Source organism: Empidonax traillii, unplaced genomic scaffold (assembly GCF_003031625.1).
Source record: "Empidonax traillii isolate 1590-97213 ecotype Southwest subspecies unplaced genomic scaffold, ASM303162v1 scaffold171:size1303362, whole genome shotgun sequence".
NCBI classification, from domain to species: domain Eukaryota; kingdom Metazoa; phylum Chordata; class Aves; order Passeriformes; family Tyrannidae; genus Empidonax; species Empidonax traillii.
In genome coordinates, this window is record NW_020955364.1 from 346,458 (window position 1) to 417,905 (window position 71,448).

A 71,448-nucleotide genomic window follows, 5' to 3' on the forward strand; every position below is an offset into this window, starting at 1 on the left:
CTGCTCAAAAGACCAAAAGCTTCTGGGCAGTTATTTTACCGTATTCCTCGGCTTCAGTTTGCCGTTCTCTCGGGCCAGCCGAAGCCCGAAGCGGGGGCTCCTGGCAGCACAGTCAATCCCCGCGCCCTCGCAGGGCTCTCCCCGCTCCCACCCCGGCGAGCATCATGCCCGGTCCGAGGGGTCCCTCTGCTGATGGGAAGCGGCGGCGGCGGCGGCTGGAGCAGAGCTGGGGCTGCTCCTGCTCTTTCCTTTCTCCAAACCGAGAGCTGCCCGGTCCGGCTCCCGGAGAGCCCTGCCTGGAGCCCGGCACCCTGCCCGGCGTACCCCACACCCTGCCCGGGGTACCCCACACCCTGCCCGGGGTGCCCTCACACCGCCGGCCCAGCACGTCGTGAGAAGCAGCTGAGAGAGCTGCGGGTGTTTAGCTCGGAGGAAAGGAGGCTCAGGGGAGACCTCTCCACTTGAAAAGAAGGCTGTAGCCAGGTAGGGTAACAAGTTATAGGGCGAGAGGAAAAGGCTTCAAATTGCACCGGGGTGTTTTAGACTAATATTAGGAAAAATTTCCTCCCCAAAGGTTGGTGAGGCATTGGAATAGGTTGCCCAGGGAAGCGGTGGAGTCTCCATCCCTGAAGGTATTTAAAAGTGTAGATGTGGTGATTAGGGTCATAGTGGTGGCCTTGGCAGTTGGTCTCAAAGACCTTAGAGGTCTTCTCCAGCCTAGACAATTCCATGATTCTATGTTTTAAGATGGGTTTTTCATTGGTGGCCACACGGAATCTGATCCCATGGTGGTGCACAGCCCACTGGGTCAGGCAGCGGAGCGACAGGACAGTGCTGATAACCCCGCTGTCCAGGGCCATAGGATTACTTGCTACTACAACAGTGCAGGTGGTAGTGTGGCCCCACAGCATCCTTTCCTCTCCTCCACCTTGGAGCAGGGAGGGGATCAGCAGGTTTCACATCCCAAACATAAAACAAGGCACTGCCTGCACGCAGATCTTCAGGCTACCAAGTAATCTGAACTTTCATGAACAGAAAATCCTATTCCACCCCAGCCTTAAGGAAATGAATCTGTAGTACCTCCCCTCAACAGGAACTCAGCCACAAATTACAAATTCCCACACCAACAGCATTTTGGGAAGAAAAGGCAAAACACAGAAAGGATGGATGAACTTAGTGCAGGGGGCAGAGGATGATCCAAAACTGATTTTCATGAGCTCAGCAGCTCATACCCAACAAATTGACTTCAAATATTTTTCTCGCAAATCATTTCTAGTACATTCCCACTGATGTAGTCCAAAACAACGAAATCATCTTTAGAATACTATTTACATTCCAAGTGCCCCAAAGCACTGGATTGAAGGTATGGCCAATTCGCCATCTCTAATGACCTGTCAAACCTGGGGGAAGAAGGTCAGAACCAAAGAAGTTTTTCTAGCCCCCTCTGGACTTAGGGGAGACAGTAGCAATTCTGCTAAGTGGAAAATAATGTGATGCTGGTCCCAGTCCTTCTTTCACACTCATTTAGCCAGGTGCAATGCTGTCAATGGCTGTGGCAGTGCACTACTTTAACACAGGTGTAATTTAGCAGAGGGTCATGTCTGCTTTTTTCCCTAAAGAGTCTTTAGAAAAAGCAATCTGTCAGACCTTCCTATTCAGGTCATTTCCAAGTCATGTTCTGCAATACAGTCGTAGAGGATAATGTAGAGTGTTTTCACTTTAAAGTGTGATGATAAAAGAATAACTGGTAGCCAGCGGGAAATTTTGAGGGGTGAGAGCAGTCCTTCCAACTCCTCTGGGGGTCTGACATTACATACTCCTCAGGCAAGTAAGTTATTAACTTATTAACTTGCTTCATTCACACCTTTGGTGGGGAGCAGAACTAAGTGTAAATCCAAGTCCCAGGTACTGCCTAGATTTCATGCCTAGTTCAGCATATTAGTTTTTTCCAGCTTTCATAAATAGGTGTTTATCATCCGAGGAGCTCAGCTTTAATGGAAGAAGAAATGTCTGTTTCTTAGTCCTCTTGTTTGCAGAATACAGATGTTTGTAAATAGCCCTTCTCTAAGGGCAGTGTGCCAGCTTTCTGCCAGTGCTATAAGGCAGCACAGAGTGTTCTCTAAACACTGGGGATGGTGGCTCAGAAAACACTGAAGCATCTCTTCTGTGGACCATATGAATGGAGCTGCTATGTTTCAGCAGTGACACACTCTTAGAAAAGTTCCATCTTAATATTCTGGATGGTGGCAATGATCCCTTGTTCTCATGGACACCTGGATTCTCTGAGAGCTCAGTCTTGCCACCTCATGTGGGACTGGATACTTTTCTCCACGGCAACTATTTTCAGTGTGTTCACAGCTAATGGGCAGAACTGGCCTCGTGACCAAGTGTCTCAGTGTGCTGCAGAACACAGACATCTCTGCACACAAGCAGGTTTTTTTGCAAAGGCACTTACATGCTCCATAAGCCGGTTTTAGCCCAATAGTGAGGAGTAACAGGAGCCATCCAGCAAATGCTTTTCTCATCTTATTACTTATCAGCAGAAGGTATTACTGCAGTCTTAGAATTCAGTTGCCCATTTAGTGCACTTATGCTTAGTGCTTCCTCTGCCTGGAAAAAAAGAGCACTGAGAGGAAACTTTATACTGGAATTTTTTCCTATTTTACTTTCTTCTCATCCAAACTGCACCCAGTCTGGCTTATAATGACAGTCTTATTCCCCAGGAGGGCAATTCTCATGCCCTCAGAGATGCACTTCCCTCCACGATTCCCACAGTTAGTAATGAAACTCCACTTTCTTGGCACTCTTAACCCCCAAGCACTTTGAAGCAGAGTGACAGTGCCCCACTGAAGCAAAGAGACAAACAAATTGCCTCTGATTCTGATGGGCTCAAATAAGGCTGCAGGTTCAGCCCCAAGTAGCTCCATCTTCCATGTACTCAAGCTCTATGCCTAATTTTCAGAGGGCAAAAGCATTTGAAGAGCTCCTTGTAAGAAGATTTGAAGATCTAAGCACGAAATCAGTATTATGGACTAACGCCACGTTTTACCCAACAATGTTTTAATTGCCTGTTGGCCCTTTTCATAATGGAGGCTGGGAAGGAAAAACAAGCTTGTTTCGCAAACACTGCCATGCCAAAATAGAAGCAGTGAGGACATGACATCTCAGAAGCTTTCTGGCAGCTTTGGTGCTACCAAGAAACTTTCAGGGACTTCAACACATTCTCAAAGTTCAGCACATTGCAGTGTATTGCACAAAGAAGCTATAAGCTCTTTTCTGCACCCAAATGTGGGACACGCAGAACATTTGATCTCTCCCATTAGCTTGGCTGAGGTTTGAGTTGTGCCCAGAGACAACTTCCTAGAGTCATCTAGCTTTTATCCAAGCTCCAGCACATAAGGATATGATGTGTTTGTTTCTGCTTTGAGGATTTAAGATGTTTCTGTTGTATAAATAACCAGAATATCCACCCCTGTCATTTCTAATTGCCAAAAGTGGGAAGACATAGTAGGAAGGGAGGAGAGCAGTGGCTGGATGCATCTTTCCACCCAAACAGCAGATGGATTTCCCCATCCCCTGGCACTGCCAGCCAGCTAGTGAAGCTCCATTTTGGTGCCTATGTAAGGGTCAAACTTTCCAACATCACACCTTACTACGACTCTTGAACAATGATTTTCCCACACACATGAAGGAAGAGAATATACCCAAAGCAAAATTAGGATATAAACATATGAAGTGTGAAGCTGAAGGCTTATGGTACCTTTATGATGTCTCAAACTCCATCAACAAGTTGATTTGTTTTCCAGAAGAGTTCAATCCTGTTTCATACTTAGGCAAAGGGAAGGGGGGAATTGTTCACTTCAGGTTTCTTTGAGAAACCTCTCTCTTTTTTCCCACATGGGAAGTAAAGGAGGCAAGGACTCCCACCTCTCTAGCATAGGGGGATAAATTGGTGCCCAGAGGTGGTATTTACACATGATTTGTGAGCTTTTGGGACTTAGAAGTGTAAAATTTGACCCTGCCTAACTGGGGGGGTGGGAGGGTGGGGTGGGGTGAGAAGGTAGGGGGTGGGTTATACTCATCCTGTCCAGAAAAAAACAAGCTGTGAGCACATCAGGACAACATACAGTAAGCACACCCATGGCAGGTAAAATTAGTGGGTGTGCACAATATTAATTCAGCTCCTTAATTCAGCCAGGATGCTGCCTTTAATTAAATTAGCATAAGCTATCTCTTTGAAGTTCTCATTTAATATTATAGACTCGAGGTTTTATCCCAGCAAATGCATAAAATGTGAACACATCCCAGGGTCTTTTTTTCATGTTTCTCTGTATGTTCACTGTTTTTATTGCCTTAATGATCCAATTTGTCTTTGCTAGCTGGTCTGTGTGTGTGTTACAGAACAAGCCAATGTTTGGTCCTCAGAAGGGGAAGGCAAATCAATACAGTGGCTTCTTTATTGCAGCTTGGTGGGGGCTAGCCAGTGGGATGGAGAAGACTTATGGTTGTCATCTTCCCAAAAGTCGTCTTTAGCCTGGGGAGCAGGCGGTAATTGAGAGCAATTTGTGCTGGGTTTGAATCTGCTTCTGCCCCATTCACAAGGGCAGAGCTCACATAAGTCCCCTGACTGTTCTCCAGCAAATGAGGAGGGCTGCGGAAAGGCTCCTCTCCTTGGGCTGTTTCTTCTCTTTTAAAAGCACTTTCACACTGTCAAGTGCTGTGAAAATGTCACAGATAGCTGAGAGTCATTTTCAATATGCAGTGTACACAGCAGGGGTAGGTCACACTGCCTGCCTCATACAAGGAGCTCCCCTTTGGGCAGGATTTGTTTCAGACATCTTGTGTGAGAAGTCTCTGGACCACAGTGTCCCACCTGGCCAGGCTTGTGTCCAACTCACTGCCCACCACCACTTGTAAATCTCCCTCCTTGCTGGGTTTCTGTCACCCAGGTATCTGAGAGCCAAACTAAATCCCGTCCTGGATTCCCCACTGGAATCAGCCCTTTTGCTTCAGTATTCCTGTTCCCTCTGTGTACATAGAGTTTGCTCTGAGGTGCTGAACCCAGGGGAACCAGGGAACCAAACTATGGTTCTGCAACACACGGTCTGTTGCTTCCATGCAGCCTTCACATTTGCATGTTCCTGAATTAATAACTTTAAATTAATGCCTGCTGGTTTTCTCATCTCAATAAATGCACTGAATGCAAAACAGTGTCATCCTATTTCTAGCTCTACAGCAGATTAGAACTAAATTTGCTGATGTTTCAAAGCTGGCAAAACCATGCATCTGCGGCACAATTTGTAATGCTGGTAGACTGTTATTAATGGTGGGATGGCTTGTATTAAAAATTCTATGTTTATGAAATGCACTTTCAAATGCTTGGGCGTAGTAGGATAAAGCTCACTTGCTTTGTTCTTTAAAGTTAATGGGAACCTGCTCTACTGCAGGGTCATTACCAGATTAGTTGTGACTCTGGTGCTTATCTGGTGCCATTGCATGTCTCCCCTTAACTCAACAGCTGGAACTTATCTGGATTTTTACAGTCCTTCCACTCTATGTTAGGAACACTTTTCTCCTGCTGTGTCCCTGATACTTCAGCCTACAAAGACTATCTGAGCTGTGATTGAGTGATGTCCCTCTCTCTGTACACAGAAAAACTGTAGAGCTAGAATACCTTCTAGACAGGCTGTACTATTATTAGTACTTCTCTTGCAGAAAACCTTCCTACTTCTTCAAGAGCTTTCCCATTTATCTAGGTCTTGCACAACAGCCTGTGTTCACACATGTTGCAAGATTAACTTCATATCTTCAGGTTCAAGAAAAAGCTGGGTGTCCCAACTGTTCTTAAGATGTCTGGCATGGCTCAGGAGGAGGAATACAGGCAGAGGAGGATGGGTGATCCCTGCTCTGGAGCCCGTTTTCCACCCCAGAGAACAAATGGCAGGACATAGCAGGCTACGTTGATATGACTGGGGGTACTCCTGGATGAGGCTGTTCCCTGGGGACCACCCACACTTTGGCAGTGCCAACACCCCTTGCTAGAGTGTTGGATTCACATTATCTCCACCTTTTGTTTAATGAGCTGAATGGACAGCAGCAGAGAGAGCAGCGTGCTCAGCTGATAATTAAAGCAAGATCCATGCACTTTTACAGCTATGCCTGGTAGGATCCAAGGTTTATTTTTACCGAGAGCTGATAGGTAAAAGCAACATTAATTTATGGTTGTAAGCTTTTACTGCCACTTACCATTCCTGCTCTCCACCCCTTTCTCGGGGCCCACGGTGCCCCCTCTTTAATGTTGGCACCTCCCTGGTGCTCAGCTGGGGTTGCTTGCAGAATGTAGAGCTGACAAGAAATTACAGCCTGTGCTGCAGGAGCAAGAGGCAGCATGCAAAAAAGCTGTCTCTATCGATATTTCACAATGAAAAATCGAGTCCCACTGAGCCTCCTTGTAGCTATGCTGAGCCTTTGATATAAAATAGGTTTGCAGCTTTTGGTGGAAGACCCTGTGAGGAAGGGTGAGGGAGTTGGGTATCTCTCCATCAGGCTGCTCCCATTATCACAATGCTTTCAGGGGAGCTTTTTGCAGGAGATGTTACATTGCAGCCTGGCTTCATAAGGGGCTGATTACCCCAAAATAGCCACCGTCTTACCTGTTGCCTCCTGCACAGGAAGAGGTTTGTGTTGCTGCCTACTGTGGGGCAAACATATGATATTCACCTTATGCTGTTATGGAAACACCCAACTTTGCTCCTGTAGTAATAATAACAAGTATCTCTAAATAGTACACTTGTAAAGAGGAGCTACTTTTAAAGCCACAGCCCAGACACCTGCCTCCTGTCACCTCCACCCTGGAACAGAAAACTGCATAAGACATCTCTATCCCATCCCCTGCACTGCAGGTACGGGTACCCACAGTGTTCAGCAGAGGAAATGCAGAAACATCAGTGCCCAGGGTTATTTGCTTTGCCAAGCAGAAACATTTAGCCCTATTCCCCTGTGGGAAACCCAAAGACAATAACAGCACCTGATGTCTCTGCCGTGGGTGCTGAACTCTTTTAAACTGCCTTGCCATAATCTGGAGAAGAGGTTAGACAAAACACCTGTTACCGTAGCTCAGCTGTGGGCAGCTGGGGTGGGATGCAGTTTGCTCACTGGTCTGTGCTGGCACGTGGTGCTCCCTGCCCGCAGGTGCCACAGCAGGTCTGAGCATCAGCAGTGATGCCCAAACAGCTGCTGGCTGCAAGCATGGTCCATCAAGCTGCTCACCTGGATCAGTATTTCTCACCCAGCTGCGTTCAAAACCTGATCGGTTCAGGTGCCACTGGTCTGAAATCGAAACACTGTTTAAATCTGAATAATTTAGAACTTTGTAAATGGTTTTGAGCCTTTCAGAAGTGGTACCTCAGCATTGTGCCCAGAGGGGGTCAGTGAGGGTCCATAGTGGGAAGCATTGCCTGAAGACAAGGGTAGGTTTGCACTTCACTCCAGAATCTTGTCACTTGAAGATGTTTATTTATTCCACTTAGCCATAAACATGTGTCTGGAGTGGCTGAGAAAGAAAACTTGTCTGCTTGTCAAGCCAACAGAGAAGTCCAGAAGCCCAAAAGGACACTTCAACTCAAGAGTTTGCTACATCATTCCTGGCATTACCTATGTCTCCACTGACTGCAGAAAGCAAACTCAAGGGGTTAGCCCTGTTTGATAGTATGAACACACACTTGGATGCATCTCAGCTGCTACTCCTGTTTCTCAGAAATAGTGCAATCACTGCAGCATTTTTTCAGCAAAATGTTTGACTTCAAGGGGTTTTTTATGCTTTTGTGTTTCTTATCTGAAAAGTTCAAGTTCTTCAAAATCCAGCCCGCACAGGAGATTAAGTCCAGGTTTCATCAGGTTTATGTCAAAAATATTTCAAACATTTTCAAAAAATGCCAGAGTGCCTTGTTCCAACAAGTTCTAAATAGAAAACTTCTAGCTCATTTTTTTGTTCCACTTTTAAAATTAATCCAATCTTTTACATTTAATTAGAATAGTCAGTATTCACAAAACATCTTCTGTACAATAAAAATTAAAATGTTTGATGGATGTGACTCTTTTAGCTCAATAACTTTTCCATGTTTTTGGTAAGTGAAACTTTTCACAGTCTTTTGGTCTCATCCCAGAACAGAATAACCACACAAAATATTTTGAAAAGGCAGGGGGAAAAAAAGGAAAATTTTATGTTTATCTCTTGTTTTTACCAAGTCTGCAATTGCAGTGACTGCTGAGGTGTTTACTTCCCAGTGGCATTCAGGTTCCTGAAGGGAGAAAGGGAATGCTAATTTCATGGTTGGCTTTACTTAATTAAAGAAAAAGAATGTTTGGACAAATAAAGCAGAATTCTTCCCAGACCCTGCCCTGCCCACTCAAAACCATATGATCTGATTATCCTCATTTGAGCAAACTGATTGTCAGGCTTTGTGGCCCAGCAAGAAGATGGGCAGTTAACAAGTCAGGTATTTACAGTGCAGGTGTCAGTGATTTGGAGCATTTAATCACAGCGTACTTCAATTTGTCCACTGCTCAGACAAACGAGCTGCCTGTGCCAAGGGTGGTGGATGTGTAAGGAACTGATCTGGGTCTATCTAATATCATCAAACATCTCCTCATTCTTGTATAAAAAAGGCAATAATGGACCCAATCTCTAACCATGCAGTGCTGGATTAGCCCATCTCCAGCCAAGGGCAGATCCTGTACACCTGCTGAGGCTCAGCTCTGTGTGGTCTTAAAGAAGCCCTGGGTGGGGATGGGGAAGATTTGCTCCTTCTGAATAATGGCATATATTTTGCTTGCAAAAGGCCTCTTAGATATGAAATTTCACAAATATTGCAAAAAGGTCTTTTCTGAGTGCCCAGAGACAGTGCACAAGCTAATTCTGTAGCACAGAGATGATAAAAGCACACCCTGAAGGAATGAATAATTGAAGCCCAGCCCTAAATATTAATAGAATACAAGGAGAAGAGGACATTTTCCTCAACTTTGCACTTATCGAGCTGCCTGCTTGGATTTGAAGCAGAGATATTCTCACAACCACTCCAAGCTCCTTAAATCCCTTCCTAGAAGACTGTGGTGCTCCAAACTAAGGCTACCCTTGTCTGAAATCCCCCAGCTTGTTTTGTATTAAAACCTCAAGAGGAATGTGGTGGTGTTTATTGGAAGATGTGCTCCAAATGCAAATGGAAGTAAAGGATACTCTCTGAGTCCCCAGTCACAGCAGAGGGGAGAGCAGCATTTGTGCAGAAGAGAGGACACACAGGGGGACAGGGTGCAGCGAGCGGGAATTTGCTCCAGCTCTGGAGATACCCAGCCAGGGATGCTTGACATGATTCTGGGGTGATGAGGTGATATCAAAGTAGAACATCCTGCGGTTGGTTAACATTCTGTTTCAGTAGATGTTTCCAACATGCTGGCCCCAGACTGGTTTTTAAGCAGGATGAGTCCTATGCAGCTTTGTGCATGGAAATCACAGGCTCTGACTGCTGCGAGAAAGGGCTCATAGCCAAGCACACACACAGGAGGCCACCCACAGAATGCTGCCCCGACACCAGAAGCCAGAGCAAGCAATCAGCAGGTACGTGAATAATGGATGGAATTGGATTTTTTTTTTAATTCAAATGCCATCTGAGCATGGATATTGCTCTGCAGACATGGGAGCAGGGCAACACTGTGCTCCAGTAGCCCATGCTTCCAGGAGCACGGCAGTGGGCAGCCCCGACGAACCAACTTCCCTGCAACCTTCACCAGCCCTCAGGCCAGTAAAAGATAAGCAATTTAAATGAAATAATTGAAAAAAAAAAAAAGTGTTTCTTTTCTTTTACCTTCTTTTTCCTTCCTAAAGCAGAAGGATCTTGGGCATCAGAGCAGCCATGTTCTCCAACCACCTTGCACAAGGCCTGTTTGGAGGGGAACCTCCCATCCCTACAGCTTATGATGAAGCAGGGGGAAACTGCTGAAAGGTGGTGTGACACGGTAATGGGACAGCCAGAGAACAGGCAGGATAACTTGGCACATCCCTTCCAAACAACTGCTGTGAGCTCGTACCAGCTCTCCAGGCTGTATGTGCCAAACCAACACACCACACTGTCAGCGTGGAGCTGCCCCGAGGCCTCCAGCCCCCTCCTCCTCCTGCAGCAACCTGGAGGGACTGTAAGAAACAGGAGGGGTTTTATGGGGTCAGGCAGCATTACAGCCCTGTTTCTTCCCCATGTTAATCTTCATCAGACAGACATCTCTCCACTGCCTCGCAGAAGCAAACACATCTGTGGGCATCTGCCACATCCCAAATTTAGAACAATTTTTAACAAGCTGGAAGCAGCAAAATAAACAGCACTTGATCTGCAAGCTCCCCGTTCTTGACAGCATCCCCAGAGGTGGTGGAAAGCTGAGGAGATAGCCCCGTGCTTTAATTGGTACATTAAAATTCTTCCAGGCCACTACACAACTGTTAATAGGCAACTTAATTAAGCACTAACACAGTTCATATTTCTACCCTCCAGAGGCTCTTGTTTCATTTTTTTTCTTATTACATCCAAAGCCATGGGGAGTTTTGTCCTAATCATGTAAAACAAGCTAAGGGCAGTGACACCATGCAAGTTATTTAACTCCCGATCTCCAGATACCACTGCCAGATGTTCAGGCCTGCAGTTTCCTCTCCAAAAAGAAGCCAGTGGACAAGGTGTGAATTGCTACAAGTTCAACAAAAATAAATGTCAATAATCCTTAGCACCAGCAGCCAAATCACCCCCACTGAGTGCAAGGAGATGGAGCTGGGAAAAGACAGGTCCTCTCCAGGCATCCAGACCACAAGCAGGTGTTTTTTGGCAGTTGCCTGAATGACTAAGGAGCCTCGTTCAGCATACCATGAGCATCTTCCAAAATGCTCACACCACCCAGAGGAGACCCCTCAGGAAGGGAAGTGGCAAAGGAACAAGGACGGTACCTCTCGATCCCCAGGAGAGCTTTAATATTTGACTGCTCCAACCATCTGGCTTTCACTGTCACTATCTGCTGAAGGAAACACAGGAATAAGCACCAGTGCCCCATGGCACACCCCAACCCTTCATCATTGCTGGGCAGCTGATGCACTGTGTGCAGCCTGAACATCGGGCTGGTTTGATGGGTTTGCTGAGGAGGCCCTCAGTGATGGTGTTCTCAGAAGTTTTCTTTTTAAGGCCGGCCTGGGGTAAATCAAAACTTTCTCTGAGAGCTGTCGTGGAAAGGGACAGCTTAATAATCACTGAAACGTGAGTAATGAGCCATTTAAGTTAAAAAACAACTGAATTTTACTGCTACCAGGCACACTTAAGGTAATACCCACAGACTGAGGAAGGAGGGGTGACTCTGGAGAAGCCTAGCAATCACCTGGCTTATGGAGGGAAGGAGCACTTGTTGCTGGTGATAAATGAGTATGAATCCCTCTGCTCAAGGAGAAATTGTCTATTTGCCTCAAAAAGCCTTGTACCCAGCTGCAGAGGCTGGGATGTGAAAATGAACTTTTAAAGCACTTACTGCACTTTTATCACCTCCTTGGATAACACACCTAGGAAACTTCTGTTTCCCAATACTTTTCTGGTTGGGTAGATGACCCTGCTTCCAGTTTACAGAACTCAATGGAAATACTAATTTCATGCCCTTTAACAGAGATTTGTATTTTCCTCAGAAATTCTTGGGGGGTGAGGGGAAGAAAATGATGTACACAAACATTTCCATTTGCACAGAAAATTTCTTTGAAATATCAGGAATTTGAGCTGCTGATACCTGATTGGTTTTTTTACATCCAGTACTGAACTTGAGTTTTAAGGTGTAAATGTTAAGAATGACTTCAGAAAGCGTTCAGCTTGCATCACCTCGCTGAACCACCAGGTGTCCCTGCGCACCACACAGCGCCGGCTGAGCCCAAGTCACAGTTCTTCTTTTGTCCATTGTATGCATATTTATTTATTTTAACTAATAATTTCTTTGTGTCCAGGAAGAGCTGCAGTTCCACGATACTGCCCACACATCCTGCCCTGCCACGGGCTATATGAGTACTCAGCAAGCCGTAACAATAGACAGAAGCACTGGCCAGGGTGCTTTGCGCACACAAACCTCTGCCGAGTGTCTCCACATCCTTCCAGGACCTCACTGCTCCTGCTAGGCCTCTCCGTAACATCTGCCCAGAGCCTGGTACAGGGAAGTCCTATATATATTTCTTCCCTGTCTGAGCTGGAAGCACAGATAAGGGCGGAACAATCAGGTTCTTGCCCTTCTTCAGGCTGTCAAACCTAACACGTGACTGGCTGCAAGATTAAGACAGATGGAGCAAATAGCGGCTTGGAATCTTTTATTCAGTAATCAGTCCTGCTGTGTGTGTAACATCTTAGCAACTGGAACCCAAGTATGCAAAAATACTGAGTTTACACAGTGAAAAATCAGACAGTATAAAATATTCCAGTATTGCCTCTTAGAACCATTATTGAAATAAGACCCCTTTTTCAAAGGCAATGTGCTCATTTATTCTGTTTGCTTTCCATGCTCAAACCCTCCCCCCTCGAAAAGTTTTTCAGACAGTAACCCTCCTTACCCCCACACTACCCACACGTGTTGCGGGGTGAGAAACACTACATGAAATCCCTTCCTGATTTCCAAAGGTTAATTGAAGAACATCCTCCCAGTGGTGCCAAGGTCCAAGAAGACGTAGATTACTGGGACACCGAGCAGTCCTGGTGTTCTAACACTGCAGACAACTGTGGTGCTACTGGACTCTGACGAGAGGCTCCGTCTCCCGGATGAGCCACCGAAGAGCTTCGTGCCGGCCTTGCCTCTCCAGTTCTGCTCCAACTACTTCCCTGCATTTCTGATGGTAGTCGTTCACCCAATTACACTAGAGAAAGGGAGGGGTGTAACACTCAGCATAAACACAGAAGGTTTCATGGCCTTACAAGTTATGTGCAACCAAAGACATTTGTAGGCCCTTGTGCTCTTGGGGTCTGAGGTGTTGGGCTGGGATGGAATCCTGTCCCAAAGACACAGACCTCTATTATATGGAAGGGACTTGCAAATTTGATGAGGGTAGGAACTGAAGCACTTTGTCATCGGTTTTCAGAGGAGCCAAAGTTCAGTTTAGCTGACAAGTAAAGTCTCTGCATATCACTGCCTCCAGCAAGTCCAAACAGCTACCTCGGCACGGTTTAATAAGCTTTGCAAAACTGTAAATGGACAATGCACTCCTGAGGGACAAACTGCCCTATTGATCTGAACAGGTAATCCTAGGGCAGATCTTGGTACCCTTCACAGCCCCCTTAAGCAAACGCAAATGCAAGCAGGGCTATAATTATGAAAAGGAGGATGTGTTGAGGCAAAATAAAGAGTATGGTAGAAAACCAGGATGAAACAAGAAGGTAGTGACTCTAAACAGAAAGTTTAGAGTATGAAGTTATTCAGGAAATAAATGCTGCTGAGCAGGTATCACAGAACTCTGCTCAGAGTTCACAGGTACGGAACTGGGTGTGGCTGAATGGGAGTGTGGTCACAAGCAGATACCAACAGCATGATGGGACAGTCATCACTATCGTCCCTGGGGACACAGCATGATAGTCTGAGAGAAGCAAATTAAGGCAGGAGTAGGAAAAGAGATGACAGTGGCAAATATCATATCAAAGGAATTACCAAAACTACCTAATAATCAGGATCCTTGCTGCCTTCATCACAGAATAATTTAGATTGGAAAGATCTCTGAAAAGCTTGTTTAGTCCACCCTCCCACTCAAAGATAGATGAAGTTTAAAATAAGTCACAGTGCTGAGGACTGCTCTCCAGACCTGTGAAATGGAGCAGAGGCCATTGGCTCTTGTAGAGCAAGGTGGTTCTAGTACAAAGGCAGCAATGCAAACCTGTTTTACTTACCTCTTTTTGTGTCAGCAAATTAACATCAATCATTTTCGTCTGGATTGGAACCAGGGTTAAGGGTTCAAAAGTCAGGCTCCCTCTGTTTTTGAAATTGTACTGCAGCAGAAAGACAAAGGGATTATATCGTTTTAGAAACAGCTCCAGCCAGATCACACTTGCTCCTTGGTTTGTGTCATCACCACAGAACCACCCAAGAAACATTCAGATGAGAGGGTAGCAACTTACAGCAGCATTTTTCTTCCAGTTCAAGCAAAGAATCCTGACGTAAACCTTATTTATTTCTTTCAGTGGTCCCTTCTTAAGGGCCACGTCCCAGGTCACAGCTGTACAGAACTTTAGCTTGATGATTATATGATCATTTTCAGCTTGGCATTTCTAAAAGCATAACCCAGCCAAGCTGGTAACTATAGTATCAAAATCTGTCTGTACTTTTGTTTCTAATACCACTGAAGACTCTCTACCAGAGAGGAAAATCCCACCTTGAGAACATCAACCAACCCTACAGCAATGACTCCAATGGGCTGAATAACGATGCTTCTGGTCTTTCATATCCAGACATAAAACATTTTAAAACAACTCACACACACACAGTTCAACCTATGGAAACTCTGCAGAATTGTAACTGTCTTCTGTGTCCCCATTAACAAGGGAAACTTAAAATCAGCGTTAAGCAGTGTGGAGTTTTGGAGACGAGGAATCTTGAGTAGGATTCAACTGTCTGCAGCATGGTCCCACCTCAAGTTCCAGTTTTACAACCAGCAAGTTGTGGAGGAAGGTGCATCTTGAGTAGGTCATTTACCTTGGTTTCAGCAGGAATCACAAGGACGACGTTTTCTATCCGGATCCCAAAGGAACCATCTTCATAATACCCAGGCTCTGCAGAAAAAGACAGTAACTAACTAAGCCACATGGCTGCGTTGTACAAGTTCTTATTCCCTATGGCCAAACTTCCCCTCTATGGCTTTAGTCCACTGAAGTCACTAAGCAATCCTGACATCAGGAAACCACAGAGGCAAACAAATTTCTGACTCTACTTAGTCTGCACGGAAGCCCCGAGCAAGGTGACAGCAGAAGTTCTCAAAAAGAAAAGAAACAAGACAGACAGCCCTCGAGCTGCAGAGAGTCTCCTTGCAAGTCAAGAGAAAGCACAGAATACATGTGTTTCAAATACCAGAAACTCTGAAAATTCTGGTATCTTTATGAGAGGCAGGTGGGTAACCCCTTCCGTAAAACACTTCTTATAGAGAGTGTTCCCCTGACTCCCTGAGAGGCCTTTGCAGCCCTGAAGGAAGGTAAGTCTCTGAGCAGGCTGTTAATTCACTACTGGAAGAATAAGGCATGTAAAGATTTAACAGCTGCCTCAAACAGCCCATAGCAAAGACAGGATTAGCTCCTGAAAGCTTGGTGTCCATCCTGTACCACAGCCAGTTCTTCCACAGCATGCCAGAGCCAGGCCGGTCAGGAGCACAGCTCTCGTGAGGTTTGCACTGTACAGAGAAGGAAGCAGACCTGCAGCACCTGACTGCAAAGGTGCTTCACAGAAGGTGAAAGAGCTAAAATGAAGGTTTTACCTAGAGACCTTAAATGACAATTAAAATAACAAGAAGGCAGGACCAAAACTTTTGATCTGACCTTTGCTTACACCACTATCAAATTTATTCCCTCTGCATCTTTAGGAGCTTGGTGGCCCCTCCCCAGTAACCAGAGAGAATCACCAGTGCTAAATACCATCAGACACAATCATGCCGGCCTCCAAGGGCTCATCTGCAAAGGTTTTGTAGCTGATCCCACAAGGACCCTCATGTACATTTAGGAAAGAGCCAACTCCATGTCCTGTCCCATGCAGGTAATCCAAACCACAATCCCACAGGGCAGAGCGGGCAAAGGAATCTAGAAGGTGACCTGTGGACAGACAGAGAGAGAGAGAATTTAATCAAGTGAGGCTCCCTCAGAGAAGCTGATAATCACACTGAACGTTCAAACCTAGAAAACATGCAAAAAAACCCCCCCAAAAACTCAACCAAAAAAAACTACAATCACCCCCTGGAAGAGCCCTGCAACCAACCAAAGAAAGTTAAGTTATTGAATGGTTCGAAGTTGCAGGGCAGATTTGGCAAGTCTGACATTCAAACCCTTTCTCAGCTGAAGAGCCTTGCTGCCTCCTGTTACAGAGGTCTTCAGAAAATGGTCTGTAACAGAAACATTGCACTGCTGCTTGCTCCACTGGTGTTTTCAGGAAAGAATCTAGTGGTTAACCTCTCCCACAGGGAATTCAGTGCCTTTCTTAAAGGGAGTTGCACTCATTAAACTCAAAGTAGGAGACCTGCCAGTTGTATTTGGTGAACTAATCAGCCATACTTCTTGCCTGGATGGCCAATCATTTCAGACTGCTTCAGCAAGAGGGCACAGAATTTATGTTACCTGCATGTGAACACCAAGCCCATATACCAAGTTAAGACATCCTTCAGTTTCAGTTTGGGTTTCTCATACCCCTATGCAGCTGCTTTTATAACTTGCCCATCCAAGAATGCAAACTGAAAAAAACTCTGAAACGAGGTGGTTTTGTACAAGGGACTAGGGAGAAAATAGTTCTGCAACAAATTCACCAGAGGTGAATGTATGTCACAGCTTTTCCTGCACAAAATCAAAACAGCTCCTTTGTGTGTCATTTTCCCACTGATACAAGAGATTTCACAATAACTGGAAGAGAATTAGCCAGTCCTTTTGAAGCTGGAAAGTGACCTCTCGCTTTGACAGGGCCATTAGTAAAGAATAAAGACAACCTCCAAGCACAGAAAGGCCACAGATGTGCTAGAGTGCCACTGACTGATCAAAGTCACTATCACCCTACAGTCACAGCACTTCAAACACCCTTCAGACTTTCCCCCTCAGACTTTCCAGCACTGATTGACAATGAGAGAGAAGGCATCAATAATCCAAAATCCAAACTGTTGTGATGGAAATAGAGAGTTACATCAACATTTGCCTAAAACATCTAGACCTGTCAACCATAATGTTGTTCTCACACAACTTAATGGTTCTTCAGAGGTCACTGCTGTGGTCAAAACACTCCAACTCACCAACCCACCTTTGGTTCCATTCGGGAAGATGGCTGCACTCACAGCTATATGTCCCTTCAGGACATAGGTGAAGCATTCCTGTCAAAGAAATGCGTGCCATAAGCAAACAGGGAAAGCCAAAACGTTGTATTCCTCAGGAATGGAAAGAGAGACTGCATCTTGTAGCAAACTGTGGAGGATCTGGAAAAACCTGCTCATGCTCTCCTGTGGCTGGTAATGGCAAAGCAAACCATGAGCAGAAAGTTTAAATTACTCTGAAGATTCTTCTCCAGTAATTATGGAAGTGCGTCACAAACCCAGGCAGCAGGTTTAGCAGCAGAATTCACCTGACCTACATGCTTGATTTTCTCTATGACTATACTTCTACTTCCTGAGCATACCCTACAGCATATTTTTGTCACTAAGTGAACTATAATGATGAAATTAGTTTTAATTAAAGAAGCAATTTAAAATAAACAAAATTACATTGCTGAATTTCCAACACAGACCTTCTCAGTGAAGCCTGAGACTGATTTTTTATATGGTACACACCGACTGGAGCCTTGCATAAGGTACTGAGCTTTGCACTAAATTACATCCCCCTAACTCCTATGTTGGACAAGCCATTAACGTTTATCCTCAGCCTGCTGATTTTATTATTTCTCAGAGGAGCCATGTCATTTTGCAGATGAGTGCTGTGCATTTTAAGATAGAAAAGTATCAATTCTCTAAATCACTTAGTTTGTATTTTGAAAGTCCAAAGTCTGCCAGTCTCCTTTTCAGTCTCTATCCAAATGCTGTCACATATTAGTAAATAAATGGTACTTGATAAAGCACTTTGACTATGTAGCAAGAGGGCACATTACTAATTTGAGTATCTCTAATAATGAGGGTAAGATCAGAAACCATACTGAGATGCCAACTCACCTTTTCATAGGCTGATGGTGTGCCAAAATGCATTGTCCTAGTCACATCTGTTGTACCATCTCTTCAGAGACAAAGATGCAGGAAGCAAAGGGATGGGGGAAAAAGAGAGAACACACAGAAAAGCCAGTCACACTGCAGCAAACCAACCGAGCTCATAAAGTCATCTGCTCTGTGCTACACAAGCCTGATGATGTAACAGTTCTTAATCTCAAAAATTCCTGAGCACAATGCCCCAGATGCTGCAATAATGAATTACAATTCAAACTGTTATCTTTCAACCATAAGCATCCCAAAGCTCCTCGCAAATTAGGATCTAAACTGCTCATAAAAACGATGCTAAATTGAGGTTCAGCAACTGGTACCTGTCCATTGAGAACAGGCCAAATTTAGCCTATTTGTATGGAACATGATTCATCAACTGCTTAAAAATATATACTTACGCACAAATGACGGCTACCATCTCAGGAAAGGGAAGTGTAAGAGGGTATAATATCCCTTTCATCCTCAGAATTTCTTGTGCTAAGATTTCTACAAACTATCCTGCATTGGGATAGGGGTTAGTCTGAGATGTCAGAAACTGGCTCAAAGTTCCTTCTACAAGCAGCATTTCGAGCCTGCTGTCAAAAACACAATGGCTCTTGAAATAACGAGTTCCCTTTGAGACGCTGCTCCTGTCCCTGGGCTCTTCCCCAGCACACACAGGCCCTGGTCACAAAGAGCCCACGGTTTAACTTCTCAGCAGGGACAAGCAAAGCATCCCTGTCACAATGCTGTGGTAAGTGCCATTGATGTCCAGATTATATTGTATTCAAAGGGCTGCTTTTCATAGTGGCACTAAGGAAATCGTTAATTAGGCCATCAGAGGGGAGGAAAAAAGATCTCCTTGTAAAAATCTTATCAAAGGATGTCTGTATGGTTCTTTTTCAAAGCTCTTCCTGACTGACATAACAAAAAGGCATAGCTCTAAAGACAAAGCTCATCTCAAAGGAGCAGCCAGGCTTGTCCTGTATCTTCCCGAACAAGCCACTTCTCTTCTATTTACATTGGTTAAAAACATCACTTCTCTCATTTTCCATGGAGTCGGTTTTCTACGGAGTTCCACAGTAAAGGAACTGAGGCCACTGAATGGCACTGTCAAAACAGCACTGAGTGAATCTTCAACCATGATGCCTTCCCAAAAACAAACGTTAGATCCAAGTGGCCACTGGGATGAGGAAACCAGACTCTCAGTCTCTCTGGAAGGGCATACATAGGGCAATGCTGTCCTGCTCTTTTGCTCTCACCTTGTTCTAACTTTAACATCAGGCAAATCTGCCCCCAGGGCAGATCCTGGCAGGGTAAGTGCCTCACCCAGCTGTGCAGGCTGCTGTGTAGGCAGTCCAAGGCTAAGCCAGGGCAGTCAGGCCTGCTCTCTCTGTTCCAGCAATTCTAACACCAGTGTGCCAGGTGTGCAGAGCTGCAACAGACACAAAAACGCACCACCAGCTAAAGCACAGCTCCCATCCCACTGGGAATGGGACACAGACTGGAACTGCACCTTGACATCTTGTCCTTTACCCCAGCATGGCTTGTCAGCCCTAATCTGCTGTCCTCCTCAAAACTACACAATGCCTTGCTTGCCAAGGCAACTGAGCTGACCCTGCAGGGGTCACTGGGAGCAGAAACCCCATTCATCCCACTTACTTGTATTGTGCTCCTGAGTCCAGGAGGTAGATCTCGTTCACAGACAGCGTTCTGTTGGTCTCAGGAACTGGCCTGTTCAGTTAAACACAAAGTTTTTTGTTCCACAGTTTTAAGGTGTCCAGCCCACATCTGCAGCTCAGAAACTATATTAAGTGCAAGCTTGGATGTGTCAGCTCTGATTTCTTGTGGCAGTGATGGCAATCCCACACATGCTGAGCCAGGGATCATACTAAGGAGAGTATTTGTATACTGCAAATAGCACTACAGTACAGAGAATAGCTTTGTTGCTTCCAGCAAAACCCTCAACATCTGTTCCTGGACGTATTTCCGAACAGTTTGCACTTTATAGTTGTCCTTCCCAGACTTCTAGCCCCAAAATAGCCCTTTTCTATGGCCCTGAGCAGATCAGCATCATAATACATGCATATTGTCAGCAAGGAAAGGTCCTTATTTAGTAAGTGCAGAATAAAGAAAGATAGCAAGCAGCATCTCCCTGAGTACTCTGTTGTGACTCCATGAAGAAGCAAGACACTCATTCCAGCTATGTTTGCTGAAGGATGAAAGGAGATGCTGTGTTTCTCTTACTTGTAGTGAATGATGGCTCCATTTGGACCTGTGCTTGATATGGTAGCAAAACTCAATTCAACAAAGTCCTTCTGTTGACTGAAAGAAAAGATTGCGATCACTACAGCACAAGTGAGACGAGCACACCAGGCACCTGGGGCACCTGGAGTGCCCCATCCTCAATTTCACATCACCTCAGCCCTGCCCTTGGCCATGAAAGCCATCTGGGCAAGCACATTTGGGCAGAAGAACTGGACAATCTGAAGCCCTCTTCTGCCAACCATGTGGAAATCTGCTTTCCATCTCTACTCTTTCCTTTGAAAAACAGAAAATTCACCACCCAAAAACCACCTAGTGAAGAGATGTGCTGAACATTTCCTACTTTGCTACTTATTTACTCAAAGGCATTTTAGGGGACCTGCTGACCTACACGTGGGAGTAACTCTCAATGCAAATGGTGTTCCTTCTCCATCAGAAGAGGAAGTCTAACTTCTACATCAATTCCTCTGTGGTAAGAAAGCAACTCGCTTGTATTTAAGAGGGCTAACCTGCAGCACTCCTCATTGCTATCTCAAAAGAAAAGCAGATATGATCCAGTGGGCTGGGACTTGTATCTCCCAAGAGACCCAATTCTTCACAACTCATTCAAGTTTTCAAAGAAATCCTGTAGTAATGGTTTGTCCTCGGGTAAAATATATCTGCAAGTGGGACGGATTTCTAAAGAATAAAAAACAAAGGATAAAAACACCACCCAGGAAACTTCCTCAGAGTGGATTTACTTTTTACCTGCGGAATTCCTCTGCTTTGTCTGCAGCTATTATTTCTGTTACTGTTCCCTTTGGAACCTAGTAAGCAAAGAGATGGGTTCAATTAGTGCACCAACAAGCAAAGAAAATGCTATAGGCTTAAGCACTGGGCCTTGTCTATGCATTATGAAATCCAGTCTGGATGGATCCTCTTTCCAAGTTTTCTGTCCTCATTCCTCAGTAATAACAAACACAAACCTAGCAATGTTGTGCAGGGCATGTGAAAAGCAGGAAGCAGAGATGGTCACAGCAGGATTGCTGAATCCTGACTAGGGAGTAGTTATTGCAATACTAACTTCACTGAGATATGTACAGAAGTAACATCTCACAAGGCAACATCTCCTCACAGATGGGTTACACTAAGCTCGAACAGTCCTCTCCAAATAGCCCATGGTATTAGAAATGTTATGCTTTTAAATCAGGAATGGAAGCAGTTGCAGGAAAAAGAAAGTATATTAAATTTCACTTTAGGCATCTGATAAATTAAAACCTTTGACGCAACTTCCCCAGGAATAGATAACAAGTAAAGGGGGCAGGAGCTAGATTTCAAACCCCTGAGGCAGACTTCTTGAGCTACTCAGACATGTAAAAAGGCACCTTCTGGAAGTTATCAAGCCGTTTCCATAAATAAAGTCAATGGACGCAGACATGCAGTAGCACAGAAGGAACACAGCTTAGTAAGCTGGTGTGTAACACTGGGCACTCTGCGCCTTCACTGTGTACTTCTAAACCAGTGAATACACAGTAATTTGTTTTTATCCCATTTCCACTACACCTCTCCATTCGTAAGTGCCAAATCTGTACATACTACCAGACAACCCTGATTACCATGACAATAATTCCAAAGTACTCTATCAAGCAGGATATTATTTCATTATTTACACCACCAAACCAGCACAAGACAGTATTAACACTACACTAAGCCTATTCTAGCTTTGTTCTGTGTAAAATAAATGGGAACATGTTTCCAAAAAATTCATTCAGCCTTTGATAAAATAAGGATTTAAATCCACATAAAAAAAAAAAAAAAACAAAAAAAACCACCACCAAAAAAACTCCACCAGATGAACCCCCAGCTGTTTCCCCACTTTTAGCAAAGGAACTATAAAGACTAGCAAAAGTTTATGCCAATGAATAATTGTACAGAGCAATAAAACCTTCAAGTTAAAAAAAATAATACAATACCTCCTTTTCCAGCCAGTTAAAGAGCTCACACAGGGCAACAGCATCTTTAATCTATATAAGCACAAGAAAAGGGAATTGAGTGGAAAAAGAGATTTATCAAGCCTCAGTATAAACAGGTTTTGATGCAAAACAAACCTGCAAGTTTCCAAAACACAAATTAAGAGATGATCTAAGAGGTATTTTCAGGGTTTTGCATCCTGTCATTAATATAAGCACTGGAAATGTATCTGGACAGCTATATAAACACTAATAAAGGTTTGCTGCTGGGACATATCTTACTGTGAAGAATTACCAAGCACTCAGCAAATACTGGCTTTACCCCACCCAAGACTTTCAAGACTCTTTTGCTTCAACGCACAAGGTTTGGCATTTCAGATAGCAGAAGGTAACCACACAACACATCTGGTGATGTGACAGGGGAACATGTCCTTTGGGCACATGGGCACCACAGCCTCTGTTCCACAGCTTCTGGTTCTGTTGCATGATGACCCCCATTTTTATTCCTTTTTTACTACATGCTTGCAGCATGCAGGGCAAGAAGCAGGAGGCACATGTACAAGAGCAAGGCACAATTTTGTCCTCAGGTGGCAGGTGACAAAGTACCTCTGCTCAGTACAACTATTTTTACTTCCCCTTAACTAACAGGAAGAAAAAAGCAATGAAATAGAAAGTAACAGTTCCCAAGAAGCTAAAAGAAAATATGGGACAAGCTCAAAATTCCCAGCTCTGCTTCAACTGGCACATTTCTCTTGTTGTGAAAACTGCTGCTTAAAAACTAACAGGAAATAAACAAAAGACCAGTCCCACCAAAAACCTATTTCACAGTCAGCTTCTTTGCTTGAAAATATGAAGCTTCCTGGGTAATCAACCTCATTTCCAGTGTGTCATAATGACGGGACAAAAACAGAGTGCTTTGAGGCCACTGGCTGCTTCTGAACATCTTGGCCTGTGTTTTGCACCATGTGTTGAAGAACTTCTCTGTGTTCTTTAGGCTCTGTTTATTCAAGTGATAACAATTTTAAGACTCCACTGACAAAGAAAATAGAACTAGCAAAGGGGAAAGAACATCCCTTTAAGGGCCCACACTCCAAACAACACTTCTCAAGTCTGCATGGTCTTCCAACAGAGCAAGGCTGTTTCCTCACACTATTGCAAATGTTGTTCTTCAAGGGAATGCAAAATAAGCAAAAAACCTGCTTCAACAGCAGTGGATGTCTGACAGAAAGCCTTTTTTATCCTCTCATCCAAATTCTTATCTGCTTTTTTATCCATAACATTAAAACTGAAAGGAAAATGTAATTTCTTTCCCTAAACATAAATCAAATCTGTTGCCATGTGCAAGGAGACCCTCAAGGCTTCACTTACATGTGCTCTTCTCATGCCTTCTGTTTCCGACGCGTTCTTCACAGCTTTTGCAATGCAGATGGGGGTATACGGGGTGAGGTATCGGTAAGCCTGCAGCAGAAGGACAGGGATTACTTGTGGATTAGTCAGACTACATAATCCTACAGATTTAATAACTCAGCCTGGCCACAATTTGTACTTTGGCAGCCTCTCTCACCCTTCAGCGCAGCGAGATACAGGTTGCTGGTATTCAGCTAAGTGCACCGGGGAGTAACGAGGAGAAAACGGTCCCTGACTGAAGGAAGAACAGCCACAGAGTCAACAGCTTGTCATGAAGCAGGGGGAAGATCTGGATATCCTTAATACCATATATATATATGTAAAAATGTCTGAGCCATAAGTTTCCTGTTGCTGATGTACACTGAAGACCCAGAGACAGCCAATGAGAGATCCCAGACACTATGGTAGAACCTGGGCAGTGGAAACAACCCTAAAAGTCACCTTGACTTGTTACTTGACTGTCAACCTCAAGTAGCAGGGAGCAAAGGGTACCCAGCCCAGGTACCAAGAACTGGAGTTGAATCTGGCCCTGCAACGCTCTGTCTCCTCCAGCACTGAGCATCATCACTTTTAATGATCAGCAGCTCTGACAAACACATCAAGGCCTCAAGAAAAATGAAGAGCCTTTGCAAAGCTGAGCTTTACATGCTGCCCATTCTGAAAGCAGCTTACATCAATGGTTTGAGACAAAGCTTTCCCGTGCCTGGATGGGGTGACCCTGCATTAAGAGCTAGTAACTGATCCCTCACCACTGCACACTTCCCCAAACATCAGGCTTCCTCAGACTAGCAGGAACACTTGGCTGGTTCTGAGCACATCTTCAAAAATGCACCAGCTGAGGTGATTTGCCCAAGCCTTGTCACACTTGGCATCAGAAGAAGGAAGAAGAACCAAGACTTCTGCCCCACAGTTCTCTGCTCTACCCATTATATATCAGGAGGTGGGATGAGCACTACAGAGGCACAGCCCAAGCAACACATTTTTTTCCTATTTTCAACATATCAGCATACAAATAAATGTCACTCAAATTCATGGAAAGGCCCAGTAGACCCTCAGCAAAGACCAATTTCACATAAATCCTACATGCTTTCAATTTTCAAAGTCTTAAGAACAGAAAGATAATTACATAATTGTCATAATCCAAAGTAAAAAAGAAGTCACCTTCCTGACAAAAAAGTCAGGAAAGTCTTTTTGTCAAAGATGAGACAAATGGTCAGATTCTTGGATTGGCTTGCCTTTTACAGATAGTGGTAGTTCTATTAATCTTCTGTGAAAAGCATATTTACATGCAGCTGTAAGCAAATCTATAAAGGGTTTGCAGATCTGTGTTTAATAACAGATTGGATTTTTGCCAGTGTCAATATTTGGCTCTGATGCAGACAGACAGTAGATGGACTTCGAGCACTGATGTTCTTCAAAGCACTGCAGGCCAGTTCTCAGCTGGTGAGAGGTGGTGGAGAGCCAGAAAGGAACCAGGAAAACTTTGGCTCTTTCAGTGACTCTCCTAAGTGGTTTTTAATCAAGACATTTCAGTCCTCCTCTTCTGCTTTCTATTGCACAGAGCTCCCTGAGGCAGGGACTCTCCCCATTGCATACAGAGGGCATGCAGCACTGTAATGACTCAGTATCAGCCAAAACTTCCAGAGCTCAGGGGGTAAATAATGCCACTCCAACTCATTACATTCCTTAATCTAGGTCAGACGGGATGCTCTACATAAATGATCTACAACAACTAACCCAAGCTGGGAATAGACCAGGGACTACAACTACAGCAAGGGGCTTTCTACTCTGAAGTTAAAGGAACAACAATTTATCGTGAATCCTCCATAGACTCACAAAAAATATTTATTCACAGTATCTCTTAGTTACTGGTTATCACTGTAAACTGGCTGGCATTCCACAGAGTGTGATCTCTAGCAAACAAGAGATGTACACAAGATGCATGGAAACCAGCTTATTTGTCCAGAGTTGCTGCCGTATTCTTCCCCAAGTATCTCCTTTCATGGCTACTGGAATATTAGGTGGACTGTGGGAATCCCAGACAGACAAATTCAAGTACAAGGGTAGCAAGATACAGCATGTATGGCTGTACAGAAACTATTCTGATGCTAAACTGTCCCTCAGCAGATGCACTCACTGCATGGACAACCAATGCCTGCAGGTTATATCTGTGTCCTCACAAGATTCCCTGCTGCAACAACTCTGCCACCTTGTCCCTCCTGCCTTTGGTACAAGACATCACATATTGCCCAATATCCTCAAGCTACTGAACTAAATAAGGGCAACCACTCAGATCAAGCCAAATGCACCCTCCTAGAGGTCCGGCTCAGCTTTCAGTTTCTGCAAGTTTCCAGTTCTTACTGCTGGTACACACAAGGCTGATGCTCCACCCGTGGTCAGAATGACCCAAGTTCACCCTGCTCCCTCTCTCCCTCCCCTCTCTCCCTGTACTTGTTTTATCTTAAGCTGACAATTCTTCGGCTAATCGGCTTAGCGAGTTGGAAGGGCAGCTCCAGCAAGAGCAACCCCAGGATTAACAACCCCTCAATACCTCAGCAGGGCTGGATCCCTTCAGCACAAGCTCCAGCCTGCATTGTGCTTTGCAGAGGGGAAACTGTGGTCAGCTGCCCTCATTCACACCATTCCTGACCAGGATGAGCAGAGAAGAGAAAAGTGTTTTCCCTTGTAAGAGCCACTGACCTTGGGAATGGCCTCAGTCAGAGCATAGCTGGCTTTGTCGCTGAGCCACACTTTCTCCTTAGGTGAGAGGCCTGCACCAACAGCCTGCAGCTCTGACAGGATAGATCCATAGGGCATCACCTGGATTTTAAACTCAGGCTCCAGGGTGGAGTCAAGCTGTAAGTGCTCCCTCACAGCTGGGTCCATCATCCGGTCACCATCAATGAAGAGCCTGAGAAACAAATCGGATAGAACAAACGGGTGGGACCATTATCTGACAGTGGCTGGAGTTAAGGAAGGAACGAGAAACCCTTCTGGCAACATTTCAGGGAGAAAGGAGTTCGTGAATTATGCGCTATACTGTGTCCTATGTTGCTTTAACCACTGCCCTTCAGCCATCTTGCTTTGAAATTAAGATGTGCCACCCCGCTGAGAGGAAAGGAGCTGACAGCATTTTTGTTTGTATGATACGTTCAAAATGGCTACATCCTACCACTGTGCTTGAAACAGGAGAGTAACAGAGACAAATAACAGCCAGTCTAATTTTTAAGGGCAACATCCAGAAACAGAAAAGCTAATGTTGTTCTGAGTATCACTTTATTCTCACTTTTCCCTGAATTGAAAAGGTCAACTCAACTTTCCCACAACAACCTGTACTTATCCAGCCAGGTTTCATCTGAGATGGATCTAGGTGGCAGCTTGTAGATGCCTCTGAAAGACTTTTGCTTGCTAAGGCTCAGTATACGGGGCAGTCACAGGAAAGAAGCCGCCTGTCATAAGCCATGAAACTTTCCTACACAGTCCCTGCAGTTTTGAAGTGACTCAGCAATTAGACAACAGTGCAAAGTTTTCCAGTGTCCAGGCCAGTGCTGGCTCTTACCCACATATCACCCAGAACTCCAAGGGCCCTCCACATTATCTCAGGACGACAGACAGAGGGGTCAGCCATCATACCCAAGGTCACCCAGCACGTCAGCCAAGGTGCTGAGAAGCACAGCAGAGCTCCTGACTGCCTCTCTAGCTCTGATCAGGGCAGGAGAGTAATTAACATTGAAGACAAAACTGCTCAGAAAGGACACTTAGGCACCCCAGCGCAGGCGTTTCAAAAGATAAATGCTTTGCCAGAATAGCTCTCCCACAGAGGAATGAATCTTGGGGAACTGAAGAAGGAAATACAAGCACCTGATTGTGTTCATTCCTATGACGGCGTATGCAAAAAACACAGGATTGTACTCCACATCAGAGCCTCGGAGGTTGAAAAGCCCTGAAAAATAAGAATGCCAAGAATCACAGTCCTGGTTTATCTTTCACAACATCAGAGAAAGCCAAAAATAATCTCAGCAAAACACAGTCAAGCAGTGAGATGTCACAGGTGCAGGCCGTGGGTCCAGCTCCCACACAGTTGTCCCACGTCCTGCTGCTTTTCTGGCAATCCTAAGTTTTTGCCAGGAGATGGCACCAGAACTGCAGTTTAAACATTCCCATAGGGAAAGAAAACTGGTCTTTAACTTGTTAAGGAGGGCTGGCTTGGAAGAAAGCAGAAACAGTCAAAGAAAGACAGGGATACGTGTACAAAAAGTAGCATCTGCCCTTTCTGGTCTGTGCAATGCAATAACAGCTCACTTCTTAACAGCCAGAAAACTTCAAAGTCACAAGTTATCATTTCATTCCAGCCCTCCTTTTGATACTTGAGGGAAGAGCAAGACACAATAGGCAAGAACAAAATACCCCGAAAAGGCCTCTCATTTGGGCGCCTCCAGTATCTCAGATTCAGGCTGTATAGTCTTAGCTATTTTTCACAAAGATTTTTATCCCCCCACAACTCAGGGGAAGAAGATGTTCAGCATCTCCAAACTCCCAATTTTAGGGTCAAATAAAAACTCCAGGGTATCCAATTAGCTGAAATGAGTTACTCAAGCCAGTAAGGCTAGCCAGCAGGACAGCTGGGAAAAGAACCAACGTGTCCTAAATCACAACCCAGCACTGTATTCATTGAACTGTGCAAATTCTGCCATGAAAGTAAAAATAAAGTTTAACTCTCCCCAGGGAAGGAGTAGGTCACTTGAATGCAGGAAGGAGCCACAAAGAACTCTTTACAGCATGGGTAGAAACTTCCTTGCTCAGTCGCCTCTCGGTGCAGTAAAGGGGCAACAGTCTCCTTTGTGGCTCTCTTTCTGTCACCAGAAGTTGTCTGGAGTGAATTGAATTAGATAAAATTAAAGATAACTTCTCCCTTTCCCCCTTTAAGATAAGAAACCAACCAGGCACCTGAAAATGAACTTCTCTCATGACCTTCTCTGGTCCATCTTAAAACTCTTGATTCATAACCAAGCTTGGCTTTCCTGGAGACATTTAATCTGAAACCACCTCAGGGCACCAATTTATCATTAATTTAATTGGAGATGCACCTGAAAAGGTGAGACACACAATCTCTGCTCATGCAGGCCTCCCCAGGGAGGAGTCATATTCACCACTCTCCAAAGCACTTCTTTCACGACACCTCTTTGCTCGGTGTCCCAGACCCAGGAGAGCTTCACCCAGCGCCAGAGATGCGGCACTGGCGGTGCTGGGGCTGGGAACACACCACCTTCCTTTCTGCCTTTTCAGACCAGACATGACGCACAGGCATTGGCAGCGCTGACACTCCAACAGTGCTGTGTTCTTACTGCACCAGTCTGTGCACTGGTGATTTCTGCACAAAGGACACACAGCACTAGAAACAGCAGTCTCGGGGAAACCACTCTGTTTTGTGGCCATTCTCCCCTCCTACACACTGGGCTGGGAGCCAGGGTATGGAGACCTAGCCATCCTGGGGCCCCAAACACAGAGGGGACTCCAGTGAGACCCTAGGTGGAAATGATCTAGAAATACAAGTTGAGCCCAGACTTGTTTTAACCAAAGCATTTGCTGAACACAGGAGAGATAAAGACTGGCTTAAGAAGTTGTAACAATTAGGAAGATGACTGTGAATGCTGTGTACCCCACCCTTGCCTTATGTATACAAAGCCGCATGCTGCACTGCTTTGTTTATAGCCCAGACTTCACAGCAGAAAACAGTCTCCATCTTTCCACTGGGTGAGGCAGCATCAGGATATTTTACAGCCAGAAAACCTCAACAGTTCTTTTTTTTTCATCAAACTGCCTCAGGTTTTACACATAACCGTTCTCTCCCTTTGCCCGGGATGCTTTTCAAAGGTGATTTGCTGCATTTCCTCGGCTAAAAAGGTACTCAGGAGCTGCACTGATGTAATAAGGCACTACACAGAAATACAGGCACACTATTTGTGACCTGTTATCACCACTGTACTTGATACACAAGTTAACTAATGTCTCACAAACATGTTGCCTGTCAAAAGTGCCTCTCACCCTGGCATGGTTCTTCCTTTCCAAGGCAGGAAGAACATTTCTTTTGTAGGAAGAACCAAGAAAGGACATGCAAAGACTTACATGCTACTTCATCCAAGGCCGTTACCACAAACCACATGACTTTCCTCTCAGCCATTTTTGAACGGAGGGCTGTAATTTTGTCTCTCCAGCTGACCCCTGCAAAACACAGTTGAAAAGCTACAGTCACTAACTTTACTGAGGAAGATCACTTAAACACAGACCAACACGCTGGATTGTGAAGGGACCCAAAACATACTGTGCTTCTGCTCCTCACTCCTTTCTAATAAGTGATATGAACAATCTCAAATGAGCTGCCCTCCAGGCACCCATGGTTTGTTTTGAAATCACCCAACTTCTAGCAAATGGTTATTTAAAGTTTTGAGGACAAAGGGGTCATTAGCTGAGGTTCAGTCATCTTCCTGACCTATTCATAATGGATCATATTGTGTTGCAGTACTATTTTTCTCACTACTTATAAGAGAAAAGCAGAAGGGGGATAGGGCAGTAGAAATAACCCCTGTCTACTGGGAGTTAAGCTTCTCACCTGTGTAACTCAGGTCAAGCATGATGAGAGGCTTGCAGGGACGTTGAGGACAATCTGTCCAGATTGTATCGATCAGGTTTTCTTTGACAGGCACAAGGTCATGGCCAGCACTTCTCAAGGCTTTGGACATTCTCTTCCACTGGTCTGACAAAGGGGAAAAAGTCAAGAGTGATAGCTTTAAAGAACACACATGGATTCAACAATAGCCCTGTTCACAGAGGGCAGATGTAAGAATCTGTCTCCTCCTTTCTCTCCAGACTCTTCTTCTTCTCATTCCCTTAAAAAAAAAAAAAAAAAAAAAGGCAAAATCTCTTGCAGTTACAGCTCCACAAACATATCACTACAGCCAGTGCTGGCAGGTAGTCACAGTCCTGGACCAAAGTCTCTGGAAGAAGCCCAGAAGCTGTCGTAAGAGGGTTACTCTACCCCAGTGCAGAACCGTGCTAGATCTAAGCTAGATGAGAGTCACCTCCATGGAGCCAGGAGATGGATCCTTAGCCCACCTGAATCAAGCATCTCCCCTTGCCTCCAGTGACCTCTGCATTCGGCCCCACGTGTTGAAGCACAAATAGATATGTACTCTGATATAAATGGTACCTCTCACTGTGCTTCCTACAGGGAAAGCTGCAGAGATGCCGAGACCACCAAGCAGGAGTAGCAGCGTGGATTCTGCCAGGGTGTTCTTGCTCACGTGCTGGCCAAGGCATTCAGCAGCTTTGTACTGTAGTGCCTATGACAAGCCAAAGCACAGATAAAAGGAGGTAGATCGGGATTCTGCTTTTCAGGTAAGGTCACTGCAAGCCTAGAAAGCAGTTCTCATCCCTTGTGTTTTGGACTCAATCCATTGCTGTGGAGCTCTCGTAATACATGCCTAAACCAAAATCCAACCTGTTTTGCAAAACAGTTTAACCCACCATTTCATCTGGCCTGGAACATATTTAGCTGCGCACCATCATACAACAGCTAGACAGAGAAGCAAGGAGCCAGAACACAGTTGCCCAACCCAGAATTATAAAATAAAGTAAAACCAACCAGCTGGAATAATGAAAGGGTCCACTCCCACCTTGGAGCCTTCTGGGAGGACACTCACTAGCCAGTCCTCCTGAGTTGGTGTATCTTTCAGACCTAAGAGGATTAAAAAAAAAAAAAGAAGTTCAAAGAAGCAGTCACACTGAAACATTCCCACACTATGCAAAAAGTCCAAGCTAATGCATGTACTAATGCATGTCTAGACCCATCGGCAACAGTCGTTACAGGACACTAAAGCAAGAGCAGTGTATCCAAGATGTCCCTAAGTCCCTGCACGATGGGATATCCCTAGAGCCCACATGTGTGGAGTGACCAATCAGCCTTGACTGTTCTCTGTTTACCAGTGGAGCAGTAATCCCAGCCTCTGCGTACCCATTTTCATGAGTGTCCAGTTGTTATCCATCTGATGTGCCGCCTGCAGGAAGTAGCGTCCATCAGTCCACATGGCTGCGTGCTGCTCAGTGACTATGGCAGTACCTGGGCAGGAAGGCAGAGAAGTGGAGTGATTCAGAGGTGTGCAGACACTATGCAGAGATAAAGACGGCAGGGACAGTGTCTGAAATTCACTCTGATTCTCTAAAAGGCATCTCTGCTCACTGTTCAAAAGTTAGTCCTGTTTCAGTACTCACTGTTTCCTCTGAACTATGACTTTCCAAATCCTGAGACAGTATGCACAAGGATGCACTCTAATGAATTGCCTCAGATGAATATGACTTAGGCAAATCTCAGCCATTCAGTGCAACTGAGTAAATGGGGCTTTCCAAACCTTTTGTAACAGACTGTGGTCTCCACTTGGCTGTTGTCACAGTAACACATATTGTGCATCCCTGAACTCCACCCCACCTTCTTTTGGGGAGGAAGCCTGGGCTCTGGCCATCCACAAGGAACAGCTGATACTAGGCCTGCAGATGTGAGTGTCACTCCCAGCTGTCAGCTGCACCTCTTTCCCAAATGCTACAGCTCTAGCAGAGATGGCTGAACAGGAAACATGAACATAAACTTCTGTTGGTTCCAGAGTCTGTCCCATTCCAGTGACTCCAGATGGATGCAAGCAGACAGCTGAGGGGCAGTGACATCTCAGCAAGGCACTCGAGCTGCCTTGCCCTTGGCAATACTAAGCAAAACAAACCATGGCACAAACAGAAACTGAATCAAAGTCTTTTGAGTCTGCATCTTGATCATACTCTCTGTCACCAGAAACTGAAGCCCAGATTACCAGAGCAGTTTCCAAGTATGAATTCATTGTCTTCTACCAAACTTCCCCAGCACAAACCACATTTTAAGCTGCTTCAGCCCAGAAAGATGAAGCAAGAAACACAAGGTGACCCTTGTGTGAAACCTCACTGATTTGCTGAGCATTAGGCTGGGAACATGGATCTTCCAAGTACATAACAAGGGCACAAATTAGAGAGGAAGGTTATGAAGAGGTCATGCAGAAAGCACGAAATTAATACAGGATTCATGTTAGCCATTAACAGCAGTCCACAGCCCTGGATTTATCACCTTCCACATGAGATCCCAGAGCTCACAGGAACTGATGAACAGACCCTCCAAACACATAGGCATTGGTATTTATTAAACTGATTTACAATTAGAGGAGAAAAAAGACTTCAGTAGACTAAAGTGACTTTCCAACAACCACAAAGCAGAGTAATTTGCAGAGCTTAGGGTACAGTCAGGGTAAAAACTAGTCTCTTGAAACACAGACCTATCCTACAGCCAAGAAAACATCCTGTCTCGGCAAGATAAGCAAACTTTTCCACAGTGTTCAGTTTCCAAATGCAGTGTTTCTGGCCCTGGCTCTATTTAAACAGAAAGGCCAACTAAAGTCCATCTCCTATTCACCCAGCCCAAACGGGCAACATAAAAATCTGTTCGTACTGGCTGCACATCAAAAGAAATGACCGCAGGTTATAAGCACCACATTAAAGAGTTAACAGGATTTTACTTTAAGAAAGGTTCATTTAGGGGTCAAATATTTTCAGAAAACTTGTTATTCTGCTGATATTACATAATTCCAGCGGGTAGCCAAGACATAATTCTACAGATGCTGAAATGGGAATAAACAGTCCAAACAAGCTGGATCCATTTCCTTTTCCATCCTGCCTCTATGCCATGAATGGAACTATTTCTTTATAGGAGAATTATGCAAGAACCCAAGTTCTGGAAAGGTACCTGCAGAGCCATCAAATCCAGAGATGAACGCCCTTCTGCAATCACAGGGTGCAATGTACTCGCTCTAGAAAACAAAAGAGGCAGCAATTATTTATAGCAGCAGGGGAAAAAAAACCTATCAGCTGATGACAAATACTTTGATAAGCTTTTTCTCCTAAAGGACACGGCAGGGAGAACAAAATGAGTTAAAAATCCTGGGCTCTACTCCACTGGAACATTTAATCATCTGTGATTATACTGTATTTATGTTCAACTGGTGGGTTTTTTTAAGCTGCAGCACTTTTCTCCCACAAACATCTGTAAACACTGAAGTGCTTCAGAGTTTGCAGACCTTTATTTCACACTCAGCCTCCCCTTTGGGCAACAAACAAATAATGCCTTTGAAGCTGCAATGTAAAAGGAAGAGAAACCAGAGGCACTCCTTGATCTTGGAGACCAGACTAATCAGTGCATAAAATCTGTAAAATTGACTATCTCCAGCAAAGTCCCCTCACTGGCATTTACAGGAATTCCTTTCTTTTCTGTAACAATGACATTGAAAAAAAATCATCAAGGTGGTAAAACTGTAAAAAATTTAACCCTTAGGAACCTGATAAATAGATATTGATCCTCTCACTCCTCCCTTGTCTACTCAAAATCAGACAACAGCAAAAACAGCCAGACCATGGTCTGATGGATGAGAGCGAATCAAAGTCCATCCTCATCCCAAACCTATCACAAGCTGTGATTGTTGGCACATCCCTTGGCAGTATTGTAGAAGACCCTGAGAAGGCACAGACATCTGATATCCACAGGAGCTGCCAAAATTAAAACAAAAACTGTACCTTTATGTGGCCCACAAGCCTTTTTTATGGGATCCCAGTCTGGCAAGTTTGGAGGTCAGAACTGCTGAGTAGGCCTGTTAATTAACTACTGCAACTCAGCAAATCTGCTTAATCCAGGCTGACAGCACCGATGTTTGAGCTGCAAAACCCCTGGATTTGTACCTCACAAATGGTCTGAAACCCAAATCTGTTCCTCAGCCCATGTAGTTTCTCTGCACCCAGCTGTGCTAGGGCAAAAGAACCATCTTAGGGACTGAGATAAGAAATTACAGCCCAATTCTCAGGCAGTTTGAGTTCCTACTGTGATAGAATCACCTGATTGTTAGAAAATACTCCCTTCAAATCTGTTACTCTTCACTCTTCTGAAGGCAGAGGGTTCAAAACACAGCAGTGAGGAAGCACAAATCACAGCACCTGAGACCAGCTCTTTATTTCTGCTCCAAATCATGTAATGATCAAACCCCCTCCAGAACAGCCATGTCTCTCCCCTTCTGGGAGAAGCCCAGGCAGCAGTTACCAACCATTCACCACCATCATACTGAAACGGAGCCTTGCAACAGCAAATCTCAGGGCCCAAAAGAGGATCTGGCTGAGCAGCTTTTGCTCCCAATGGCCAGGGAAGATTCCTGGGATAGGCTCCAAAGAAATCCTCCATTTCATCCAAACACTAGTGAAAGCTGGCAGAGAGGAGGGGATATGGAGACAGACCATGCCTGCCCTCATCTCTGACCCAGTTAGTTTCCCATGCCTTTTCTTGTCCAGCCCCACTGGGCTGTGACATATGCTCAGCAGCTGTGGAGTGGAGAGGAGTCAGCATATCCACCTTGGGGAAGGAATGACTGCCCTTGGCACAACTCTAGCTGGTGGGGTGGATCTGCCTCAGCCCCACGCAGCACACTCTCACTACTAACCCCCTTTAAAGAATAACATCAGCAGACAGAGCCGACAAAGTCATTCAGGGAACAGAATCAAGTGCTTGTTTCCCCACTGCCCATTTCACAGCAGCAGGACAGAAGACAAAGGCAGAGCAATGAGGATTCCCCATTTCAACATTTCCTAACGACTATTCAGCCTGACATATCACTAAGTACAACCCAAAACAGAGCAGTGATTTCTCTTCCATTTCTCTTGACCAACACAGCAGAGACTACAGACTAGTTTGCTTGTGCAGACATGAATCTCACATTCATTGGATGGGTTAGCACCACAAAACAGTGAAATGGATAAAAACAGTTAAAAAATGTAAATACAGATAAAAGATAACTATAAATAGATAATAGATAAAAATAGATAATAGATAAAAATATAAATAAAAATATAAATATATAAAATATAAATTTTTATATTTAAAAAATTAAAAAAAAAAAAAGTGTATCAGTTTTAGATCTGGTAAAAGCTGACCTAAATTAGCAAAGACCTTGACTGCTTGAAAATACCTCATGCTGTCCCATTCACAGACAAATCCAGGGCATGAGGCAAATGGCCTTTAAAAGGGAGTATGAGGGATCTGAAGGGAAAGATGGTTCACTCATCTGTCAGTCTGAATTCTTGCACACCCACCTGTTCTGTTTCAGGCAGCAGCCCCCACTGTGCAAAGATGAGCCCGTGTTTTGCACGAGCTAAAATTACCAGGGGAACACCTGCGTACGCCACACAAAGCAGAGACCACAGCACAGTCAGAACAAGGATTTCCCTGGGGCTTGTCTTGCAGCTCTGATGGCCTTCAACCTGGCCCTCCTCGGACCTTTCATGTCTGCTTTTCACCACACCTGTCAGTTCAGCAGACAAAACTTGGGGCTAGATCACAAAAATGCTCATCTAAGCCAGAAAGAACGCCAAATATCAGTGGTGCTTACCCCCAGAGCCTGCAAGGTTAAGCCATTAACATGTTAAAGCTTAATCTAGCCTAATGTCAACCAAGATCAGCAATGAAAAGTGCAGCTCACTACCCTTAGCTTTAATGACATTGGTGTCATTAAAGAACAAACACTGCTGTGTACCTGGAGGGAGGTCAGTATTCCCTGCCAAAAACTAAACTGCATTGGTAAGAACTGGAACAGGTCAGTACAACCTGTACACAAGCCATCTCTTGCTTTACAACCCTGCTGATTCCTCAGCTCAGCACAAGTGTGTGTGAGAGGAGCCAGCCCTGAGCAGAAGACAGCACCTCTGCCAACCCAAACACAGGGCCCTTAGCTGGGCAGGTGCTTCCTTGATGTGGAAGACCAGTCAGATCTAACTAAATTTGTTTTGAGTCAAGGCCTGGAGGTAGAAGCCAGCCCCAGTTAAGCTGTGACTGGCTCCAAACCCAAGCTCTAATCCAAACATCATTACCTCCCATTAAGAAGCTCCTCCAATCTCTGAATATTTCCATATGGGCAAACTCCAGATTCAATGTAAACTGCATGACTCAACATAAAAAATGGATCCTGCATTTACCACTGCAACACTCCAAAAGGTCTGACAGACATTTTTAACCAAACCACAAAGGACTTACATGCTTCTTTCCCAAAAGCATGGCTTTTCACCCCTTCAGGATCCTTGGATGCCTGCAGCTACAAGATCCACCTAGCATTCCTGAAAGGAAGTGAGGCTCTTTGCGTGGACTTCATCCCACTTTTGACTGGGACTGCTCCCCTTTCTCATCAGCCTCTGGACCACCCAGGTCTCAAAAGGAAGCAGTCTGTTCCTTCAGACTTCTTATCACCAGCATCAAAATTTTCAGCTGTATTTGAGAAGCTCTGTAAGTCTTTCAGTTCCTTACACAACAAAACATGGAAAGCAAACGATACAACCAGTAGCAGGACTCCTGGCAGTATTATAATCTAAACCTCTTAGCCTTGCAGGAAAACCAATATTAAAAGCATCACAGAATTCAGAATTCAAACAATCCCAGTGTTACAAGGAGAAATTAGTCAGCAAGTTGCAGCATCAGGGTGTATTAGCATCAGTCCAATCCTGGGGTTCCTTTGCTACCCAGAAGGGAATAGAGCTCCCCCCAGTCTAACCCTGCAGCAACACCACAGGAGGGAAAGCCCTCTTTGTTGACAAGTTTTGTGATGCAGATCCCGAGACAGCCTCAGGAATAGCTGAGGCAAGGACAGCAATACACGGCTTGCTTAGGCTGTGGGGAGGAAATGGTTTAGGCCACCAAACACTTGGGTATCATTAAATACCCAAGAACAACGTTCTGAGTCATGGAGGGAACTGCCCAAAAGCAAAATCTGACTGTAGGGCTGTAAAGTTCTTGTTTGCACACAGGAAACAAACCCTTGCTTGGAACATGGGGAAGCTACAAATCTCAGGTTATCACAGTTTACCTGGAATCAGTAAGGCTGTTCTGGGATCAACAGGTTCCTGTCAATGCCAAAAATTGCACCAACTCCCAAACCTCACAGAAAAAAAATCCTGCACCACTTAGTCAGGAGGCACCAGGATCAGCAGTGCTCAGTAATCGTTTCCATTCAGATAGATTTGCTCTGCAGAGAAACCTGACCAACTCGCCTGGCAGGAAATAGCAACATAGGGTTCTCTGCTTAACTGCACTCTGTCAAGGAAAAGAAAGCAACAGAAAAACCCAGAAGTCCTGAGGGTCACATTCTTCAACTCACATGACAGCATTCAATGTCTAGTGAAATGAAACCGGAGTTACATATGGACAGAGGCAGCTTGAGGCAGGAATGCAGCAGACAATAGCAGCTGCAGAGAATGCCTTCCCCCTACCTGCCCAAGTTTGGATCTCCCTAAGAGGAAATATGATGCTGCACATATGGTCCCAGGGCACAGGCAAGCCTGGACCCGGCTCACCCCAGTGCCAAGTCAAGGGCAAAGGTTCCGATTCAGTTGCATTTTGCTTTCGTGCGCCCTGGGGTAAAAGGGAGCTTTGGGTGTGAGCCAGGAAAGCTTCAGGTCTTTTGTTTCCTGAAAATGGCTGAGGTGGGAAAAACCCTTGGCAGTTCTTGGGTCTCCTAACAGAGTGAACAGAAGAGTAAAACCAGCATATGAGCCGGCAGGGGAGCTAAAAGGCAGTTCAGCAATTTCAAATTTATGTCACAGACTACAAAACTCTTAACAGTGGAAGCAGCACACACCTCAGTTACTGCCATGGGTTACCACCACGGGCCCAGACTTCCCTCCTGTCTTAAGAGCATAGAACATGATGCAGAGCAGCATGGAAAGGGAAGCATCATTGTGGCCTGTTCCTTCCCTGCCTCTCCAAAGGCTCCTCCCTGTGGGATCTGAAGGGCTTTAGCATAAGGCAGCAAATTCCAGTAAGAGCTTGATCTAGTAAAGGGAAAGCTCTGCAACTAATCCTTTATCACCTCACTTAAGAGTATGTGTTGATCAGGAGATGCTAATGGGGAAACTAAAGCCTAGATAATGTCTGTACCTCTCCCAGTAAATCCATTCTTCCCAACAGCCAGGACGGGCACAGCGAGCACTCTGGCAAGCTGCCTTTTCTGCAGTGTGAGCTCCCTGGAGACAATCTGATGAGAAGCTGTTGGTAGACTGTCCACTCTGATTTCTTACAAGAACATAAAAACCTTAGTCTCTTGAATAGACCCCAGAAACATTTTCCAACACGGTATTTCTCAGGTTACACAGATTTTTATGCTGTAACTATTAAAGCAAGTGAACAAAGGGCGATTTCAGTTATCCCTGGCTTTTTTTTTTTTGCAGGGAAGCACGATCATTCTCACAGTCCATCCATCCATACCTGGTGGGCATCTCCAGAGGGCACTATGTAGGCTTGGACAGGCTCCTGGACATACTTGGGATTCTTCATCACCTGCCGCAGTTGCTTCAGCAGCTCTGTTGTAATTTTCGGACTCATCTTCCTACCTACAACTAAAACAAAGCACAAAACTTCTGTTTCTCCAACCATCCCAGGTCACCCTGGGATGCACAGGCAAGGAGCCATCACCACTGGAAATTCCCCTTGAGGACAACTGTGCCAGTATCATCCCTCTCAGACCAGAATTTTGCCTGTCTTGTCACTTCACTCATTTTCCTTAACAATGAGGGATCAGGGTAAGGCCAGAGAATCACAGCTGGTCAGCCCTGTAAAGGATCTTCCCCACCTGGTGAAGGATGGCATGCCCTGTGGTGATACACACCAGCTTAACACACTGGCCAACCCTCCTTGCATGTGGACTGGACCAGGAACCACAGCACCTCATACATTCCCTATGACATCCAGGAAAGGGCATGGCATGCAAGGTGGATGGTTCCAAGCACCCACAGATCAGAAGTAGCCACACCCTTGACATGCACTGAGAGAAACTTCCAATCTTTTCACTCTGGGGTCAGAGATGCTGTGGCTTATATGCTGGGAGAACAAGTCATGACATCAGGAACTCCGGAATGGACCAACTACCAATGCAATTTTTAGAAGTTTCACTATATCACAGAGTTTCATAGTGGACTGGTGAGTGGATTAACTTAGACAAAAGACATCTGCTCCCAAGGACACAGAGGGATGCATTCACTGGCCACATTCACCTCTGGGCTGTGTGCTAGTTCATCTAGAAGAGCACAACTATAACAGGAGGAACAGCCTGCTGAGCTCTCACAAGGGACTGCCAGAGGACAGCTAGGGAGGCTTATGGGAACCTCCTCTAAAGACCTTTGGCAAATGCTCTGCAGATCTCAGCTGGTGTCAGGCAGGGGTGGGGCACAGCCTGGATGGAAGATCACAGGGGAAAACAAGGACACAGGCCAATCACACTCCCTGGCTGTGGTTTTGCAATGGATGTATCTTTGGCATTGCAGGGGACACCAGCCTCTCAATTTGCTACCCAAAAAGTGTCCCCAGCCAGGGCCCGCTGGGAGCACCATGCACAGTGACGCATCAGGCCGTGCTGCTGTGCTGGCACAGGAGAAAGCTGCAGGGGAAGGCACACTGTGACTGCAGGATGCCCAAGCTGTGGGGGATGCCTGGCCAGAAAGTCTATGAAAATCAAGTAACCTGAACCTCCTCAGAGATTCTTTCCATCTTTTCTTCACTCGCATCTCCAAAGGGTGCCCAAAGAGAGCCTCTTCCCAGTTCTCTACCCACTTCTTTCACATTTTTAAGAATGTGCTGGGATCTTAAAACTTTAATACTGTCACGTTCCAGGGCAAGGTGGGCAGGCTGTGTGCTGCTTGAATGCCACGTTATGCAGTATTTTATTCTGACCAGTTAATTTCACAGCTCATTTCACAGCCATGTCTACAAACAGATCATAGATGGGAGAAGCAAACAGCATGCAAGTCTAAACATTTTTTGCTTATCCAGGCACTTATTCTATTTACACCTCCCTAACTACCAGGAGTCCCAAGTGACATTATGGTCTTATGCCAAAACACAGTAAGGCACAGTCCCTGCCCTGTGATGCTGGTAGAAAAGCTGCTTCCCCTTCACAAGCCATAAGAAGACATTATTTGATCAAGGTCACAGAGCAGAGCTGTGACCAAGCCAGGAACTGAACCAAGATCTAATGCATTCAGGTAAAAAAAAATCTCAACCCAAGCCCACCATTCACATGTTTTATCACAGGAAGTTTGGAGCACACAAGACTTGTGTGTGACTGATTTTGCTCACACAGGTACACTGTGTTTCAAAACCCAAACCACAGGAAGCAAATGAAGGTCAGAAGGCCCTGATCCTCAAATTGGTATTATCTTGTCCCTTTGCTGGGACTAGATTACACCTCAGATTTATTTCCAGGACAATTTTCATAATTTTATACAGTGTTTGCAAGCTACACTAAACTTTATAATACTGTGATTGTTTCTGTCTGTCCTCTGCAACGAGCTGCTGGAACGTTTTATAACATTGCTACTGATTTATGTTCTGATAGAGTAAAACACAAAGGAGAGAGAGCAACAACATAGCGACTAGCCAGCAAAAAAGAATCTCTTTCTACAAACTCATAAGGACACAGCTTCCATTCTTGGCCTGTGCTTTGTCTCTAGGAGTCTAAAAGTCTCATATAAACAGGCAAGGCATGACAAGGCTTTGCCTTTTAATAAAGCTCCTTGCTGACAAGTCATGGTTTTCTTAGCAAGCAAGAGATTCTCTCAAGGACAAAAAAAATCATTTAAAAAGTACTCTCCCCGTTGAAAGATTTGCTTACAATATTAAAAACAAAACTAAGCTAGATTAGCAATGAAACTCATATTGAGAAGGACATTTATTTTAGATAACCCCCACAGTATAAGAAATCCCTTTCAAAAAATCCTCCACAAACTTTACAATAAAAGTTGTCGTCAGTTTCCAGAGAAAGAGAAGCTATTTTCTCACAGATCTTTGGTAGCCCTTTATTGTGGCCCCCACATAACTTTTAACAGGTGACTTTTCCTCCCTTGGCCATAATTATAAACCCCTATAAAGTTAAAATAGCTTCTCAATCATTATTTAATTATGCCAGTGATCAAAACCAAACACAGCTGGAATTAAGGTAGAGGATTTAGCAGTGCAAGGAGCAGTCCCCTTCCGCACCCTAACTTTTTCAAAGGTATCAGGCTCCCTTGTTACCTGCTTCTGTAGTTCCCCACGTCTGGATGCCGCTCACCTCTGCTCACACAAAATACCATCCAGCTCTTTGCTCGGCCTTCATAAGCTCCACTGTGCCTGAGAAAGCAAAGGGCAAGACTGAAATGGCTAACAAACTTTGCCCCCCAATAAAACATTCTCATCCCCCAGCAATGAGCTGAAAATGCATTAACACTACGTTCTACTGGCATGATTAGAGATGCACTGAGAGTGAACCCTGAGGGAACAGGGAACGTCAAGGGCCAGGCATTTGCTTGTCAAGACTCATGATTAGATCTTGCAAGTGCGTGCTGGTTTTTTGCCAGTTTGTTTCTCAGTCATTCTATCAGAGGCCACTTCCCATTTCCCATGGGGAAACCAAGGCAGAGCAGGAGTAACATGCAAAGTACCACTGTGTGACGGCAGTCAGAGCTAGATCCCAAAATCTGTCACTGTCTAGACATATATTATCTACACCTCACTCAGACTGTAGGAGGCAGTTCTGCAAGAGCTCAGACCAGATCCTGCCTGGACAGCATCTCCATCAGACACACAGGACAAAGAGCAGTCACAGAAATGCTGCCAGAGGAACCAGACACCCACTTCTGCCTCCCACATGCATGGACAGCGATGGGCTGTCAGCGAGGGTTGGGGACACCAGGCCCAGTGTGTCAGGGTGTGCATCAGTGCCATGGAAGGGACAGGAGGCAAGGGCAGGAGGTCTGGCTACAGCTGGGTCTGCTTGCACCTGTGTTAGATCACCCTCAGGGCTTATGTCCCATTTTCTTCATATATGCTCATCTTTGTAACCATTTCCTCTTCGCTTTCTCTTTTATGTATAGCCTTGTTCAAAATAAGCACATAAGCTTGCATAATCAGGATTCAGCATCACCCCAAAGTCAGGCCTCTCTGGCCTGGGCTGGCTGCATGCAGGGCACAAGCCCTATTGCTTGACCCTTCGTCATACCTGCCTGCAAACTCACCAAACAGAATGTCAGAATTGTTAGGGTTGGAAGGGACATCTACAGATCATCTAGTTCAAATTCCCTGCCAAGGCAGGGTCACCTAGAGCAGGTGACACAGGAACATGTCCAGAGTTCAGGAACAACTCCAAAGATGACTCCACACCTGGGCAGCCTGTCCCAGTGCTCTACAACCCTCAACATCAAGAAGTTCTTCCCCGTGTTGAGGTGGAACTTCTTTTGGTTTAGTTCATGCCCATTATTTCTCGTCTTGTCTTCTTGCTGGGCACCACCGAAAAGAGGTTGGCACCATTCTTTTGGTACCCACCTTTGAGATATTTACATGCATTCATGAGATCCCCTCTCAGTCTTCTCTAGACTGAACAGACCCAGCTCCTGCGGTCCCTCCTCACAGGAGAGATGCTCCTGCCCCCCCTGAGCCAAAAGCGTCCCCAGCCCCACTCAGGGGTGACTGGGCCGCTGGGCCTGGACACCGCGCCTGGGCCCGGCTGTCAGTGCTGGATGCCCTGGCAGGGCTTGGGCCCGGACACCCGGCCAGGGACCGGCCGGAGGGGCACGCCGTGCTGAGCCCCCGCGGCCACACGAGCCGCTCCGAGCCGCCAGCCCGGGGCTCCCGCCGGGGCCGCCCCCGCCCGCCGCTCCTCACCTGCCTCCGGCCCGCCCGCCTCCGCCGCGTCAGCGCCACGTGGGCCGCCCGGGCCGCCCCCTGCGGCATCACGGCTGGCGTCACGGGGCGGGACCGGGGCGGGGACCGGGATAGGGACCGGCACCGGAACGGGGATCGGGATCGACATTGACATCGCGCACTGGTGCCGCCGTAGCCGCGCTGCCCGGCGTGGCCGCCCGACTGAGCCCGCGGGGACCGGGGCAGCCCCAGTGCGCTGCAGCCCCGCCGAGCGCCTCCCCGGGGGAGGGACCGGAGCGGAGCCCCTGTCCCACACCTCCTCCACCCCCCAAAAATACATCTTTGGGGGTGCGGGTGTGTGTGGCCGCCCAGCGAGCGCACCCGGCCCCGCGGCCTCCACGCCCCGCAGGCCTCGAGCCGCTGGGATTTGGGAGCTGCCCGAGGTGGGTAGAGAAGAAGGGGCTGGGGGCTCACACCTGCCCTCCCCCAGCACCAAACTGATGGACAGGTTGAGATTAGATATTAGGAAGAAATTCAGTGCTGTGGGGGTGGTGAGGCACTGGAGCAGGTTGCCCAGAGCAGCTGTGGATGCCATGTCCCTGAAAGTGTTGAAAGCCAGGCTGGGTGGATCTTCGAGCAACCTGGTCAAGTGGAAGGTGTCCCTGCCCATGGTTGAGACTAGATGATCTTTAAGGCTCCTTCCAACCCAAACCATTCTATGATTCTATGAAAATCTGGCCATTTGCCATGTGTACGTTTCCCTAACGAAAATACCTCCCACCACCCTGCTCTGCCCCGGCAGTTTTTTACCAGTGGGCTGTAAGTAAACCCTACAGACAGAAGCATGTGGCTGTTACAGAAATGGAGACACGAGATGATCAGCACCAAGAAAGGCTACGACAAAATTAAAAAACGTGCTTTGTAGCTGTGTCCAGGCAAGAGGGGTTTGCTCGCAGCAGTGTGTACCATGGGGACCCCTCTGGCCCCAGCATTGTGATAGTGCTGCAGCCACCCCTCTCCCATGGGGCTCAGCCCTGCACCCCAGTTAACTGTGACTCTGCAAAGGATGAAGAGAGGAGGAAACTGTTCTCAGTGGGACCTGTCCTAGTTCAGGGCCTCTTGCACATCCTGGGGCCTCGGTGGAGGAGGACGTGCGCGGTTGGCTGCACGGTCCCCAGTACTGGGCCCTTGAAGATGCACAGGCTGGGGGCTACACCAAACATCCCACTGACAGGGGAGAACTGTGTGGTACATGGCCAACTCATGAAAACAGTTCCTGGGCCTCAGTCTGTTTGCATTTTTCCAAGAGAAAAAGTGCAGCCAGCAGCTACTCTGCTCTTCCTCCTCCTCTCCTTCAGTCCACACCAATGCTGTAGCCTGCAGAGCTTTACCCAAGAGAGACTGCCAAACGTTTGCTGCTGCATCTAAGTGAGCAAACATGAGCCATGCTTGTACCTAACCACCTGGCTCTCCACACCTATTCATGTAGTTCCAGGGAAAGCATGAAGCAAAACCACGATGAGATAAATGTAGAATAATTCAGGGGAAAGAGGCTTTTGGAGATCTCTAGTCCAACCCTCCTGCTAAAAGCAAGGCCACCTTCAAAGCTAGAGCAGGTCCTGCTGGGTTTTGGGCGTGTCCAAGAAAGGATAAGCACAGCCTCCCTCAGCACCTCATGTTAGTACTGACCACCACGGAGCAAAAAGGTTTATTCCTGATATCCAGACAGATTTTCCTCATTGCAGCTTGCCCCTTGACCTTTTGTTGTGCACATCTGGAAAGGGTCTGTCTCCTTTTTCTCTCTGACCATTCTCCAGGCTCAGTAATTCCAGCTCCCCTGCAGCCAGCCCTGGCCAGCAACTGTGACTCTCCCCACTTTGCAGATCTCTGTTTCATAGATCTCTGCAATAAAATTTAGAGCATAACACTGCACAGCAAAACTTGTAATCCAGCAGAAGAGAATGAAAGGTCTGTCCTCCAACCAGCATTCCAGCATTGGGAAGGGTCATTGGATGGGGCTAGGATTGCAGACTGTCCCTGAGGAGGGACAGGAGAGAGGGGAGAGGGAGGCTGGTGACCACAACTAATTTAGCAGAAAATTTTCTTTCCTTGTTAACCTCCTTGGGTGAAGCTAATTGCTGTTTCTCGATTATTCTCACCCTATATTCCAGTCTTGCCCACAAGGGATTCCTACAATCCTGGCAGTCTGGCCTGGAAAGGCCCATTTAGATCATCACATCAGTGTCCCCCTCAGGGTAAACTACAGCCGTGTTTTTCATTTGTGTTACAGACCACATTATGCTCACCCTGCAGAATACTTGCTGAGGAGATTCATTTCTTGGAAACCAGCCAGAATCCAGTGATGCTCATACTAAAGCACGTGTCAGGACATTTTAAAAGCACTGCAACATTGGCACGACGATCACAGAGATAATTTGCCAATGGTGAACTCTGCAGCTGAATCCAATCAGGGTTGTGAAATGGTCCTTTCAGCCTCCTCTGACTCACAATAATAATAATAATAATAATTTGGGGTTAGATTTTGCATTTGGCTGTGGCTCTTAATAGAGGGTTGTGGAGACATGCACCTGCTAGAGCTGAACCAGCCCAGGGAAGGGAGGAGGATCACTCAAACATTTTAAATGTTTGTCACATGCCTTTCCAGCTCCCCAAGTGGGGATGCCTTTTCCTCCCCTGTTCTTTTTGGCTTGTCCATGTTGTACTCAAGGGAACAGAAGACTCTGATCTCCCCTTGGCCTTGTCACCTTGGCACTGTTCTCCATGCTTGATTCCCAGGGGCAGAGCTAAGGGTGTCTTGCCCCTTCCCTTCCTGATCTGCAGCGCTTTCAGTTTGGTTGAATTTAGCGCAGTGCTAAACACAAAGTAGTCTTAATGCTTGTGCCAGTGAAATGGTTTGATTATTTTCTGCCAGTGAATCATTATTATATCAGTTTGAGCTAGCTAACGGACCGTGGGAGCAGTGGCAATCAAATACAGGGAGGAAAGAAAATACTTCTCCTATGTGGGAGTGTGACTTGGGGAGTGTGCACAGCATGAAATAATCAAGCTGCTGGCAGAGCCCAGTGTACTAGAGGGAGGACAGGGCAGGGGAAAGCTCAGCATCTTCTCAGAACTTGCCTCAGTTCCTCCAGATCTGGAGATATCATTCTGCCTGTCTGCAGCCAGTCCAAGGAGAACTACAACATGAGAACAACTCTGTCCTGCCTCTTTTAGTTAGTCTACAACCCTAGTATGAGAGGAGAGCAAAACAGGGGCATTGAATTTGATTAACTTTCGCTACTTTGGACCCAGCTCAGGGCAGAAATAACAAGCATCACTGTGGACAGGCTATCAATGTGATATTGATGTCTCTTTGTAATTTAAAATGAATTAAGCCACCACTCAAAAACACCTTAGTGCACTGTTTGGTGACCAAAATGTGTCCCCATTCTGTCTTCCTGATCAAGATCTTTATTTAATAAAGGAAAAAAAAGTCTTCATTCCTGTCTCCTAAAAATGTGCTAAAGGAAGCAGAAAACAGAAGGGAAAATATTGATGTCGGCAAGAGCTTCTTAGTTGCTACTGAGCGCCTGGTATTGCAGAGCCACATTGTGAAGGCTTCTGTACCCAGAGGTGACTTCTAACTGGTTCTGACTCATTGACCTCTAAAATTTAGACTAATTTGCTTTCCTTCCTGGTAGAATTAATAATGACAAACTGACGGGTATTCTGCAGAGGAACCTCATTCCAGGAGAGCAATGATCTTGTAAGAAAAGATGTATTCAGACCAAAAAGCATTTTGCAGACACCTTCTGAGTGTGCTCGTGACAAGCCCTCTGCAGTAAACAGCCATTTTACAGGTGGAAATGTGACTGTGCCGTGGGGGCTGATGTCCTGCCTGTCTGCAGAAACCTGGGTCTAAACACTGCGAGCATCCCAGTACTACTGGTGACCTGAGCTGGCAGGACCAGTTTTAAGCCCATGGATGAGTCCTGAGGGAGTCTGGATTGCATGGAGGGGCTGGTGCTGAGATACGGCCCATGGCTGATGGATACCCAGTCTGAATGAGCCAGTGAATTGCTGCTAAAGGCTTTGCCCAGATAAGCACAGGAGGCAGCACTATTTATTTCATTTGAATAATACATGACTAGTAAGTTAAATAAGAGAAAGCAGAGTGAGCTTTCCGGTTAAGCCAAAATGTTTGATGCTTGTTTCCTGGGCATTTTGGGTCTCTGGGAAGCTTTGAAGTGGTCCTAATGAACTTTCCAATGTAGATAATGTAAAATCTTTAATAATTAATTCATCAGGCAATGCTGTCTATGAAATATATTCTGAAATGTTTAAAGAGATGGAACTGTCCTTTCTAAGTGGTTGTTTGATCTCAATTAAAATGGTGCAAGTTCTGCAAAGATCTTCTAGGGAAGCAGTTCACTCCACGTTGCTTTGAATTAAACTGAATTGGACTGTCTTTTATGTTTTTATAATGCTGTATTTGCATACAAAAGAGGTGAGGGAGAAAGACCTGAGGAGAAGTAACCAAAATTCCCTGAGACCAACCTCACGGAATGACAGAGCTATTTACTCTGTTGTAATCTTGATCTGTATCAAGTGATTAAGGCCAGGAAATACGCCATAAAAGAACTCACTTTATCTTATCAACCCTCCCATACCCATGATACCTTTATTGTGGTTGTAACTTTCATTTCCTTTACCTTCTCCTGTTGGGCACCTGTGAAATTTAGACTCCTGCTTTGCAATGTAATCTCCCAAAATGATCCCTGCCCACCTTAAGCAAGCCCACAGCCTTTTCCTGGCAGAAGCTGTTTGGCACCTTGGTGAGACCGTGGTGCCAGTCTGCGACCAGAACACATCTTTCTTTTCCCCCTCAAAGTGGTGCAGGTTGTGGGAGACAGCAGTAGGAAATGGGGATTTTTAGCAGGGGCTGAGCATCTACATGGCTGTCGGAGAGGACAGGGGATGCCAGTGGCATCTGCAAGTGGCTTGGGACATCTCCTGGTCACCAGACAGGTGAAAGGATGTTCTCCCGATGCAGAGATCAGTGCTGCCAGCACTGCTAGGCTCTTCCTTGCCATGATCTCAAAGTCCCGCAGCCTCAGCAGTGCTTCCAAGCTGGGAAACATATTAGGAGACACATAAGGGGTCGGAGGTGAAGACCGGGGGCCACTTCCTCTCTGCCAACACACTTTCACAAGGTTGCACACATGGCCAAACAGCCTCTCCCATCTGTGTGACAGCACTGGGATTGCTGGAACAATAACCCACCCACTTGTGTTTGTGTTTCCAGGGGCTGTCCTGCAAACAGTCACGTGCAGGTTGTTTTACTCACAAAGGCCCACAGTGAGTTGGGCTGCTTTCATGTCTCTGCGCTGCCTGGGCAGGGTCACATCCTCCCAGCCCAGAGACACACCTGTGTCCATGCGGGGGAGAGCAAGCATTGTAAGTCCAGTTTTCTTCCTCTTCCACCCTAGAAAATTACCTAACAACAATTAATGCCGGTGTTTTGGTAGCATATATCAGCAGCACTCTAATGTGCCAAGACAAGGAAGGGCCTGAGAACAGCAAAATATTGTTTGTGTTTTCAGCTCTCAGCTCTGAGTTAAATGAAAGTTTCAAACATGTGGCACGAGTCCTCTTGGATCACATTTAAAATAAATTTTGCATGTTTGGAAACAGTGAAACTGGAAACTGCAACAACAAATGGTGTGTTTGGGGGAAAAGATAGCAGGGAGAGAAGAAACAAGCCTATCTAGAGATCTTATCTTCGTTTTTCTTGGGAGGACAATTTATGCAGCCAGCACTGGAAGTTTGATCATGGTTGGGTGGTTCCCTGCAGCATTTGGAAAGGAAAGGGAGGCAGCAGCAGGCCAGGTAGATATCTGAGTACTTCCACGTCTGCTCTTTTCAGTTAAATACCAGATGTTTGGACTTTGCCTGTAAGCCGTTAATGACAGGGATGAAAATGAAATGTTTGCTGCGTTTTCTGCCTTGCTCCATTTCAACACCAAACAATGCTCACGCATCCCCACTCACCTGTACTCGCCTGTTTGCAAGTAAAATGTGAGCCTTGTGGCCATTTCCAGGACTCTAGTTTCCTTTGCCTGATCTAGATGAAAAGAGATGGAAAATGCTAGATCTAATGTATGCAAAAAAGACAACGGTGGTCACTGGTGGAGCACTGGCGTTAAGTGCTTTAGGAGATCGTTTCTTCAGCCTGCATAAAACTCCACACTGCTAAGGAAGTATATGCTGATGAATTGCATACTTTTATGGGTATAGTCCATATTTAAATATTAAAATCATACTGATTGCCCAAAAGAGACTTTTATTCAGTTCCTACCATGCCATTCTTCCTCAAAGTCTTCACTAGCACAAACATTAACAGAGTGCAATGACCTGTCTAGGTTTTGGCCTGACACCTGGGAAGTACTTCTATTACTCAATGTTTCCTTATCTGCTCCAGCAATAAAACTAATGGAGCCAGGTGTCTGATAGGTCCCACTCCTCTTGCTCTGTCTGCCTGGGAGGCAAATGGGAGCCTTCCTGCAAGTTCCTGACAGAGCTTGGGTTAGCGGCACTTCTGCTCTCAGTGCTCACCCAAGTCTCTGGCATTGCCAGCGAGGGACCAGACATGGATTTTGTTTGTAATTAATATTTTCAGTATAATAGACATTTATTTGTATGTGTATTTATATATGGCCACATTTTACAAGCCCCAGCTCCCACCCGAAGTCACTGCCTTTGTGAGCGAGGCCCACTCACCTGATGAAAAATCCCTTGAGCCTGAATGTGTTGAAATAATTTTGTGTCCCAAACTGTGTAATATATATTAAATGAATCACAATACAAGAAACAGATGTTTATTACAGGGGGTGCAGGAGTCCAGACACAAAGTATTGGGTTACTGTCTGTCTCAGATAATGGGGCAAAGCAGAAAAGTTGGGATTAAACATTCTACACGTCTCCAGTGTAGAAACTTTAAACCTTAAAAATGTAGCCCAGGTCCTTGTAATTGGCCTTATGGGAGCAAACCTGCAGTTGCTGTGCTGCATTCTCAGGCTGCCATCAGCACTTGGGCACAAACCTGGGCACTGGTGCATGTCCTGGATGTTACACCAAACTGTGAGGCTTGGGTGCTTTAGTTTGGTGCCTGGCCACATTTTTTGACTCCCATGCCCAAGGGGTGGTGATCCATAGCCCATATCTAAGAGGGGTTTGGGACTATCTAAGACCCTATCTATGATATTTCAGGTCTTTGGACACCAGTGTCTTTAGATCTAACTGCAGCACTGAGCCCTGGTCTTTTCAAATGAAATGTTCTCCTTAAAACAAAGGCTCATTATGTTTGATTAGTTTTTTTTTATCTGTTAAACCAGAACTCTGGATTAGGCGTGAGAAAAACTCCCCCCAAATGAAACATGAAATATGAGGAGCTCTAGAGGAGTTTGGGGGCTGGGGTGTCTCTACCAGGCTGGCTGCTTGACCCTTAGCAACTCAGTGCAGGGAATGTTTGCTCAAAACTTTATAGAGGAGAAAGCATGAGCCCAAAAAAACAAGTGAGGTAAAGAAAAGGATTCCTGTAGAAAGATTGTGCATATCCAGGGATGCTCCTTGCCTGCAACTTTTCTGCCCTGCACTGATTCTTTTATCATCAGCAGCATTGCCCACGTGGGTTCTGTTTGGGGTAATTTCTAAAAGCCCTGTGGGTCCAGGCAGTGCCCTGTGCTTGAGGTCCATGAGGGATTGCAGCCTCAGGCCCTGCAGGGTGGCAGTCAGTAGAAAACAGTGTGACCAGACTTACAGGCTCTCCTGCCACCTGCAACCACTGTCCTTTGGCTGGCAAGAACGGCGGAAAATGAAAAGCACCATTTCTACATCGTAAAATCTGTTTGAACAAACAGACCTTTGCTCAGACACAGCTCAGCCTCCTCCCACATCCCACCAATCGCTGTATCACAGGCAGTGCTTCCTGCCTGCAGGATCTGGGCTTCGCTCATACGGGAGGAAAGATCTGCTGCTTCTTTTCTGTTCCTGTTTGCATCCCTCAGCACACTTGACATGATCTGTATCCTGAGCTATTCTTGTACAAGCTTTCCCATTGTTTGAGTTGCGGGTTATGAATTCTGTCCCTTTGAAGAAATACGACACGTGGTATGGAAAAGTGAGAATGGTGTTACGTCTGCACAAGGTACTCATGGATGTGACATACAGGAAAAGGATGAATGCTTTGCACTGTCCTCATGAATGAAGGCACAGGAAGGAGGTGTGACAGGGCACTGGGTGAGCTGCTGAGAAATTTCCATGGTTCCCGATTTTGCGCTGGCTCAATTTGCATCCTCACTCTGCATTTTCATTAACTGAAAATGTAGGTCATAAAGGGCGTCTCTGGCACTAAAGGTCTTGTCTCTGCTAAGAGGAATTTTTGAATACCTAACACTAGTGATTCAGACCTAATTTGTGACATTTGTGTCATGGCAGCCTGCAGTCTACAGCTTCTTCACAGCAGGCAGGGGAAAGGCAGGTGCTGATCTCTCTGGTGGCCAGCAATAGGACACAAGAATATGGAATGAAGCTGTGTCAGGGGAAGTTCAGACTGGGCATTAGGAGAAGGTTCTTCATTGAGAGAGTGGTTGATCTCTAGAACAGGCTCCCTGGGGAACTGGTCATGGCACTAAGCCTGCCAGAGTTCAAGGAGCATCTGGAGGATGCTCTCAATCTATGGTTTAATTGTAGGTAATTCTGTGAGGAGCAGAGAATTAGACTCAGTGATCCTTATGGGTCCCTTCCAGCTTGAGATACACAGTTCTATGACAGTCACTGGTCCCTTGCCTGTCTTTTCACACTAGCACTGCTCCTTTATTCTCATCAGTATTGCCAGCTGAATATTTGCAAGGGTAGGAGGAAACACTTTGTGCTGATAGATACCAAAAATGCCTCTCTGATGGTTGAAGTCTCCTCCCCGGGATGCTGTTAACCAGCCACTCAGGGTGTATTTTGAAGAAATGGGAGAAAAAAATCAAAATGCTACAGCCAACGCCGTGCTACAACCAGGTGCTGAGTGTCACTGGGCGCAGACTGTGGTCTGGAGTATTCGGAGTTTGCTGCTGGGGCTCTGTGCCTTGCCTTGTCCCTGGGGTCACTTGGCATTTTGTTCCTCCAGCCCTACCCTGCACCAGCAGTGCCCAAGCTCACCGTCAGGGGCTGTGCTGCCCAATGCCGACCTCCTTCCCCTGCCTCGGTGCCTCGCTCCTGGAGGCTGCTATCATGTGCAAAAAGGAAGAAGGCGGCAAAACAAGCACAGCCAGGAATCACATAATATTGCTGCAGTCCTGCCAGGAAACAGACTGTAGAAGTTCCTGTATTTAAAGCCAGGAGATGAGTTTCATTGTTAGTAGTTGTTATAGCAACCTGAGGTGCCGGAGAGTAATACATGCTCGGCGCGTTGCAACAGACTCTGACAAGTTCAAGGCTGTTGCCTTGCTGCTAAATCTTGTTGCCAAGGCAATGCAACACAAGGCTAGAGCCTGGAGAAATGAATACTGCTGACAGCTTGTGCCAGCAGGCTTGGGCTGATTAAAAGAGAACTTTTGAAAGTGATGTTAACTTAAAGAGCAGAAGGGAAAGGGGAGCACAGAGGCAAAGGAGAGGATCCAGAGGAGGAGTGGTGGGTTAATGTCAAGTAACAGGTAAAGGAAAGCGTTTGGTTAAAAAGCAGTATAGCTGAACAGGAAGTCTTAGCCTGTGATGCAAGAAATGCACCACATTTTTGGAGAGAGTAAAAAAAGAATCACAAAATCCTAATTTTTTCAAGTTTGTTTAACTTGGACAGTACTGCTATCAATTGAAAGGGAACTTTGGCTTTTTCCTAACAGTGTTGACAGCAAAAATCATTTCCTCAGTAAATTTGTTCAGTGGCACAGATATTGTTGCTGCTGTAGTGAAAACCATGAAGTAGCTCAGTTAACTTTCAATTTTATGTTCATTTCCAGCCTTTTTAAATGTGCTTCATGGCAAAATGTTAGCTAGAAAAGAGATGAGGCTGCAAGTTGATTATTCTCTCCTGTCTGTGATTCACTGTTAATGCTGACAATATACTCTGAACTGAAGGAAGAATATTACTCCAAGGACCACAGAATCAAAATAAATGAGCAATGTCAAAGAAGTCAGGTAATTAAGTTAATTTCAACTACCAATACAATATTTTGACATGTGCTATGGGATACTAGTGTTCTAAAATGCAAGTACTCCAGAAGTGCTTCAAATAGATACACAATGATCTCAGATGAACTTGTTGACTTCTCTATTGATTTTTGAGTAAAAGCATAATGTTTCTTAAACAATTACCATAGCAGTGTTCTGACCCACTCCTACTTATGTCCCATGTATTTTACATTTTCATGGATTATCAATAGCGAAAGATGACCTCATGTTTTTCCATTCAATAACTGTTTCATCATGTGCAACTTGCAGTACAACAGTGCTATACCTGACCAAATGCCCTATGTGGAAATTTGTTCTTCTGGCACCTGCTATGGATCATGGAAGAGTCAGGTCTGTGAGTACTTTGTACTATTCAGATATGGGAAATTAAGACGTGGGAAGGGATTTGCCAGTTGTGCTGGAATTTTTTTTTTTATGCAGTCATGGGCAGAGCCACCTCTATTGACCTTGATAGAAGTAAGGTTTTTAATTAACTGTGAAATATTTTTTTACTATGTTGAAGTTCTTAAGCCATGGGCCAGGAAGAAAGCAGGTGACTGGTCATATGCTTGTAACCATCATTTGTTTTTCAGCAGCTAAATTATATTCAAAGAAGGTAGCAATGTGTTACTTGTACCCCTACTACTGTTACTGGCATTTTTCCACAATAATCAGCTGTGAGATGTTATATGATCAGAAAGAAGAGAAAAAACAGTTCAGGCAATTGTGAAGGGAACATGACATTGCCCCAGAGGATGCTCTTATTTGGAGACTGTCCATTAGATAAAGAAATGTGAGGATCCTAGAACTGGGCATTAGCATTTTTTTGAATAAGAAAGCAAAAACAAACTGTATTTTCAGTCTTAGTTGAATTTCTCTGCTGGTGATTCCACACATGGTGTTATTTCTTAATATATCCGGGAGAAGGTTTCAAAGCCCTCCGGAATATCCTTCCTTTTTCTGAAGAGATGCATACACAAAAGCCAGGCAAGTAAAAAGGCAAAACCATATGGGCAGGTCACTCAGCAACATCAACACTTACTTGAACTGCAGGATCCCAGAGCATTTCCAAGACCTGGCTCTCCTGTCTGCAGGTCCCATCTGCCCCTGATGCCTGTGACAGTAGGATCCTTCTTGGAAGGTTTCTGGGTTTCTAGATGATGTTTACCACCCCGAACATGTTGTGTCATGCCTCCTCCAGGACAGATGGGATGCATAAGGGATGGTCAGACCCCCCCAGAAAGAACCATGGCTGAATCACAATGCAGCTAAGTGCATCTTGGCAGAGCCTCTAAAATATGGATGCACAGCCCATGGGCATCCCCCTCTGCTTCCTTCTGCCTCCTACCCCTCTCCCCTTCTGTGCACCTATTTATTTGCTCGAGAGCAGGGAGCAGGAAGCAATGTGGAGCCAGGACAGTGTGTCTTCAATATAGCTACCGATAGCAGAGCAGACAGAGCTATTTCCAGAATGATTAATACTATTAACACATGCTGAAGCTTAAGGCTGAATATAAGCTTTAGAGGAATGGATTTTGATGTAAAAAGTGAATAAATGAGACAACTGTCAGAACAATGAGTGGTGAACCAAGTAACGATTTTTAGCATAGGAGATGCAAAGCCCTGCCTGCTGGCCTGTTTTCACTGAAGCTGCTGCTAAAATTCCCACTGCCCTTCAGGCTGGAGAAATAGCCCAGCAATAGCATGTGGCACAGAGGTAACCCAACTATCAGGCACCAAGGCTATTCCCACAACTAATTAGCTGCATGGCATTTGAGCAGAGGCACGGGGATGGTAACACCCAGGATCCAAGGTACTGATCCTCCCCCAACCCAAACCATGCTCCACTGTTGCTGGAGCCTATTTGGGGATCTGTGTGTTGCCCTTTGCTGTACATACCTTGAGTGCCTGTGAGAGTACCAGTGTGAGGGGTTGTCCTGCCACTGAGTAAAAAGCATGTCTCCTAAGAGCCATCTGACTTACACTATCTTCTCATAATCCCCACCCCACAGATCTCAAATGCTATAATTGAAAACCTGCTGTTCATCTTCTGAAAGTCAGGTTTAACCTACTGCAGGCAGCTCCCAGAAGGACAGTATTTTGCATAATCAGTTACAGGGAATATGTGTAGCATTTTTCTGTCTTATTTCTCCTGACACTTTTCTCACAGGAGAGCAAGCAAACAAAATGTAGGCATAGCTGTGCAATGCCCTCTTCCACAATTCCTTTTTTTTAACCCCAGTCATTAAAGTTACTTCTCTTCCTGTGACTACTGCATTGTATGGACAGTTGTTTAATATTGCGGTTTTTTTCTGAAAATAGATTCTTCTCTTTCTTACATGAAATGTCTTGAGAATAGATGAATGGATTCACCAAAATCTGGTGGGATTTGTTACCTTAGATCTATCTGCAAAGAAGTCACATGCTCAGGGTGTTTCTCTGGAGTAGCTAATTCAGCTTGGACCCAGCCACATGATCCTTTTTCGAGTCTTGCCTTATGGCCTCTGAGGAATGTTGCATTGGCTGCGAGCAAATTACTATGTCTTGGCAAGACATGTTAATATCTTCGCAAAGACTTGTTAGGGACTAAGACTTCAGCCTCCAACTATTTCCTCTGATAAAGCAGAGTATTCACAGCAGTTCATTAATCTTGAATCATCAGTCTGACTTTGAGAGAAATGAAAGTTCTCCACAAATCAGAAGGACTCTGTGAATAAAGCTGGCTGGTATTGCCTGCCTGCTAACAGGCTCCGAAACAGAAGCACAAAGCATTCTATCAAATTAGAGGAGTCAAGGGCTCAGGACATTTCAGTCAAGGGTTAGGAAAATGAACACCCAGGTGGAAGACAGGTTATGAATTATGGCCACACCTGCTGAAAGGGAATTTGAAAGACCATCTGTCACGACAACCAAAAACTTGGACTGTGGGGATGCAAATTTGATGTTTTCTCCTGAAGACCTGCCCACGTTCATACAGCAAGTTCATAGCAGCAACAGAACTGCAGTCCCATTTTATTACAGCTGTTGTTTTGGGGGGGTTTTATCACTCAGTGCTATCTTTCCATTAGCATCCACAATCACACTGATAACCCTTAAAAGCACCAGAGTGTGAGTATCATATTTGCAGCTGGATGTCTGCTGGGAAGCTGGTTACACAGCATGGAAAGTATTTTTGCTATCTCCTTTTGAATCATTGATAACAATATCACAAGTGAAGGGACCGCACTGTTCATCCATTAGATGGGAGGAACCCCTCCCACAGTCCCAGAACATTGCTGTCCTGAGCACACACTTGCAAGGCCGAGAGGCAACACACACGATTTGCAAGCCAGGAGCAGCTTTCCCAAAGCGGGGCTGGCACAGCAGCGGCGCAAGTGTCGGAGCGTGTGTCACAGAACAGGCCCCTCCACGCCAGCTTCCCAAAGCACTCATAGCACTGAGCTGAGCCTCAGAGCACAGCACAGGGAACACTGTAAAGGAACCTGAGAGTTGGCCCCCAGCAGCAGGAGCTGGCCCCAGCACCTGGAGCGCTCGATACAAGTAAGGGCATCTATCAGTCAGATGCTCAGAAACTCCCAGTTGACTCTCAGCCCCATTTCTTGGCTGCGTGCTGGCCTCTTTACACCTCTGGTGTTGGAAAAGGAAGTGAAACAGCCGGTTCTCATGTATACATTCAACAGCTCTGCAAAGCCCCCCAGTTGTAGAAAAACGGAGCAGAGCTGCGAGGTCTGGAGTTGGTTTCCTATCTGAAAGCCAGGCAGGATGCCGGATCTGTAGCTGCAGTTTGGCTTGACAGAGGGCCAACTCCAACACCGCTGTTCTCATCTGCTTTAGTGTCAGCTGAACATTTGTGTGCCATTTTCCCATCCAGCAACATACGAGCCTAAATCAAAGACCAAAGTTCCCCCAGCTTTTTGCAGGTGGTGGCATGAATTACAATCTTGTTCAGTGCCATTTGCTGTCACCCAATTAATATTTTTGACACTGGGATTCAAATCAGGATCCTGGTTCAGCAGCTACTCAGAGATTTGTCCCATTCCAGTATCATTTGGGCTGTGTATGTTCTTAGTTAGACACGTTTAAATAACTCAGTACAGCCATGCTCAAGCCTAGAGAAAAAAGTATCCCAGCAGAAGGACAGAGAATGAGCTTTATCAGCCACTCACAATGAGATGCGTTCAAGACATCTAATGGGTAATCCTGTGCCTGTGTACCTCAAAAACAAGATAACTCACTGTCCTGCTTGGCAGAAGTGTTATTGACTCTTGAGAAACAAGCACTCCTGATCAAAAATTATCCTTGTGGAGTAAATAATCAAACAAAACTAATGAGTTTGTAGGTGTGTATACATACATATATAGTTCACATAAATTTATATAACACTGCATATGTTTTGTCAGTCCATTTGATGGGGTAGAAACTGATAGGAAATTTGTAACTACATGGAAAGAACAGGAATTTTCTGGTGAACCTCAGCATGGCAGAGACTGTTCTCAGAGGTCGTAAAAGACTTCTGCAGCCTGCTAATTATACACTAGCCAAATCTTATTACAAACAAGTAATAAGTAGAGGCACGTTTGTTGGTTTTGCTAATGACATTAATGTCCTTTTTGATGATTTGCAGAGCTACAGGAGGCCAGAGACTCAATTTGTACTGATGTATCTCTCACTCTGGTGAAGTCTACGGAACTCTGTGGATGTTTGAGAGCTTTTCACCATCTATCTTTAGACAATCCAAGGTCTGTTTTCTGCACAGTAGTTTGAACTGCTTCTTCTGCCATATAACACACACATTCAGAACTCTAATTAGATAATGAATCTGTACATTATTTTCTAGTACATAAGTGATGGTATGTAAAATTACACAGTACTGTTCTTAAAGGGAATTTATGCTTTTATTCCTCCACAATTTCCTTATCTTCCATAGCAAAATGGCTGAGATATAGAAGTCTGCTGTGTGGATTCATTTATCTTTCCCCTGCAGAGTTCCAGAGAGTTCAGATATCCCAGTTAAAACCACAGGCTTTGCAATTTAGGGTAAGTCATCAGCAGGGTAAGATACAGACTTGGAGCTGGTTAGTACACATTCTGATGAATTATCAGGATTTGCTGGGCAAAGAGAAGCAAAGGTTTTTCTCTTCTCTCTATCCACATACCTCCCTGACTGATTTGTTTTGAGTTTCCAGTGTCTGTTTGCACAGACCCGATCATCGGTCCCACTGCCCTTCCCTGCTTCCTGTCTGAGAACAAATGGAGACAGTCAGCAACAGCAATCACACGTCCTTTCAATGAAAACCACTGAACACAATTTGTCCCGCCAGGGAAATCAGTGCTTCAAGTATGTGAGCAATCCACTGACTTCATAGGAATATCTCTGGGTGGGTTTTTTAAGCGTGGTCTCGATGGCTGCAGCGACAGAAGGACACTGCCCTGAACACACACTTGCACGCTGCAGGCGAGTGCCAGGAGCTCCCTGCAGGCACTGCTGGCCCGTGCTGCAATGTAGGGAGCCCTGCTGTGCTGGGGCAGTGAGCTCCTGCCCCCCCAGCTTTCCATCCAGCCCTTCCTAGCATTACACATCCCTGGGAATATACTCAGAAACTACAGATGAGGTCATTCCCAAGAGTCTGCTTAGGTATTTGGGGCCCTTGACACTGAGAGTAGTTAAAATCTTATGCTCTATGAATGGTTTTTAAAGGGAAAGTGGAACTCTTTTTATAGTACATTAGCTGTTTGCTAATCTTGAATTGGTAAATTACTAACTGCTCTACAATTTGTTTATCCTTATTGTTAGAGATTGAGCTAATATATATTCTTTGATCTTAGTTACTTCCTAAGAGGCTTTGGGAGTGACAGTTACCAATGCACAATCCAAAATAAAACATTATTCATAAATTAATATTGTTTATGCATATTAAAAAGTTTGGGGCTGATTTCATCTCTGTGCTGTCCTTTCAAGCAATCCATCAAATATGAAAAGCAGCAGTTTGCCCAGAAGGCCCTGAATTTGATTTGATGCTCTAAACTTCAAAACATCTGTCCAGAAAATTACGCCACATGCTCCTCTGTGGGTCCAGAGTGAGAACAACAAGCACAGCACGCAAAGATACCTCACCACTGAGGGTGGGGGGTAACTCTAGCTTTGTCCTACGTCCAGTTTGTCTTGGTGCAACAAAGAAGAGAGTGGAAGCTTACCCTGGAGTCCAGGTTAGGTACAGAAAGCCTTTTTCAGACTTACTGAATCAACACACACATCTACCAGCCCATGACCTTACACTCCTGCACTTCCATGCTCCTCTCCCTCAGGCAGTTGTACAGGGCTTCCCATCTGGTGTGGGTATGCTGACAGCACACTCCTGTCAGAGATGGCAATTTAGGTTCAAGTCACAGTTAATGTGCTGACAGAGAACCCCTACCTTGTTGTTCAACCAACATAAACCTTTTGCGCAAGTGTAGATGGTGCTGAGCCAACAAACATGGGTGTCTTGATGCAAGAGGATGTACTGTGCTCCAAATGCATCATCAGAATCACAGATTACTGGTGTCTTTTTAAAAATCTGCTCTGAACATGAGTTTTTGCTTCCAAAAATAACTTTTATTTTGTTCATATTAGAAGAGCAGGATGTTCTTTCCTGTCCTGAAGGGATAAAGAGGAAATGAGAACTATGGGGTTCTTGTATGGTATGAGCTACTATTCTTCAGGACTAGTGCTGTGAATCTTGATTTATTTTTTTTTCTCCAGGCTTAGCATTTTATTCTCCATGGACCTCATTTTGCATTCATTCATGCTGATGTTACTCCAGTGAAGCTCTCTTTGATATCAAAGGAATTCTTCCATGTTTACAACCTCTCCCATCCTAAGGCAATAGGTATTAGAAGGGAGGCAACCTACTGAAGACAGTGCACGCTGAATGTCTCAAATCCCATTTCGAAAGAGATAAAGTCAGCTGAGAGTCGCAAGTGGGGGCAGAAAGCATCTTTTCCTGTACTCTGTTTGAAGGAAAGAGACAGCAGTTTGGAGGAAATGTGAACGTAATGGATTGTACATTTGTATCCTATTGTACTGAGGTCTGACAGGAAACACTTGGGGTTTGATTCAGGAAAAAGTAAATAGTATTCCTCTATAATACTCTCATAACCCTGGTTATCCTGCAGTATTTGACTACATCCCTGTCTTTAATGTATATATTCTCACAGCTCTCTCCAGAACACCAGAAGGAAATCTGGCCACTGGGGAGCGGGGGAGGCATGGGAAGAGATTGTACAGCATTTTCCATCCGACAGCCCTACTGAGTGACAGCAAAAGGCCATCTCAGCTCTCCCCCTTTTAAACCAAATGGACTCCTGAGCAGCTGCCATTATGGACTGCCACCATGAGCAGTTCCTTATGGGAGGAAAGCTGCAAATACCAAACTTTGAGTAATTTCTGAGCAGCCTCCACCAAGCCTGTGAGAACTCTTTGTTGCCATCGGCTCTCACTGTTATGTATAGATGGTTGTAGTGAGTTCCCACCACGTGTGCAGGGCCACAGACTCCTCAGCAGGCACCGGGGAATCCCTTGTTAGAGGTTCACCCTGAAGCAATTTGGAAAAGGTTCCAGCCCTCAGCATTTAGCAACTTTGATCCTCATAGAGCCATCTGAAGCAGGAGTGCTCTGAAGGATCTATGCCGGTCCCTGGAAATGCCTTTCATCCCTCCCGAGGGAACCTGCCTCCCACGGTGACCAGGGTCAGAGAACTGTTGCAGTCCTTTGTCCGTGGGGAACATACAGTACCATCAGCGTTTGGCACTTAGCTGTATGGCTCATGAAGCTGCAAAGATTGCAAAAGAAACCAACACCCCCTCCACGTAACCCAGAAGAGACAGACTGAGGACATAATGCCCTTGATTGAAAAGGGAGGCACCCAGGAAACCTTGTAGTATATGTTTTGTTGGTTTGGGTTTTTTTTTGTTTGGTTTGTTTTTTTTTTAACTACAGCTAAAGTACTTTGGCATGTGTGTCCCCTGAGCTGCTTCCTAAACCACAGCTGCATGAGGAATTATCTAGCTCTTAGCTGAAGTAACTCCTTAAAAAAAAACAACCAACATGTAGGTCATTAAAGTGCTAATAAAAAAAGTTGATGAATCTCTGAGCAATGCTCTGATTATCTCTCTGTGGGGATTGAAGAACTCATTAACATGAGCTCCATGCCACTCCCTCCCACTTTCTCAGAGTTTGGCATAAAGCAAGGAAACAAATGTTTGTGGTTTGGCCAAGTTTCTAATGAGTAGCTCAGTTAGGTTCAGTGATTAGACACATGGCTTTACAGAGGGTGTACAGGCTGCAGTACCATGTAAAGTGGCAAAGCATTTCTGCCAGATTGGGACCCTGAAAAGGAAATACTTTACCTCTTTTGTGAATTTTTTTGGTGATGTATTTAGTGAGAGATGTACACAGAGAGGGTTTCCTTGACTTGGCAGACAGGGAGCAACACTGAGCTCCAGGGAGAGCAACAGAGCTGGAGGTATGTCTGAGGACCCACTCTCCAAAAATACAATGCTGTTGTAGCTTACTATGGGTTTGGTTTCACTTCCTGTGTTCTCCCTGCTCTAGATGTTACTTGTCCTAAACCACAGAAGGATGCACAGCAGCCCCCAGGCACTGCAGGAACTCACAGGCAGCATGGGCAGAGACCTCCATTTGCTGCATCATCTGCAGGAGCTGCAGTGCAGAGGTCTGTCTATACCTAGAACTGGCCCAGGCCAGTAACTCTCCAGGAACACCTGGCAATTGTTTTGAAAGAGGGAACAAAACCTCCAGAACTAGTAGGAGAAGTCTTTTCCATGCAGGAAAGTTTCTTCTTTATCCTGCTTGTAATCCATTTATAGCCTGAATCATGATGATTACTTCTCAGCTCCTTAATCTTTCCAGGACTAAAGTAAAACGCATCCACATGCCCAGGAGAAGAAAACTCGCCCTACAATAAACAGGAAAGGCATCTGCTGGGATAAGCAGCTGCTGCCTCTGAAATTCAAATATCAGGGTGTGTGATCAATGTCACGCAGCACCTTCGCACTCAAATCAACCTCCTGAGACATCAAGTCTGTCCCCTGCTGTTGCAGACAATTCATTGTGTAATGAATTTAATAAACTTCATCTCAAAGCGGTAGGATTTTCCATTTCCAATACCCTCCTTGGAAAATGCAGAATTTAATTGCTCTAATGATTAGCAACCCTCTTCTAACTTCCAGATGAAATTTGTGTGTGGCCAGTTCATATCCAGTTGCTTGTATGCCAAGCATCATCTCTAGCCAAGCAGTTGTTTGAGCCAGAGCTCAAAGTTTGAGGCAAGTTCTGATCCACCAATTCCATTCCATCCTCACTTTCAAAACCACACCTAAAGTTTGTAATTTTGCAGCTTTTCAAGGTTGAAAGTTTACTAAGGCATGATACAGCCGTAATTTTTTCTGAAAGGAAATAAAAACCAGGGGTTGAACATGGATGGAACAGCCCCACAAATTCCATGGGTGTTAAATTGAATAAATATACAAACTGGATAGAGCCAATTGCTTCAGCCTTCTCTAGCACAATCCACATGTAGTTATATATTCTTCCAGTGCCTAAGGTAAGTTTTAGTTTTCAACATCCACCAGATAGTTAGAGGTCTTGTATTAAATAACAGATGCTCTACCGCCTCATCCCATTATTAGTGGCTGGTGCCTACAGGTTCCTGTGGTGCTGGTCCAGTCAGGTGGAGCCATCTCAGTGCCATGTACACATTTGCAAAGTTAAAACATGTTCTGCATCCTCTCCCTATTCAAATCAAATACCCCATGGCTGCATAGTTTGATGCCTCAAGCACTTTCCTCTCCAAGGACCTCTCTAGCTCCTAAGGGCCCTTGCTCACCTTTCTATGATGGACTTATAGCTCCTATCCTGATGTGGTGGCAGCAGCCAGCCAGGCTGGAGCCTCTTTGGTAACTCCATCAGAAGAGGGTCCTGGCGTGCAGTGTCTTCATCCTGTCTTTACTCCAGCCCTGCTCATTTCCCCATGACTGCAGTCCCTGAGGGGCTCTGTAAAAGTGATCTGTATGCAGAATGAAAAGGTTTTGTTCCTGAACATACATGAAGATAGTTAATGTGTGTAATTTTACACCTGTAAGCAGTATTGCTGATTTCAAAGAGACCTTTTAAGCCTTTCAAGCATATTTTAGAAAATTTCTCCTTGATCCTGCTTATAATCCATTTGTAGCCTGAATCATGAAGACTTGTTGGACTTCAGGACTTCTGAGTTTTAGAAATAATTAAAGATGTAATTAAAATACAGACTTTTTTTTTGCATATAATGGAGAATTATCACCCATTGCTTCTGTGACTTCAAACGTCTGGTCAGAACTGCTTAGATGTAACCAAACCGGCCCTGAAACTGAGAAATAAGTAACTTTGAGTGGAGAAACAAGACAGGCATGATTTAGCTACAAAGCAGAATAATTACGGAAAGAGAGAGAAAGAAAGGGAAAGAAAGGGAAAGAAAGGGAAAGAAAGAGAAAGAAAGACAAAGAACAGTGTCTGCCAAGATGACTTTAGCATTTTGTGCAGCTTTCTTTAGCCAGGGCTGCTCTCAGCACAAGAGCCTTTTCCTGAGCAGCATGAGCCATCTGGAGGAGCCTTCTGCTGCCTTTCAGCCCCAACAACTGTTTAAAAATCTCTCAAAATTTCACTTCAAAACAAGGGGTTTTTTTTTCTGGTGTTATGTTTTGTTTGGGGGGAGGTTTCTTTATTCATTTGTCCCCACGTACAACTCCCTGTATCCCCCCACTGCCACCTCAGCAGCGCGCTGGGCACCGAGGACCCCATCTCCTGGCGTCACGGCCCCTCGGGGACCGATGCTCCAGCCCCGCACTGCAGGTACCGCCGAGGCGCGGGGCGTGGGACAACAATGGAGGGCAGGCGGGGCGGAGGACACTGGCGGCGCCGCCGTCCCTCGGCCAAGTTGGAAGCCGGGGGAGGGCGAGGGGAGGGCGGCAGCTCTTCCAACTCGGCCGAGGGGCGGCTGGAGAAGGGCGGCGGGCGCGTCCCCGCCGGCTGCCAGATAGTGATCCGCGGCGGGCGGGCGGGCGCGGGGGGAGGAGCCCAGGTGTCCCTTCCTGCCACATAGTGCGCCGCCCCTTTCCCCGCCCGCTCCCGCGGTGGTGCTGGCGCTCCCGCCGCCGGCGCGGGGATGGACTGCAGCACAAAGGCGCGGGCCCGCTGAGGTACCGCTCCCGCGGGGCGCGGGCGGGAGGGCGAGCGGGGGGAACCTCCTTTGCCGCCGAGCGCGGGGCCGTGGCCGCCCCGCAGCCACGGCCGGGGAAGGGGAAGGGGAAGGGGGGCGGCGGCGGCGGCCGGAGGCCCCGAGCGCTCCCCGCGGTCCCGCGGCCGCCCCGGGGCTGCGGGGGGAGCGCGGGGCCGCGGCGGGCGGCGGGATGGGGCGGCGGGGCGGGAGCGCGGCGGCCGCGGGGCGCGGGGGAGACTCGCCCGCGGGGGCTACGCCAGCGCTCCGGCCCGGGGAGATGCTGCAGCGCTGCCGCTCTGCCTCGGCGCTGGGCTGGGCAGGAGGACGGGGCTTTGAATAATGCGCCTCTGCTCCGAAACTCCGCTAATCAAATAAAAACCTGGCGAGCGGTTGCTGTAACTACGCACTGCCCTCGCTCCGCCGCAAGGCTCCGGGCTCCCGTATGCGTCTCGGGAAACTTCTTAAAATTCATGTTATTTGGGCTTTTTGCGCGTTTCGCCGCGCGCGGCTCCACCTTTGCTGTGGGTCGCGGTGCGGAGAGCCCGGGAATGCGCTTTCCCGGTGCAGGCACACGCATTCCGGTCACGGCAGCGCGGACCCACCGGCGTGACCAGCATCAGCCCCGCGGCGCTCGCTGCCGTGGGCTCGCCGTGGCCACACGCCCCCCTGTTCTGCTCGCAGTTTGGAATTATTGCCTCTCTGTGTTTGTATTAGCGAGGAGGAAATTCAGGATTGCTGCCTTGAACTTTAGGCTCCAGAAATGATGATTTACTATGGGCCTGTTGGGAGTTTGTTCCGCGGTTTTTAGTCAGTTTTCATCTCTCATTATAAAGCTTATTTAGGAATTCAGAGAGGAGTTATCCGTCAGCGTTCACCGCAGACTTCAGGATAGGCAGGGTCTGCATGGCCAAATGATGTGATTTTAGCAGGGGAGCCTTGGACTGGCTCTGTAGGGAGAGTAGAATATACCTCAAAAGCAATAAGCTTGTCATGTAGCTGGGTTGTCTCTGTTTCTGTTTTCTCAGCATCGTTAAGTTACAGGCAGGTTGAGCCTGAATCTGCTGGTTTTCATTCACAGGTTCTGGACTCATGTCTGGAGGGTAGTGATATGATACGAAGCAAAAGAAAAATCTGTAGGCTTGTGCCTCATCTGCATGATGCCACTATGTGGAGGAGTTGAGTTTTAAAACAAATAGATAAAATCAATGGCAATGAATATCTGGGCAAAAAATAGTTGGCCAAGGGTTATAAAAGCATGAATGTATGGAATTGCTGAATTGTGTGGGAGAAGTTGCTGTTTAAATGAGCTTTGGTTTCGGAGGAATGAAGCCTGATAAATGTGACTTCAGCTTTTGAAAGAACACTTTGGTGTGCCTGGGGCAGCTTCAGGCTGTCTCACCTGCCTTCTGGTCCAGTTGCTGGTGACTGGAATAAAGTGCAGGTGTGGCAGATGTATGTCTGTGTGTGATCTGCTGGGAAGGGATGGTGATGGCTTTGAGGGGAGCAGTGCAAGACGGGGCAGTTCTCCACCTGCCTTCTTTGACAGCAGATCTGCTGTGAAAGCCTCCCTTTTGCCTCCCTGCCAGGGTTTGCCTTCTATCAGGGAGTTCTCAGGACTGCACAGGCAGCCACTGAAGTGGCCTTGCTGGATGGAAACTGTGTATGAACAGATTGTACAAACCTCCTTGGTGGCATCCCGTACTTACAGGGAAAGAAAGTGTCAACTCTGGGAACAGCGTGAGCTCTTTGGCCATTATCGGACAAGCTCCTCAATGCTACTTTGAGTAACCAGTGCATGTGTTTCTCAGTGAAACAAAATGATAATTGTGTGATTAATGGAATGGTTTTAACCTTAGGTGCTGTCACGTTAACACTTTTAGTGATACATTATTTTTCAGAAGACGTTATTTGAGCTTAATTTTCTCTGGGAGAACCTGAAGCCCTAAGCAGGAACGGGTGGGCTGTTTAGAGGTTGAGCGTTTAATAACAGAGGTTAGTGCACGATGATGATGATGATGATTAAGCATGTCCTTAATTCCTGACCAATAGATGGAGTGCTGCTATGCTTTAGGATATCTGGGGATTTAATGGTCTCTTGGTTAAATCAGTCATTATCCTTGAGTCTTGCCTGAGGATTGAGGCAGCTGACATTTTTATTCAAGGAAATGGTGATTTTTTAGGGTGTTGCAGTCAGGCTGTCTGACACCATGATCATCTAACCTAAAGAGGAGGTCCGGGTGGTGCCTCTCATGCCAGAGGCTTTGCACTGTTTGTGGAGTGGTTGGACTGGAGCGATGTGGGTGAATGGGGCTGTCTTACCGTGACGGTCAGCTAGAGGTACTGCAGCTCTTCTGGCAACCCTTTACTGGTAATGAAATGAGCGTGGGCTGTTCGACAGGGCTGGCTGAGCTGAGCCAGACTCGGTGTAACTGTGCTGGAACAGTCCCTGTTGCATGTGATGTTAGAGGTGACATTGCACGCGGGGCCGCCTGCTTTTGTTCAGCTCCACTTGTTACGGGCCAAATGACTTGGCATAAGACTCTATTTTTATGAGAAAATTGTGAGAAATAAACGTGTAAGAGATGAAAAATGAAAACTATTTTAAGACAGGCCAACCTTAGTTTGTTTCCTTTTGTAAGGGGAATGTTTTACAGATCAAAAACTTAAATAAAAGAAGGCAAAAGGCTACAAGATTTTCCCTTGTTAAAATCATTGTTGCGAGTTACAACTGCAGCAAATGTCCTTGCCTTGCTGTGGATGGTGTTGGAATGATAATGCTTTTAAAAGACCAATTTAATTTAGGAGAATAACTTTTATGACTTTGAGATGGTGCATAAAATTGCCTTTGCTAGCTTTTTTTAAACTCGATTCAAATTTTGGTTTCTTTAAAAAATGTCCTGTAGCTTTAGCAGCCATAGTAACCTCTGGCTATGATTTTCCTTGTAAATCAATTCTGCATTTTCATAGTGCTGCTGTTTCAAAAACTGAGTCGGTCATTGTTTTGGTATTGACTTAAAATAATGCAATCTATATTTTTTTTATAGCATTGCTTCCCATTACATCACAGACTTTTCTTCAAGCTATGTTTTGAAATGCCTGTTGCTGGTTTTCATTCACCATGAGAGATGGTGGTAGATGGTGGTGTGGCTTCTGGCAGGATTCTTGAGACGTAGTTGTCTTTTCGTGTAGCATTTTTTGGCAGATGAGGATGAATAAAACTACTTGAACCTTAAGGAGCAACTTACTATTGTAAGTTAGCTCTGTTTGCCCACAGAGTCTACTCGGCTTCTATATTAACTTTTAGTCAATTGGCATATGGGGAAACACTGTCGTTTCTTTCTGTATTCAAGATAACACACGTCATTGTACATCATCACAAATGAGATTTTGAGGGATTTCTTTTAAAGATATCCTAGCAAGTACATGGCTGTTTTGTGGATAATTTGCGGTCCAGACTATTAGGACAAACAAATATTAATTGGTTAGGTAAGAAAGTATCTTTAGTTATGGCATGCTCTTAATCTGGGCTGGGGGAAGGGGCAGGCTTCACTTCAAAATTTTAGAGTAAATTGAAAAATGTTGATTGCTAAAAGATTGAGATTTTCTGCAGATTGACTGAACATTTGGATAATGAAAAGAGGCTTGAGAGGTTCAGAACTCAGTGTGAGGGTGACAGCTTCTGGTTGCTTTATTCTCCACTGGATCATTATAGTTTGGTGAATGTAATGTAGGTATCTGGTCATTTACGACTGTGGAAGCACACTAAATTTAGTTTGTGTCTTATGACAATAACGTCAATTCTGCTTGACAAGGATGCAATCAGCTGTTAAAGTGCTAATTAGGGAAATATTATAATAGCCTCATTCATTGTCCCAGTCTCTTACAGTGTTCTGGTCTTGGCTAGAAATAAACTAAGCTTGCCTTGTATTGTTTAATGTGTTAAAATCCAAATGACATCAAAGCAGGAGGCAGTTTTCACGTGAGTCAGCAGGTTGAGGTGAAGATCAGTAAATCACAGGCTGGTGTGAGAGCTCCAGCTTGCTTTGTAGCATTTCACATTGTGTTCTCTTCACCCACAGCAGCTAACAGCTGGAAAATCCCTTTTCCTTTGTGCAGTAGCAACCTAACTGAAGTTATTTCTCCAGCTGAAGGACGTGGCAGTTCTGAATAGAGTTGACAGCAGTTTGCTGCTGTTGCTGTTGTTGCTGCGCTGCCCTGAACGAGCACCTCGCACAGTGCTGGTGTTACTGGCAGCTGGCACTTCAGCCAAGAGCTGAACTGTCTGCTGTGTTGGCCAAACTAAGAGGATTCTTGGAATTGCTTTGAAAATCTCTGCTTGTTGTCTTCATCTATACCTGTAATAACTGGTCTCAAGCTTTTTTATTGACGCGTATATGATACTTTTTTTTTCTTGTAGAAAACAAGCATTTCTCTGCATATCATCTACAGTTATTACACTAAATACAACATAGTTTGGAGGCCTTGTGGATCTGCATCTTTTGTTTACAGATGTACAGTAAATGCCAGTCCTGGGAGCAGGATGGTTTACCACCCAAACTGTGCATGTCCTGGTGGTAAATAGAGTGCAAAATAGAAAAGCTTACTTGATGGATAAAGCTTGCTTAATTGTTGCAATACAGTCAAAACAAGGAAAGAAAAATATAATTTGAAATATGTATTATTCCCCCCTCCTAGTGTAGACTGGCTTTTTTTTGACAGCTCTAGAAGTCTTCACAGAATGTTGTGGGAGCAATTTGGTGCTGAAGTTGTCTGTGTGATTCAAATACATAATTTCTAGAGCAGTGTAGGTTATAAATTGGCTCGGTTCAGAGAGATTGCTGATATTAGTGTAAGTCATTTCATAAAAATCAGTACCCCAGCACTTCCTCAGCAACCCCTACGACATTTTAGTCTTTATGGATGGATATACAAAAACCCTTGATATTTATAAAGAGCATCAGTAAGGCCACAAAGTCAAGTGTTTGAAAGCTGGGTAGTGCTTTCCAAAGAAAATATCCTTAGTTTAAAAATGAAAATTAAACTATAGCATTGGAAAGTACACTTAGGAGCCCTGATGTCAGGAAGAGTAGAAGTGTTTTGGCTCAGATGCTTCAGATCTAGCAGACACTTAGCAAAGGCAACCTTCAACCTAACAGATGAAAAATTAGGTGAAATTGAAAATAGGATTTTGGGACGGAAACAGCAGACAATGCTAGGCAGTGCATCCAGCTCTGTCTAGAACCGAATACAATGACTCGAAAGTACTGACCTCACAAGTACCTTTGTGTTTTCCTGATTCAGAAACACTGCTGTTTTTAGGAGAGCTCATGAATTGTATAACAATTTCTCCAGTCTCCTGGTCAGTGCTAAAACAAGAGTAAAACACAATTTAAGCCAGCTGTCTTTTAATATACCAATTATTGCTATACACCAGACAGTGCATCATGTTTCCTGTGTACACTAAACCACCAAAAGCAAACCTAACAACTTCATTCTTGGAACATACAAACTGTATTTGGAGATTGCATGATATAAGTAGCCCATGGAGGGTCAGATCAAATATTCTGTTATGAATGTTTTCAGCTGTATTATCTTCAGTGTCTGTGGAGGTGCTGAGATTTAAGGTGCAGGACGCATTCCTGTGTTAACTGAATACAACATTAGCTCTTCTGATGTAGCATTACTGCCATAATAAATGAATAACTAGTTTAATAGATATTTCTGTTGTCATGGTTAAAGTGTGATAGTGCCCACAACAAGCTCATCATCCTGTTTCAGATTTTGGTCATGTATGAAGCATTATATTGAGTACCCAGTTAAGGGGTAATTGTAGAGTTCAAAGTAATCTTATGATTTTTGGCTTTCAATTGCAGCTGTCTTTAAATGCCTAAATATGTCTAAAAATATATGCAAGGGCTCTTCTGGTACTCAAATTTTTTTTGACCAAGCGGTCAGAGCAGAAAGCAAAGATGTTCATACTCTTTAATTCACTTCTACTTATCTACTGTTCCCCCTTAGGGCAAACTATTTTCAGGCAAAGGCTTTGTAAACTTGTCATTCCTAAAGTTATTGAGGTTGTAAAAGAGTTTGTGGGCATGTGTCAGTTTTTTGGTTTTTTGTTTGTTTGGGGTTTTTTGTTTGTTTGTTTTGGTTTTGTTTGGGGTTTGTTTTGGGGTTTTTTGTTTGGTTTTTTTTGTTTCCTCCCAATTCCCATCGATGGATATAATATTGAATACAAGATATGCTGACTATTATGGGTTGGCTGTGCAGAGCTGTTCGTCTTTTACACGTAACTGACTTGGCATTCGAAGGACATGTGCATGTTCGGTGTTAAATGGCTTATGGACTGGAGTGACACAGTTGGGGAGCTTGGCAGATACCTCTGCGAGTGCATGAGTTGGAACAAAAAACTCCATCTTCTGAGACAAAGTGTCCAAAGTAGATCTCTCAGTCAAATTTTCATAAATATTTTTATTGCAGAGATTTAATCCCGAGCAGCTGAAGAAGAAGAAAGAACTTGTGATACATGGTTTAATGATGGCTTCTACCATGCTTTGCAAAGCCAAGTATGTCTGTAACCAGCAAAGCCCTCTTTAGATGTTTGTCCTGTTCCTTATCAACCTGATCAAAATCATGGGGTTGGTATTGAGCAGAAAA

The 71,448-nt window shown here is 45.3% G+C and overlaps 2 protein-coding genes across 7 annotated transcripts in view; one reads left to right on the plus strand and one right to left on the minus strand.

Moving 5' to 3' along the window:
• Positions 1–12,338: 12,338 nt before the first annotated feature.
• Positions 12,339–43,406, minus strand: XPNPEP1 (X-prolyl aminopeptidase 1). Of its 3 annotated transcripts, none has more exons than XM_027885744.1 (21): positions 43,340–43,406; positions 41,714–41,809; positions 38,912–39,042; positions 33,371–33,434; positions 31,568–31,672; positions 31,199–31,291; positions 30,167–30,310; positions 29,683–29,778; positions 27,418–27,499; positions 26,257–26,467; positions 23,518–23,607; positions 22,153–22,203; positions 20,948–21,006; positions 20,183–20,260; positions 19,598–19,669; positions 17,915–17,975; positions 17,017–17,086; positions 15,657–15,830; positions 14,728–14,804; positions 13,926–14,024; positions 12,339–12,904 (listed from the first exon to the last, which is right to left on the minus strand). In XM_027885744.1, the coding sequence occupies exons 3-21, from the start codon at positions 39,026–39,028 to the stop codon at positions 12,776–12,778; spliced, it is 1,872 nt and encodes a 623-aa protein (XP_027741545.1). In that variant the 5' UTR covers positions 39,029–39,042; positions 41,714–41,809; positions 43,340–43,406; the 3' UTR covers positions 12,339–12,775. The 3 variants fall into 3 exon arrangements, with proteins under 3 accessions (XP_027741545.1, XP_027741546.1, XP_027741547.1); XM_027885745.1 differs by lacking the exon at positions 43,340–43,406 and adding an exon at positions 43,001–43,134; XM_027885746.1 differs by lacking the exon at positions 22,153–22,203.
• Positions 43,407–64,698: 21,292 nt separating this feature from the next.
• ADD3 (adducin 3) overlaps positions 64,699–71,448 on the plus strand; it is a 100,002-nt gene continuing 93,252 nt past the window's right edge. For 3 of the 4 annotated variants that reach the window (XM_027885736.1, XM_027885731.1, XM_027885737.1), the window contains exon 1: positions 64,699–64,771. The gene's annotated coding sequence lies outside the window, so the exon portion shown is untranslated. The remainder of the gene's footprint in view (positions 64,772–71,448) is intronic. The other variant, XM_027885734.1, reaches the window with a different exon arrangement.

Excerpts from the sequence above, each read along its gene's own strand:
- XPNPEP1 (XM_027885744.1), bottom strand. The coding sequence starts at position 39,028 with ATGAGTCCGAAAATTACAACAGAGCTGCTGAAGCAACTGCGGCAGGTG. Across the intron at positions 20,261-20,947 it reads AAAGCAGAGGAATTCCGCAG|TCAACAGAAGGACTTTGTTG; the intron begins GTAAAAAGTAAA and ends CTTTTCTTTCAG. Across the intron at positions 14,025-14,727 it reads TGATTCCTGCTGAAACCAAG|TACAATTTCAAAAACAGAGG; the intron begins GTAAATGACCTA and ends TTTCTGCTGCAG.